Source organism: Lolium rigidum, chromosome 5 (genome assembly GCF_022539505.1).
Source record: "Lolium rigidum isolate FL_2022 chromosome 5, APGP_CSIRO_Lrig_0.1, whole genome shotgun sequence".
NCBI classification, from domain to species: Eukaryota; Viridiplantae; Streptophyta; class Magnoliopsida; order Poales; family Poaceae; genus Lolium; species Lolium rigidum.
In genome coordinates, this window is record NC_061512.1 from 124,019,580 (window position 1) to 124,091,668 (window position 72,089).

Consider the following 72,089-nt stretch of genomic DNA (forward strand, 5'->3'; position numbering starts at 1 on the left):
GATTTGCAGGGATACGTAAGTTTTTTTTTTCCGTTGCAGGGATACGTAAGTTCGTTGTTGCGGTGTCTATTTATGGCATGTCTGGTTCTTCAGTTCTTAAATTTTTTGAATTGTGAGATGTAAGCTAATGCTATTTCGCAACACGTTAAGGCGGTAAATTGTCCATGGCACTAAAATTAGTTGTCCATGTATCAACTATGATCCTTGATCATTTAAGCTTAAATGCTTGGCCCCTGTTATGCTTCCCAGGGCTTCTATACAGTGAGTTATGTTTGTCTCAGGGAGTTACTTGCACTATTGTTTTTGGTATGACATTTATTAATATAATTTTCAGATTATCCAAACATGCTCATTATGTATTACCTTGTTTGCGGTGTTCCGTTTGGATTTATATTAACTGTTCAGGTATTTTTTGTGCCAATGGTCTAAAAATGCACTTCAAATAATTAAGTTGATGTCCCAAGAGTATTTTGCAAAATGATGTACTCCCTCCGGTTTAAAGTAAGTGTTGGATATTTAATTAGTTCAAGCTTTATTAGTTGACACTTTTGCATGAGGGAGACAATAATACCTTGTTGACTTGACAGCTTTGATGGCCCAGAACATAGGTGTGAGACTTTCCGCGGAAGAGTAACAGGAAGACGCAAAACTTGGAACCACGTAGATGCACAACAATGTTGTCTTGTTTTTGCATTTGATATTATGATGTTGTAGTAAATTATTCGGTATTATTATGCTGTAGTAAATTATGATATCTCTGATTTGTTTTGAATTTTTATAGTGAGATATGAATTATATATGTGCATTGAGAAATAAAATTTGAGTACCTGTGGCAACGCACGGGCATTTGTACTAGTCAAATTAAAATAACCGTCCCATTTCTGAACCAAAACCCATAGTCAATAGGCAAAGAAAACCAATTTTCCTAACTGAAGGCACACAACAACCACCATTTCCTCCATCATTAACTTCTTTGGTAGGGCAAATGGCACCGTGAAGGACAGTTTGTTCTGAGCCAAATTGACATCCTAACTCAAAGAATACCTTATATACCAAGTCTCCAAACTAATACCTGATAGATCTTCTTGCATATACCCCCTATCCAAACTCTACAAAACCAGCACGACGAAAAAAATTGCACAGAAAGAGGAGAAACAGAAAATAAAGAGAACCCAAGTACAAGCATTTCACCAAATAGGCAGTGTGCAACGGAAACCATCCTTCCTTTTATGGTGGCGACACTCCTTCAAATCACCTTCCTGTGACTCTACTCAGTTAAATCCATATCCAAGTTGCAATAAACATCAACAAACCAGACAGAATATCAACCATTTTAGAGCCAGGATCATAAAGAAGGCCACTCATTTTAGAAAATGCAACATGCAGAAGTTATTCTGATATTCTCAAGAACAGTTATTCGAATAGGGCATGCAGACGCTTGTTGGAGAGGGGATCGTAGCTTCCTGCCCGCGACTCATGGAGAAATGAAAGAACCATCACCATGAAAATGGCCATAGGCTCTCAAGTTTTTTCCCACTACACATGTAAACATGATGCAAATATTCAAACTTTTTTTGCTATGGAAAAGACTACATTACTTGCATCTCTATCACAAAACACACCTTAGGTTTATAGCCTATGAACTTCCTATGTTGGATAGTAGTAATGATCATACGCCAAAGACAAATATGATAGATGTGAAGGAACATACCACTAAAAGGTAACAAACAAATCTAATTTATCTTTTCTTTGTGTTCCATCACTGGATACGTTTCCTTAAAAGCTTCTCAATATGAATCTTCAAGGCCCTTGCTACCCCAAGCCACTATAGAAATCTGTGGGCATACATTGTGCATCATAAAAGACAAGAGTAGCCATAAATCATGATACATCCTATAATCCAAATTATCTATTTATCATGCTTTTACAATGCGAATATCCAATGAAAAGAAACACAGTGGTAAAATCATCTCTTTGTCAGCAAGGAGTTTCTAGCTGAAACCATCCTGTGGTTGATTTGTAACTTAGTATATCTCACGGCATATGAAAAAAGACTGAATTATTTTAGCTTAACTACCAGTAAAATGGCATTATTATCATTGTTATTTGTGCCTGGTATTACACGACCTAACCATAATCTATTCAAAGATGACACCTCACTGTCCAATTTTAGAAAGTTTTGACTTTTGAGTGATACAACAATATACTCTCCCTCCATACCGGTATACAGGGCAAATAAGTATTTCGAGAAAAAACTTTGGCTACTAATTTGATCAACAATATACAAGATATATATCACAAAAATTATACTATTGAAAACTTCTTTTGAATATGAATCTAATGGTATAATTTTTGTAGCATATATTTATATTTTGTTGACCAAAATTGTAGCCAAAGTTCTTTCTCGAAACCTGCAAACTGGTATGGAGGGAGTACGTTTTTAGTGCAAGATGACACTGAACAGTAGGTACTCAATTAACAACACTTCTACATGATCGTGTAAATGAATAAGATGAGTGATGTTCCTTCCGTCTATTGAATGGAGACCCTTGGCATAGAATGTTGATTTAGTCACCACATGAGAGTTGAGTGATGAAGAAGGAGCCGGATGTGAACTGGTAGGTGGAGGTGGTGATGGTGCAAGGGAAGGGTACTGCTTCTATAACCTCTGTAGCATCATCACCATTTAGATGCAAACAAATAATTAGGATCAAACAAGAAAAAATTTGCAATCTAAGAGAAGCAAGAGGAAGTAGTGATTCGGAAGGAACCAGCTTGTTGTAATTACTGAAGGAGATATTGAGAAGTAGGTAATTGGAAACAAACCAACTTGCGGCGTCCATGGAATGCAGTGTCGGCCGAAGGTGAATCCGCCGCTGCATCTGCTGTCGTCCATCTCGTGACCTTGCTTGTCGTTGCCGCGGGAGTTGGCTAGCGGAGCCACGGAGGTGGCCGTGGTGCTACTGCAGGCAGAAGACGGGATGTCTGTTGCATGGGAGGATGATGGATGCTTTGAATCCTCGAGGCGGTGGCTTGGAGACCTAGATCGAGGGCGGGGCAGAAGAAGAGGATGCATGGGTATGCGGATAACAAAGAGAAAGTCCCTTCCGGATACTGGAAGCAGCGTTGGTGCTATGACAACATAGGAGCAGCAGCTTGAGATTGTTGTGAGATTTTATTTTTCGGAATAAGGAATGTTATCTTTCCTAATTGACTGTGGGATGGCAGGATATCAGCTCCAGCTTGTGATTGATATATCTTTCCTAATTTGTCCATGAGATAGTTTTGCCAACGTTCATAGGGGCAAGAAAATATATATTTCCTAATTTGTATGGTGTTTGATTGAATACGTGATTCATAATACAACGATTTTTTTTGCGGGGAGATATTGTGATTGATACCATGCGTTGACAAAGGGAAGGAGAGGGAACTTGCCTTAATTCCTAATTTGTCCATGAGATAGTTTTGACAACGTTCATATGGGCAAGAAAAAATATATTTCCCAATTTGTATGGTGTTTGATTGAATACGTGATTCATAATACAATAATTTTTTTTTGCGTGGAGATACTGTGATTGATACCATGCGCTGACAAAGGGAAGGAGAGGGAACTTGCCTTAATTAGATTGGATGATCGGATGTTAAGCGGAGACTAATATATTAGATTGGACGGACAAGATGCTTTCAATGACGACCACCAAACGCGTTGAGCGTCAAACGACCAACTCCAATTTAATAGTAAAGATTGCTTAGATCTTTACTATTAAATTGGAGTTGGTCGTTTGACACTCAACGCACTTTGGTGGTCGTCATTGAAAAGATCCTGTCCATCCAATTTTTCAACCGTGGATCTTGTACGTACGTCTCAATTTGAAACAAATAACGGCGTACTGCCACCGCAGGCCTCTCCCCCCGCCCTGCGCCATCTCCCGTCGTCCCAAACCTTTCATCCACCCCGTTTTCCTTCCTTTCTCCTCCGCAGGGTGAGGCGGTGCTAGGGTTGGGTCGCCGCTCCCCACCACAAGCTCCCACGCTGCCCCGAGGAGAAAATATAGACATCGGATCAACTCAGACCTCTCGCGCGGCATCGCGCCAATCCTTCCGGCGAGCTCCACCGCCCCTTCGCCGCCCAAGAGCTGCACGACTGTCTCATCAGGCGTCGCTCCTCCACGATGCAAGATTATCTATGGCATGTTCCTCCTCAACACGCAGGCGATCCGCCCTCCACCTCGTGGCGTCATCCTCCGCGATGCAAGATTAGGATCTCGCCCAATCGCCTGAGAACTGCAGGTGCTCACTGATTGGATCTTCCCTGTAGGCTCGCATGAATGCCGGCTATGAAATCATTGATCTCCACTTCTCCAGGCCACAACTGCACGCCCGGTTAGGCTATGTGTAATTGGCCGAATTCTTGGATCTCCGTGCCGTTGCTGAATCCAACTTTCTCGTCATTAGCGTTCTCCCCTTCAACATTGTCCTTGTTAACATACAGAGGTGAAAGGGACTCAGTGGGTTGGACATGGCATTGCGGCTTTGTCTGGTCGTGCACACAATTAACTTGGTGGGGGACATGATCCAATCAAACCAGATGGAGGCAGCAGGAATAACACGGTGGATCTGGTCGGCCAGGATTTTCTTTGGAAATAACAAGTTTGATTCATCAGGATTTCTTTTAGCCTTCTGAACTTCTTTTTGTCAGGTTATCTTGGAGGGCGGTTTCTCCGGGTCCTGTCCCTGCCCCTGTCTGCGCCCCTGCCCCTATCTGCGCGCTGGACGGTGTCTCCTCCAGATTTCTCACTACCAGACAACTAACCTCATATGCACAACTGTTTCCTCTTCACATCTTGGCAAATTATTTTCTGAAGGTTATGTGATTAGATTGTTGGATGTGCCACCATAGCATTACTACCATCGCCTATTCCACTCGTGTGGCTATAGTGTGTTCCATCAATAACCATAATGGATTCTTAGTTTAGAGGAAGATTGCATGAAACTGACTGAAGTAAACAATAGAGGAACATTTTCCATTGGATTTGCTTTCTGCACATGCTCATTTTCTGATACATTTGTTTTTCATACCAAAGAGGTAGAGATTAGTCCGCTGATTAGATAGCGGTAGGACTGAAGATGTTGTGATCAGTTTTGGCTTGGTGGCATCTTTAGTTCTATACTTAAGCAATATGCGCTGTTCACCCCATTTTGCATGGCTCACTCTATCCCATTTTCCTTGGTGTACAATTTATTTAGAGATGTAAGGAAATCACTCATTCACCAAGAAATCAGATCTATTTTATGCTATCAGGGGTAAGAACTTAAATAATCCTAAGTTCAGTAATATGCATATAATTGCTCTGTTAGTCACACATATATATAAAATTATTATTTGTGATTTTAGGTAAGAAATTGATGTCTGGTTATCGTGTGCATGTGTATACTGACTACACTCGCTGCCCAGCGTGGATGAGCTTTGTCGTCCTGTGCATGGCAGGTTAGAGCCCTGTTGTGAATTATCCGCACGGAGAGGCCGGTGCATGTGTTGATGACTACAACCTTTGGAGGTGACACGGGTGGTGGCCTCTGTGCTGGCAAGCTCCGGCGACGCGCTACGGAAGCCTTGATGTCGAGCTCCACGGGAAGATATTTTCCAGTGGCGTTTGTGATTGAGTTATTCCTCTATACTTGGTGCAAAGGAGAAGTGGTACCAGTCACCTAAGGTGAGCCAACTGACCTTGACCATTTTTTAGTTTAGTTCTCGGTTATAGAGGAAATATAGCTACCAACGGTGTGATGTTGCAAATAGTGCGTAGTTCAATTCTTACCCTTACTACCAATTGAGTCCATGTAATGTCTGATGAAGTCAGTCCTGGCTAGAGTGGATCGATGAATTGTTTTAAGGGATCATTAAGTGATGTTTCGTATTGATTTTTTTCTTATGTTAACCTGACTCTGTGTTTGTGACAATGTAGCATGTCGATGGATGTGATAGCCTTGCACATGTCATTTGCTTGGACTTCCATGTTTATATTACATATTTTACGCACTAATCTACGAATGGTCAGTCACTCTTACGTTTCCACATATGTGATTGATGGAACAAGGGTTCAAAATATCCTTTCGACAGTTTCATAACTGCGGCACTAGAACTGAAGTACGTGTATGCACCTGATTGAAACGTCTACGATTTACCTTCCCTTTCACTTCTTGATTTATCTTGGCTTTGTCAAAGTTTGTCTGTACAATCAAAACCTCTACGGTTTACCTTCCCTTTCACAAAGCCAAGATGAGTATTTTCTTTGCCTCTTATAGTAATTTCTTGTACATTCTCCAGATTGGTCTTGTAGACAGTTTAAGACATGTTAGAAAAGCTTGCAGTGTTCTGGTATTGGAGTATCACGCTGGCAGTATTCTCTTGATGGTTGGACTGGATTACTTGTTAGAAAAACTTGCATGTGACCACAAATCTCTTGATGATGCTATATTGTTGCTAGAAATGTCAAGTTTGTGGATTGCTGACCGCAAATCGACAAGAACCAAACATAGCTTATTGTGAACATATGATTTTTTTTCATTATTTTGTCATGCGCAAAATGTACACATACCATTAGTTTATGGCATGTATAATTTGTCAATTTTATATTGTAATGCCAAATTTATGCATGCTTCAGAAACAAGGTTGAGCGGTTTAAAGTTGCACCGTCACAACCTAGCCAAACATCTTAAAAACCATCGATCAATACCAACATCACTGGCACAAAGAAGCGTGTATATCCTCCTAGAGTTTGAATTAATCGGTGGTTTTACAGTGACGTATGCATACACCAACTAATTAAAACATCTACCAATCATACTTCAAGTGAAGTTAAATCTTAATTATTTTGGAAATATGATGTGACTAAGCTTTTACACACATGAGTATGTATGTGGATTAAGTTAATATGAGAGACCGTAGCAACGCACGGGCATTCAACTAGTACACATTATGTACATGACATCAGCAATTTTTCGAACTTCAGATATTATTATTTTTCGATAAAAATCGAAGAACTTCAGATATGATTTCACAGAAGATAAAAACGGAACTTCCCATTTCCAAAGATACACCCGCAATCTCACAATGCAGTCCAGGTGCACACCACCATATACCCATGACCACTCAAGATTTGTCCAAGCAACACAGGAGCCCAATGGACATCAAAATTTGCATACAACCTCAGTCAAAGGCCTAAGCCAATCGGAAAAGATCCTGTAGATCAATTATATCAGCAAGAACTCCTGCGGCCGTGGTGTCGTTCCCGGCTCCTGCACCCTGGATCACCAGCGGGGAGCTCTCATAGCATCTGCTATATATCTCCACCTGATCAGGAGTAAGAATGCATTTGTAACATCACAGCAGTAATGGGCAGTCCACAAAAGAAAAATTGCAGTACAAAATAATCAATTTTGTGGTAGTTAAGACATTGGTTTTCAGAGGACAAAAGCTGATTTTTCAAAAATGTAACAGAGCAAAAATCTGGACTTTGAAAGGATTGGTGTGTCACTCAGGATAATGCCCACTTTGCTCCATTGATTGCTAATTCACAGCATGGGACCATTTGAACATCAGAGTATGTAAGACATGATTCTGCTGTTTTTTTTTTCAAAAGACATATGCAAACTAGAAGCTGATTTTTTTTATCAAACTACTTCTAGCAAAAGAACAGAATTTAAGCAATATAGACTTCGTATTCTTAGTGTAACTCCGTTTATTCAGAATTGTCAACAGTACCAAACAAAGAGGCTCAAAGGTCACAGCAGAGCACCAACTAAACGCTAGAGTATTCTTTGCATCAACAAAAGATTTAAAAGGGAGAACAAGAGTGAGACGCTGGCAGGCCCAGTAGAAGGAAAAAAAGATACCCTGCTCGTCTCTTTTGTTAAGAGCTGAAAATAAGCATATGTTGGGCTGCTGACCCAAAGTGACCGATGCCAATGACTGAACAAGAGGAAAGGAAAGAGGAAAATATTAACATACCACATTGTCACTTCCCCTCAATCTCCCCAATGCAGAATCTTTTGGCACCTCTTGAAGGCCCACTTGGCACCTAGAAAATGAGGACATCAAAAAGATTGAGCTAATGTTGCCACATGCACAAGATAAGCGTTTGAAAAAAATATCAAACAAGAAACGTCTGTGGTAATGAAGGACCATATGTCAAAAATACCCTCCTTTGTTTTCCAGTTAACAGCCATTTAGTGTACCAGAAAGGTTTTTTAGTTGGACAAATGACTGATGACGCAAATGGACACTGCACAGTCTCCAACGGTAATCACATTGGGCAGGGTACATACCCTGTGTCTCCAATGACACAGACATATCGAAGAACATTTCCTCTCAACGATGCTGCCTTCACTCTTTCTTCAATCTTCTCATCAAGTTGTGCCAATCCACTTTCAAGGAAGTCCGCTGTGGACATAACCTCGGATCCTAACTCACTTGGATATAAACTCTCAACCTGAAGAGAATTACAAAAATTAGCTCGCCTAAATAATACAGAGTCCCTATGCAATTACACACATGTCTTCACTGGATGTATGTAGTAAGAGCACAAACAAGCAATGATTTCTGGAGGTTACAGATGAAAATTGTGGGAACAGTTAAATAATAGCTTTACATGCATTCGAGGATATTCACAGTTTTTCAAACTGTAGCATATGATTTGTGATATTTAACCCAATGTTATCTATCTAGTCCCTAGAAGACAAGAGGAGTCCTATGCATAACAAACAAGTGCTAGCATATGACAAAGGAATCTTAGTAGACATAAACCATCACCAAACTAGAGTGATCTGAAAAGGAGCTGATTCATCTAGAATCTAATTGACTCTTGATGAACAGTCAGAGCAACTGTAAAGTGGAACGTGCATATAGATTTAAGCAACAATGAAAATACCATCCCATGCAAAAGGAATAATATTAGTACAAAAACAAGTTCATCAGAATAATCATAGATCACTGAACAATACTCAAGATAAGCATACATTGATATTCTCCATGCTGATCTGTTGCCCGAGAAGCCTAGCTAGGATCAGTGCCTGCACACAAATGAATGTCTGACTAGTTAACAAAGAATCAAATGAAAATTGTGTAATATGTGAACCTGAATATGAATGTCCTTTTTAAACCATATGCAAATAGCTATCTGGAAAGTGAAGATACTGAAATTTAACATTAGGATAAGTAGATAAAGTAGGCCTGACAAGAACTAGATGGATTTCAGGATTTTTGTTGTATTATTAGTTAAGTTATTCATTTTCTTTTATCAAATCCTAGATTTAAACATAAACACGTAGAAAGTAACATGTAGCAGCAGTTCATAGAATATGCATATCAGTTGACTACTTCAACTACAAAAGAAGAACAATACAGCCAGCTAAAAAACACAAGTACAATGAATTAAGTTGACATTCATGAGTACCACACAGCTTACTAAGTCACTGCATGAAAAACATGAGCTATCTAACCTTTCTAGCCACATCCATCCCACTGAGATCATCACGTGGATCTACAAAAAATGAATTAAATAGCAGAGTAAATGCACTATCAAAAGCAAAGCATAAGTTAAGCAAATTATATGCATCCTATTCCTTAATAGTACCTTTAAGATTTACTCCACAAATAAAAACAAACACAAAATATAACTCGTTGGTTGAATCTGCAGACTTCTCATGGTGTCCCACCCTATCTTATTTTACAGTAGCTCTAGTCTATTGCTGCATTATAGAATCTTATGCCTTAAGATCAATTTAGAACCCTGAAGTACATGTTAGATTATGTTTCATACGTCAACTAATCAGGGAAGTCGAGCCCCTGAAATACAAATATTAGCAAAAAAAAAAGGCAAAACGATATATAGGATGACATTATTATGTCTTAGCTTACCTTTTCTACAGGATTTGGCTTACTCGTTCATAATCATCATTGTTTTGTTGTAGTGGCTAATGATCAAACAACTACCTTTCTCAGAAGCTGCATCTTTGAAGTAACTTTTCATGTCTTCGGGTGAATAACATAACAAAATAACCCATGGTAGCAAAAGATAAGTCACATGAAAACATGCACACACAAAATTAACCCATCCTCACAATTAAAGATGCAAACACAAAAATATCAATCCGCATATATAAAAACAAAATCCATAACAAAAAAAAAACAGAATTTCAAAAAAAAAGAGAACTACTTATTACTAGAATTGGCACATTCACTTAGTCACACTTGTGTAGGCCACCTTTTCGGTTAAGTTGGATATAGTGTTTGAGTTCGGTTTTGGGTTTCATATAATGCTCCAATAGGATTGATAGTTTTCAAGTTGCACAAAACCAATACAGTGCATAGAAGAAAAGGACATGTCATGTGTTCAAACAACATTCCAATAATAAATGAGTATGGCAAAAAAAAAAAATACAATGTCAACATTTGGTAAATCAGATATTGCATCTCTAAGTACAAGATCTTTCTTATCATATGTAATGAGAAATTGCTGAAGGCATTAACATTCAAAGATTTGTCCTTAGGGAAGCAATATCAGATTTACCGAAGGTTGACATTGTATCATTTTCCGTCATACTCGTTTATTATTGGAATATTGCTTAAACACATGGGATGTTCTCTTCCTACATGCATTATGTAAGTTTCTATAGTTAGAAAATCATAAATCCGAAGATGTATTGGAGCATCATATCAAATCCAAAACCAAACTCCAACACTATATCCAGCTAAACCAAAAAGGTGACCCACCCAAGTGTGACCAGTTAAGTGTGTCAACTCTATTAATAAGTAGCTTTGTTTTTGTACTGAAATTAATTCCATTTGGCTTGTTATGTTGTTTGTCTTTATATATGCAGATTCACGTTTTCTGCATGTATCTTAAATCCTGAGGATGGGTTAACCTAAGGTATTTAATTTTTGTGTGTGTTGCATGTTCTCTTGATTATATTCTTATTGTGACTTATTTTGTGCTATTGTGGGTTATTTTGGTATGTTATTCACCTAAAGACATGAAGGATTACTCATTTGGAGATATTGCTCCCGAGGAAGGTAAGTTGTTTGATCATCAACCGCTACAATTAAACAATGATGGTTATGAGCGAGTGAGGCAGATCTCTATAGAAAAGGTAAGCTAAGACATAATAGTGTCGCCTTATTTATTGTTTTGGCTTATTACGTATTTTTTTAAGAAACTTTTTCTTGTATTTTAGGGGCCATCTTGGCATCTTCCACATAACAAAACAAAATAATCCATGGTAGCACAAGATAAGTCACAATATAATCATGAAAACATGCACACACAAAATTAACCCATCCTCACAATTAAAGATGCAAACACAAAAACATCAATCCGCATATATAAAAAGCCATAACAAAAAAAAAGAATTTCAAAAAAAAGAAAGAGAACTACTTATTAATAGAATTGGCACACTCACTTAGTCACACTTGTGTAGGCCACCTTTTCGGTTAAGTTGGACAGTGTTTGAGTTCGGTTTTGGGTTTCATATAATGTCTCAATAGGATTAATAGTTTTGTAATTGTACAAAACCGATACAGTGCATAGAAGAAAAGGACATGTCGTGTGTTCAAACAACATTCCAATAATAAATGAGTAAGGCAAAAGAAATGATACAATGTCAACATTTGGTAAATCAGATATTGCATCTCTAAGTACAAGATCTTTCTTATCATATGTAATGAGAAATTTCTGAAGGCATTAAGATTCAAAGATTTGTCCTTAGGGAAGCAATATCAGATTTACCGAAGGTTGACATTGTATCATTTTCCGTCATACTCGTTTATTATTGGAATATTGCTTAAACACATGGGATGTTCTCTTCCTACATGCATTATATAAGTTTCTATAGTTAGAAAATCATAAATCCGAAGATGTATTGGAGCATCATATCAAATCCAAAACCAAACTCCAACACTATATCCGGCTAAACCAAAAAGGTGACCCACCCAAGCGTGACAAGTTAAGTGTGTCAACTCTATTAATAAGTTGTTTGATCATCAACCGCTACAAATAAACAATGATGATTATGAGCGAGTGAGGCAGATCTCTATAGAAAAGGTAAGCAAAGACGTAATAGTGTCGCCTTATTTATTGTTTGGCTTATTATGTATTTAAAAAAACTTTTTCTTGTATTTTAGGGGACATATTCCATATACTCAATCCGATGATAAAATTATCCATTCCTTAGAGCACGATAACAGCAAACTCTTACTTACCTACCATCTAGTTTCCTGGAAATATCTTATGAAACTATTTTTCTTCTCACTGAGAAATAGTAAGCAACTACACATATAAAAATATCGTGATAATGGATATCAGGTGAGTAGTATATCTTTTATACCAGGTTCTGTATAACCAAGAGACTTGGCAGTTTTCACAACTTCACTAAATCTTTTTCCATCCTCCAGCTCACTCATAACGTAGCCAAGCGTACCTACAATAATGTATTAAGGAAAGAGTATGGTTATTTGTAAAACAAGTACATTATCATAACAAAGATGGTAATAAATGCATACCACTAAGGCTGCCAACGATTCGAGAAATTGGATCTCCAGATGCAATAATGCGGGTCACAGAAGCGATTACAGGCAAACCTGCTCCTACCTGAAAGCAAGGATTGCAAAGGTCTGAAGAGGTCCATTGTAAAAATGAAATATCAGAAAGCAAAAGAACCACGGAAACAGCCAAAAAAAGGTAGTCTGAATATACATGGCCAGACTCTTACAGCCCAATCTTTGACATTGAAGCGAAGAAGAAGAACGAATGAACATTAGAAGTTACATGAAGAAATGATTACTGGTAGCATGTACATACAGTAGATTCAAATCTTATCCGACGGGAGCAGGAGGTCAACTTTTTATAATCCTCCTGCATAAAAAGTAAGCAGATCAGTTAAGCAGGTAGGAACCTTGCATGATTGACTGGACATAAAACAATGTGATATTATACAGCATTAAGACTAGGAGCCAAGATGGCCTTACATAAGCACATGTAAGAGGTTTCTTGTTTGCCAATACAACGCAGCATCCATGGCTCACAGCATCCGTCAGCAGAGCAACGGTGTCATTCGTTGCGGAACAATCAACTAGCACCAGACCTACAAAAAGTATTCAGGTATAGCACAAGCAGTAAGGAAGATGCGTAGACAGACACAAAATGAGAAATGAAGTTGAAATCATCGCAGAGAGGGATCCTATTTTTATGTTTTCTATCGATTGAAACATATAGCCTGGCCAGTGCAACAAGAATGGGTAGGTGTGTCGTCAGTGATTTGTGAGCAACTGAGCGCAGAATTGACAAACCTGTGGTCCTCCCAAGCATGGTGGCAGCGTCGATGACTTTCCCCATAGCCTCTGGCTTGTTGAACACCTGACAATGCCCTGAGATTCCGCGCCCAATCCAATTACACATCAAATCGACACCATACTGATGGAATCGGACTCCCAGCGATAGGAGACAACGCGTACCGCGAGAGAGCAGGGACGAGAGGGGCGAGCCGGCGGACTTGGCGGCGCAGAGGTCACTGAGGAGCGCGTCATCGAGGCCGCTGGCGCGGACGTCGTCGGCGACGAGCAGGGAGGAGCTGTCGGCGACGCCCACCACCCGGATGGCGACGCCCTGTCATCGGAAGCGGTTAGCATGTACAGTACGAGTGACGAGCGCGCCGCCGAATCGGGGAGGGGGAAGCGGGGCCTGACCTGGTTGGCGTGGAGCGGGCGGCAGGAGACGATGTGGCGGAGGAGGTGGCGGCCGACGCCGCCGCAGCCGAGGAGCACGACCGGCAGGACCGACCTCGCCTGCGCCTGCGGCATCTCGACAGTCGGATCGGCTTCGGTTCGTCTCGTCCAGAGATCAGGGCACTGTCAGTGCTTCCTAGCGCTGGCAGGAGGATTTTGGCTCCTCCGTTCGGGTTTGGGCCGTACCACCCAGGCCTTGTTTACTTATGAGGATGGTATTTATGACTTATGAGAATGGAGGGGGATTAGTTCATATCCCGGAAAATCTTTACTGGTTCATTACTTCTTCGGTTTTAAACGAAATAATTCCGAGATATTCCTTTCCATTTCCTCACATCCCTATATTTATTTGCCTAAATAAAAAACTTTCCATCATACTAGTGTATTTTTGGGGAAGGGTATTTGAGGAGATTAGTGTTCTCCCATCCCCATACTTATACCTATTGGGAAGAAAAATAGGAGAGAAGTAAATAAGGCCTCAAAGATATCTAGCAGTGATAGGTCCCACTCGTGGTGAATGGTGATCTCTATAATTATGGTCACGGAAATATGATTTAATCTCAAAACCCTAAAACATAAGCCTAAGCCTCCTAAACCAAGATCTCATAGAAGAACTAGTTGGACGATCTCGAAAATTTGCTCATTTCTTTATATTTTACTTTGTAATCGCTCGAGGCTTTTGTTACCTTCAAAAAAATACAACATTATGTCATGAAAAAAAAAAGCTAGTTTGACAACTTCAAATATTTGCCCGTTTCTTTTAGACTCTACTTTGTAATCGGTAGAGGCAGCTTATATATTCATTATCTCTACCATGTACTATTCGCAACTATAAATATATCATGGTATCGATCGCTAAAGAAAAAAAGCATCCATCCAACAATAAAATATGTGAAACCAGCTCAAATCAAATCGAACTACCAGAATGCACAAATACAGGATAAATTATTCTCAAAAATGAGATTAATCGTTTGCAGAATACATCTCCGTAGACACTACACATAACGAGGGCAAGGTGATCATCAGATTCGGGAACAGCTGGGCATAAAAGTTCACATTATAGCAGAACAGTTATCGTTTTGTGTACATTCAACCACCCATACAGCATTCATCCGTGACTAACAGTGTGATAAGTGATAACAGTACAAAGATTGAGTTGCAAAGACATGTCAAAACTCGACATCATTTTAACATGCCTATATATTACAGTCATTTCTCCAGCCGCCTGCTGCTTCGGCCAGCCCAATGGAAGCATTCATGACTGCAAAACAGTGAAGAAAATAGCATTTGTTAGTGTCATGCACCGTTTCTGAACATCGAAGTCAAAATGCATCTATGCTAACCATATGAAAAATCTTGAATAACTAAAACCCCCAAAATGTAAGCACTAGAGACAAGGTGACAAAATGAGAAGTGACCCGAAAAAATTGGCTTGACTTAAAATGCCAATCAGGAGAGTGAAAGATAGAAACCTTGCTGGCTATGTTGCTGGAGAGCCAGTCCAGCCCTTCATACAGACCCTCCCCACTTGTAGCACAAGCACTCTGAATATACCTGTAACAGAATAGAAAGTAGGACCACGCTTATCGGCTATTCTTCTCCAGCAAGCAAAACATCAACGAGGTATAAAATCAGCAAAGGGGCAAATACCAGTGTCGCTGACGCAGAGAGTGGAGACCAAGTTTATCTGTTATTTCAGCAGCATTCATGGCATTGGGCAGGTCTTGCTTGTTAGCAAAAACAAGCAATACAGCATTGCGCAGCTCATCCTAGTAAAGAGTTAAAAAAAAACAATTACTATGGGAATTAACATCATGGAGATAAAACTCAAAAGAATGAATGTGGTCATAAGTTATTATTGGTGCAAAGCCAAGTTCTAAAAATCGCTGTATGTAAAGCATAGTTGTTTGGAACATTATACTATATCTTTGGCGAATTACTGAAGGTAATGTTGAAAAATTATATATACATGAATTCCTGAAGGTTGGTGTGTGTGTGTGTGTGTGTGTACAGAAGATAAGACAATCCAACATTACAACAGGTATATGCACTTGCCTCATTCAGCATTCTGTGGAGCTCATCTCTCGCCTCCGCAATACGATCTCTGTCGTTGCTGTCAACAACAAAGATAAGGCCCTGAGTGTTCTGGAAGTAGTGCCTCCACAAAGGCCTTATCTGTTTTGAAAATGGCAGACATAAATGGTCAGCTTAACTTTACATAAAATAGGCCCATCATCTCAAGACTTGACAAGGAAACACTTTACTAACTGTAATCAGGTGATTATCATTTCACTTATGTGAGCGCAAACAAGGAAACAACAACTAAGTAGGAAGTCGGTGTTTTTAAGAACCAATAAGTTCTACGAAGAAAAAAGAGTAAAACCCTCACCTTGTCCTGGCCCCCGACATCCCAAACAGTGAAGCTGATGTTCTTGTACTCAACAGTCTCCACATTGAACCCTGCATTGTGCACACAAATTTTCAAAATGCTGCCATCAGCAATGTAATCCTCCTACTTGTGATTCCCAAGAATAATGGAAACAAGATAGCTAAGCAACCACAACATTAACCTATACCGCCCTACATGTGTTGACAAAGTAAAGATAAATTGCATGAAGCCATGAACAATTAAACATCGTTGAATTTGCAGGTATTCCACTAGTAACAAGAAGTGACATCTTCAAATAGACAGTTTGACCAGACCGTTGCCCTGGAGCCATACTGCAATAGAAGACCCTGACTAGATCGCTGCCAATTGTTAGCCTCTTAAGTGTGAATTGCTACTTTTCTCTACCACTACTTATTACTATTATGGTCAAAAGTCAAAAGCATGCATGTTTGCTCCACATGGAATCTAGGACAAGCTTATATTAGTGACTTGAACCGTTGGACATAACAAAAACATCTACAAATCAAACGAGACTAGCTCAGAATTCTTGATTGCAAGTCTACATATAACGAGGACAACGTATGTGGGGAGGAAATAGAGGCAAACAAAGCTAGTACAGCAGCGAGACGACATGATTCAATTCGCACAAGTGCATAAACCAACTGGTACCAGCACAAAGATGAACGTACTATGTCAGACATAAGTGAAATAACGTATGTGTATGCCCTGGAGCCATACTGCAATAGAAGACTCTGACTGGACCGCTGCCAATTGTTTGCCTCTTAGGTGCGAACTGCTACTTTTCTCTACTTATATTTATTATTATGGTCAAAAGTCGAAAGTACGCATGTTTGCTCCACATGGAATCTAGGCCAAAGGTAATACTTGATTGCAAGTGTCAAACATACAAGGAGGGCAACGTATGCAACGGAGAATCAGAGACAAACAAAGCTAATACAACAGAGAGATGACGTGGTTCAATTGGTACAGGTACAAAATCCATGGTTGCAAGCACGTAAACCATCTGGTACCAGCACAAAAATCTAGCGCACTAGGTCAGACAGAAGCGAAATAAAGTAGTAGTCCATATGTACGCGCGTAACCCCACTTTTACTTCATCTGAAGCTACTGGTGTTGGAAGAAATCTAATCGAGCCGACCGTTCTTTTGACCGAAAGAAAGGAATTGAAGCAGAAGAGAGCAGCGTGGTGAGTACCGATGGTGGGGATGGTGGTGACGATCTCGCCGAGCTTGAGCTTGTAGAGGATGGTGGTCTTGCCGGCGGCGTCGAGGCCGACCATGAGGATCCGCATCTCCTTCTTGGCGAACAGCGCCCCGAAGAGCGACGAGAAGGAGAGCCCCATCGTCGATCTACCTCCTCCGCCTCCTCCGCTCGGATGGAATCGCCCGAAGCAAGAAGCGAGCAGAGGCTTGAGGTTGAGGGGAAGGAAGATGCAGGCAGCCAAGGTGTGGTTGGTTGGTTGGCTTAGGAGAGAAGAAGGGTCAAGAGAGAGCGTGCGTGCTTCCTACGCGAGGACAGCGACGGGATTCGTTTTGGCTGGCGTGTGGGCCCCGCGTGTCAGCGAGATGGGACGGGAGATTCCCGCACCGCACGGTGGGTTTGTGGGGCGAGGGTGTCGGTGAGTTGGTGGAAGCTTTCATGGGGTAGGTAGTGTCTTTCCTCCGCCGCCGCTTCACCTGTTGCCACGCCGCTCGACGGCGGCGGAGGATGAATGCCTGGGCCGTGGAGCAGCAAGCGGGTGGCGGCCGACGGATCTGCCGGAGAGGGGACTCGTCCTCGCCGGCGTCGGTCCATCGGCCGATTCGGGGTCCCATCTCGGTTCGTGTCTCCTTGTTATCCTATCAATTTCGGCGTGCTCAATTTGCTTCTCAGTTATGTTCTACTTCTACTCCTCTGATCCGTATTAGTTGCCACTAATATAAATGTATATACATTTTACTTCTAGATTATATCTATATTAGTGCTAAGTATTATAAATTGGAGGGAGTACAGTATTGCAGAGATATGTTTTACAGTAATTTTTCTTAAGAGGGTTTTTTTTTTTTTTTTGAGAAAAGGGGTTCCCTCCATTTCCATTAAAGAAACCATTGAGTTCATTACAAGCTAACAAAGGAGAAGAAAAGAAACACAACGCAACGCAACATAAAAAAAAAGTCCGACCACCATTGCACATCTATCCAAATTCTTTTTCTTTTGCTCATACAACAGTAACTTTGTAGCTTCCTCGCGGAGAGAAGTCCAATTTACCCCCCTTAACTTGTCTCAAAGTTGAGCTTACAACCCTCAACTTTACTTTGGTTTAACTTTCAACCCTGAATTCTAAAAACGGCTCAAAAATCACCCCTTGCATTGTTTTAAGCTGATTTTTCTTGTCACGTAATGTATTATATTAGTAAAATAGTGCGTACAATGTCTTTAACTCTATCCTTCAACTTCAACTCTTCCACCTGCCGGAATAAAAACGGCTCGCTGCGTTGCATGGGTGGTTGCCCCGTGCTGGTGGAAGGTTGGGCATGACAGGTGATGTAGAGGGCAGACGCCAGAGCCTGCTATTATTGTCCGGCGGAGGCACCCCTCCGTGGTCGTCATGGCCTCGTTCTAGGGAGGAAGACGATCATGATGAGGCATGGGGTGATCATGCGATATGGAGAGAGAAAGTACATGTACCGTGTATGTTGTATGTTGATGACTTGGCAGAGTATATAGAAAGAAAAACTACTAACTGGCGAGAAAAATCGGTTCAAAACATGTCAAAAAATGGTAGAAAGTTCAATTCCAAACGGTTTATAGAATTTAGGATTGAGGATTAAACCAAAGCAAAGTTGAAGGTTGTAACCTAAATTCTAAGACGAGTTTAGGGAATAAATTGGACTTTTCTCAGCCAAGTTTATCTTTTGCAACACTTCTCCTTCCAGCAGCCGGCGAAAAGAGAGATCATCCATGTACAGAAAAATGCAATCCACCGTCAGTTTGCGGTTCTCTGTACAATTGGCCTACAACCTTTCGCCGCCTGGAAGGTCTTACTTGATAGCCGCACGAACAGCCAGGCTCTCCAGATAAGCGCATGCCTGTTTTCCTCCTTTACCTTCAGAATCGCCCAAGAATACACCAACTGTCGTATTAGATCTGAAACAAGCATTATTCCTTGTTTTCTAAATAGCCCATAATATAGCAGCCACCTCCACAGTAACCAAAAAAATTCGGTTTTCCTAGAGTCTCTCATCCATCCACCCAGTAAATGTTGCACAGACACAGGTTTGTTTTTAAAGGAATTGACACAGCTTGCCAAATTCCAAATATATCTTGCAAGGGGGCAAGAGAAAAACAAGTGTATAATCGTTTCATTACCGCCACAGAATTGGCACTTCTCATCCCCCCTCCACCTTCTGAGCTGCAGCACGTCTTTCGCCAGAATATATTTTCTAACCGCTAACCACGTAAACACTTTGACTTTCATTGGAATTTTAAATCTCCACAAAGTTTAAATGAAAACCCCAAGGAATTCCATCTAAGATCTCTGTACATAGACCTTACAGAGAAACCTTTTGAATCCAACTTCCAAGTTAAGGAATCCTCTTCATTATTTAAACTAACGGTTCCTGCTTCAACCTTTCCCACAACCGCAAAGTTTCCCCTGTCAAAGTTCGCCTGAAATGCAAACATTGCAATCTAGAAGTCAACACAGTATGTACTGTGACTTCCGTCACTTCACATATCTTGTATAATTGACCGAATCTAATTGCAAAAGGTTTGATTCCCCGCCAAGGATCTTCTCGGAAACGAGTTGGCTTACCATTTCCTATCTTGCGATTGCAGGAGGAGTAGAAAAAATCTCGCACTTTAAGGAGTCCACGCCAAAACCAAGAGTCACCTTGAACTATTTGCACCCCAGACATAGTTTTCTCCTTTAAGTATTTGTTATTTACTAGTTTCTGCCAGAAACCATCAGTAGTCTCCATTTTCCAAAACCATTTACATAGTAGAGCAATATTCATACACCCCAAATCCTTAAACCCTAAGCCACCACATTCTTTTGGGGAACAAACTACCGGCCATTGGACCAAATGTGGTATTTCTTAACACCAAGGTTCTCCCCAAAGTAATCCAAACGTTTTTTTTAACTTTTTTTGGTAGGGAGTAAAAGGACATCATGTATACTGGGGTATTGTTGAGGATAGAATCAATAAGAATTAGCATCCCTCCAATGGCATATACTTCCCTTGCCAACAACTCAATCTACCTTCCATATTCTCCTCTACCTTATCCCAGTACTTAGTAAATTTTTCTCGAGAGGTGTATATCATGTTCTATGTATACGCACTATTGCAGCAGATGCTTTCTTCAGGTTCATATTAACTTGCTAGTGATAGTTTTTCCACCAAAACTGACTGTTTTGTAGTCACACTGAATGCAGTTGCATGCGATTGTACAAATAGCATGTTTGCTAACCACAGCAAGCACTCTCATGCGAAACATCACTACAACCAAAATCCATTAAAACAGAACAACAACACTTATGCCACTAGCTCAGTCACAGCGATGAAAGGCATATTCTACAGGTTGAGATAGTGGCAGAGATTACATGAAATGGAGTGGGTATCATCTTTTTTCCTCCTCTAGGGAGTGGAGCATTGCATCACTATTGCTGACGGCCACATCCTTTGCTCGATCCTGAAGAACCGCCCCTGACACCTCTGCGCCTACTAATGTTCCACCGGGAAAGCTCATTCTTGACATGCTGAAAAAGTTGTGTTCGTCCTCTGAAAGGTTGCAAACTCTGACCGAGCAGAGTATACAAGTTCTATCATGATGGCGATTCGTTGCTTGTGCCAGATTCTATAACCTCACGCACTTCCCCTTGAAGCTGGCTTTCCTCTGTTCTCTTCCCTGTACCATTTACTCAATCTCTGTTGAGTAACCTCTACCTGAAAAATTAGAACACAAACCATAATTGAGTATATCTGCTACACTCTTCCAGCACTAAATATATGTCCATACATAATGAACTTGTGTTTAATGGGTAAGCCATATGAAGACTGTGGGAACAATGTTTTAGTGTAGTGATGATCAAACAGTTAACCGCGCTAACCTGTTTATCCCAGTCAGTCCTAATTGTTATGCACAGAAGTACAATTGTTTGGACCAGTGTTCCGAGCAGCATGCCAACCCAAATGCCCTGTAGCCACAAACCAAGGAGAGTTAAAAAATAGGACCACAACTTAGATCCAAGAGGCACAAGGATAATGAGTACAGTAACTGATTGGCTGATACAGCAACATAGTCTTAAATAACTATCTTACCTTCACATGATAACCAAGAACATAACCTAGGATTGCTCCAAGAGGGATACCGATCAAGTAGTATGTTGTGATGTTAACATAGGCAACTACACTTTGCCAACCTGCTCCAACAGCAACACCTACCCAATGATAAAACGGGGTTATAGTTTCAGTAAACCAAGCAAATCTTTATGAAACATAAAGGCAAGTATTTTGCCTTGCTTCAGAAAAAAAGTAAACCAAATTAAATGATTGTAATTCAGTCAAATGCTGTAGCAAACCTGATAGCACTGGTTGAACACTGTTCAACAAGATGGAGAAGGCAAGCAGAGGCGACAGGTCAGAAACTGCAACAGCTACCTCTTCACTCGTGGTGAATATGTAGGAAAGATTTCCTCGGAACAAAAGGAAGACCACGAACAACACAACTCCTATTGAGAAAGAAGTGGCGACGACATTTTTGATGGCGAACTTTGCCCTTCTTGCACTTCCAGCTCCCAGCTCATTAGCCACACGCACTCTATAACACACCAAATCATTATCATCAATTTTCTGGAACTGTTTTGATCACATGATACATTAACGACAGGCTCTTAGATCAAGAAGTTACCCAGTGGCGGCCAAAAAGCCGATAGAAATCATCATCTCCCAACCATTGATGTTAAGGCTGCAGATAGAAGCCACAGTACTTAATTAGTTCATATGCAGCGACAAGGAAAATTATGCACGAGTGACTAGCCACCATTCTTTCAACTAATAGGAAATGTCCAGATTGGAAAACCAAAGCTTATGTAATAAACTTAAAAAACAATGGCATAGTGAAATGTGAAGTAAGGTATAGTAGTGAACATTACCATATTGAAAGTGCGTCCAGTGCAACCTCTGGATTTGCCATGTACCCTGTTAGGAGCACCAATATTGTGCTGTACCACAATTCCAGACTGAAGAAGTGGGCAGGGAAAAAAACACATGTGTTATTCCTAGTTGCATCCGAAATTTTGATATTGACAATAAATATGAAGCGTAGGTGCATACATTTGGGCTGTAAGTACATTGCTATACTAAAAATTTAAGCTTATTCTTACCAGAGCATCACACCAGAGGATAGAGAGAGCTTGAGGATGGGAACGAGGTCTGTGAGCGCCTCAGATGAGAACCCCGTCCACGTGAGAGGGCAGGCACCGCAGAACACAAAGATGAGCTGCCCTAGCGCAGGAACCCACATGGCGATGACCATGGAGGTCATGACCCCGGTAAGCCCAAGCTGGAACTTGACGGTCAAGAGCCACGACAGGAACAGATGGACGCCGAGGTTGGCAAATGCGAGGTAGGTGATGATTATGTTCTTGCTCTGCGCCTGCAGGTACATCTGGAGCGTGAAGTTGACGACGCTCGCGAAGGTGACGGGAATGTACCAGACGGAGATGACACCAGCGACGGCGGAGATCTTCGGGTCCTGGCCGATGAAGACGAGGAGAGGCTCGGTGAATATGAATATGGGGAGCATGAGAATGGCGCAGCCGGTGAGGATGATCCAGGAGCGCTGCAGGTAGATGCCCATCATGTGGTACTGCTTCGCCCCGTACGACTGCCCGCACAGCGTCTCCAGCGCGCTCGCCATGCCCAGCTGCATTCAGTTGAAGCACGGTTAGTTAACTAACTGTTAAAACCATCATCGGCATTTTTCTCCATTTAAAAATTTGTTTCTGTGGCAGCGAAGACTCTGAAATCCGTGAACCAGTGCAAATTGCAATGGCAACTGCGCCGAAACAGACAGGTTGAGATTTTGCATGAAAAAGTCTCTGGAAATGCTTGCCCAGGGGACGCGAACAAGCATGGTGTTAGTTAATTCAGACTGGGCCTGGACGGAAGCCAAATTTCATCGTTGATTGTTCTCGCCAAAAGTCCAGTGGGGTTGTTCCGTTTGGACACACTGACAGCGAGTACTCGACATTACCTGAACAAGTAAGACTCTAATGACTCAATACAGCGAGTAGTCTACATTACCTGTGCAAGTAAGGCTCTAATGTTCCTGTGCAAGTCGATATCAGACTGAACTTCGTCTTTTAAGAAATTATTAAGAACATGGTGCCAAACATGGACCACGACATAGTTGGCGTGTAAGTTTCGCCCGCACATTTTCCTATCATGTTTGTCTCGCATATCATTATCAAAATATATGCCACTTAAAGCTAGGGATACAATGCTCCTACTCCTTATTCCTCCGAGATTGTTTAAGTTACGGTGAAACTGGCAACGGGCTGAAGCAGCTGGTTTGATTGAAGTTCCTAGATCAGAAAACCAGAGCGCGCTATTATATACAGTACACAAATCAGGCGTTTTAGTTACAGTCAACCCTTGATTGGCTATTGCCCAGCTGCATTCAGCCGAAGCACATTTTAGTTGAACTGTTAAAAACCATGAGATTTTTCGTCCTTTGCAGAAATTTGTCACTGCTGCAGCGAAGAAGACTCTGAGATCTCTGAACTGGTTTATGGCCCAGCGCCACAGGAGTTACTAGATTGGGATTTTTCAGATTTGTCTCTGGGAACTCTGGGCCAGGATTTGGAGGCACGAATGCAGTGTAAAATAAATTACTACTGTACAGTAGTTGAGACCACGTCAGGCGGATGGAAAAGAAGTTAATGCCCAACGTGGCTACCTGTGCTCCCAAGAAGTCCAGCGGGGCTAGCTGCCCCGTTTTGACACTGACATCGAGTGCTTGACATTTCGTGTACAAAGTAATTTATACTACCGGTATTCCCGTGCAAGCCGACATCGAACTGAGCTTTTGTGTTTCCAAGAATTAAGAATACGGTGCCAAACATATATACATGGACCACGATCGACGCAGCTGGCGTGTGAAATTCGCCCGCGTATATTTTGTCATTTTTGGCACATATCGTTGTCGAATTATGTACGCTATTTAAAGCTGGAGATACGGGTGTTCCTTTTTTGTTTTTTGAGTACAGGAGGTACGGGTGTTCCTAGTCCTAACTACTCCATCGTTTTTAGGATGATGAAACCGGCAACGGACTGAAATCAGAGGCGAGCTCCTGGTTTAAAGGTCTTTGATCAGAAACTAGTCCTAGACAAATCAAGCAGTTTAATTATGGTCAAACCTTGGCTTTAAGTGTGTTGTTAGCAATGTTTGACAGGACTAGCGATATAACAATTGATTTGTGCCACGTATCGCTATCAAAAATATATATTCTAGTTAAATCTAAAAAAAAAAAATATATTCTAGAGTACCTTTTTTTGCTGGGGAAAAATATATATGATGTAAATTTTGTTACTCCGTGTTTATGCTGTGATGAAAGTGGCAACGGGCTGAAGCAGCAGCTGCTCTGAAATCGTCGGATCAAAACTAGTCGTAGATGCGCATGTGTACAACTGAAACATGGGAGGCTGTTTAAGCGGTTGTCGGCTAGTAGCTGGCTGCTAGTAATGGTGTGTTCTTGGAAATGTTTGACAGGACTAAAGTGATATGACAAGCGGCTCATCTCATGCAGCTGGGTACACGTGTAGCAGGACCTCTCTCAAGGACGTGTGGCAGGACGAAGAGGAGCGGTGGTATGGTAATTAGAAGCAAAAAAAAGCTTTTGCGCAGATTAGGAAGGTAGTTACCAGTCCCTGATCATCATCAAAAGGAAAAGGAACAAAAAGGAAGGGGGTTAGCAGCAGGGGTTATTACCAGGATTCCGTTGCTGAACCGCATGAGGACGGTGGAGACGAGCGCGTATGCGGCGAGCTCAGTCGGCCCGATGTGTCCGACGAAGGCCTGGCTGATGACGGTGACCCCGAAGGTGGAGAAGCGCGTGCAGATGGACGGCCCCGCCACCTTCCACAGCTTGCGGTTCTCGTCCAGCAGCCGCCGCCCCAGCCCCTCCTCCGCCTCCTGCTCCGCCTCGCTGCCCGACCCTTCGCCGGCCGCCGCCGGTGCCACCGGCGGCCTGGGCTCGAGCAGCGGGGCCTTGCTCTCCTCCTCCTCCTGCTGCCTCGTCTTCCCCATGGCGCGCGACGACCGAGAGAGAGAGAGAGAGCGGGTGTAGAAGATGGGAAATACGGTTTGGAAGCGCGCGGTCGACGTAGCGTAGAAGTGGCGGGGCGCTCTTATAGAGAGAGAGGAGCTGTGGCTGCTGGCTGCTGGCTGCTGGGTAGGTAACGCGCGCGCGCGCGAGCGAGCGAGGTAGCTGGCGCCGCGTGCTAGCTGATTGGTGGTGGCTGCGGAGCGAAATGGAAACGCAGGAAGTGGCGGACGCGTGTGTGGACGAGTCGGCCCCCGTGGCCGCGGCTGCTCCACTCCTCTCCTGGGCCGGAGCGCTTGGCCGGAGGGGGCAGGACGGTCATGCCATTTTTCTACAGGCTCTTGTTAGATTTCCGAGGGAGCCAGGGTCATGTCTATCGCTAGTACATAGAAAAACAATCTATTTTAAACCGGTTCGGCGAATCAAACTCCAAATTCTCCTAGTTTGTACCCTCAATTAAGGCCCTGCTTGATGCATAGGAATGTTGGATGAAAATCATAGGAAATAGGAAATGTGCACAATAGGTTCAGCTTGGACCAAGATTAGATTGTTTTCGGTACAAACATGAATTTCAGGTTCGAGGTTTGATTCGCAGAACCTCTACAAAATCATGACTTTTTTCGTGCATGGTATGGTGCCATCGACCAGCGTGGTTGATGAGACGTGCGGCGTGGGCTGCGGCACGTCACGTGGACTATAATGTGGTGATGTGGTGGTCACGCGCTACACTTGCGCGCGTGAGCAGTTGAACACATGAATTGTGGATGCACGGTTGCGGAAATCATGAATGCATCGACCGATCTAGACAACTCCTCCAGTACCTTATCATCGATCTCTCGCTGAACACAAAGTCATGGCTCGCACATGGTGCCGGATAGTGTACTACAGTAGTTGCAGCTCGTACAATCGGGCCAGGGCAATTAATTTGCCTATGATCGATCCACGTGACGAACGTACTGATCTCTCTATTCCGGCGCCTATATGCATGTCTTGTCAGTCACCCGCGTATAGCAGATCATCAATTTCACCGACACGATTCTGATGTCGTATTTTGTAACGGGGAAATGCTTGTGCTCTATTATTAGTAGTTATTAAAGTAACGATTTAGGTATGTCCAGGACCTGTAAACCGAAATGGAGACACTCTCTTCGGTCTGCTTATAGAACAAATCGGACAATGTAGAGCGAATTATTGGCTGTAGGGCACTGCGATGTCATCCTTAGCCAGCCTTAAGGACAACATGTATAATAGTTTTCTACAACAGTGCACATTGCTTTGTTAGGCTAGTCATAGTGGGGAGTAACTTAGACTAGTAACATGACATATGTTACTAGTTTAAGTTACTACTCCCTCCGATTCATATAAATTGTCGCTCATATGGATGTATCTAGACACATTTTAGTTCTAGATACATCCATATTAGTGACAATTAATATGGATCAGAGGGAGTACCTTCATAGTGGGGAGTAACTTAGACTAGTAATATGACATATGTTACTAGTCTAAGTTACTACCTCCATAGTGGGTAGTAACTTATATATGGTGTCATGCATTGTGTTATTTACTATGTTATAGACTCAACTTGTCTTGGAGTGTGTGATGTTATGGTAACATAGCTAGTTACCACATCACTCTCTTTCTTCATTCATTACCATGCCATGTCACCAAAATGCATTGGGTTGTGTGATGTTACTAGCTAAGTTACTCCCACTATGAGGCTGTTCATAGTGGAGAGTACTAGTCTAAGTTACTAACTCCATAGTGGGTACGGAGTAGTAACTTAGATGTATGTATCATTAATTATGTTGTAGACTCATATTGCTTTGAGATGTGTGATGTTATGGTAACATAGCTAGTTACCACCTCACTCTCTTTCTTCATTTATTGATATGTCATGTCATCAAAATACCTTGGAATGTGTGATGTTACCACCTATGTTACCCCCACTATGAGCATGTTGACGTCAGAAACCCACCGGCGGGTAGAGACGGGCAACACCGTAGAGCCGGGAACAACTTAGGGCTGCGGCTGGCCCTAGTCCCTCTGAGCGACGGCCCGCAAAGCCTCCTGGTCGCACGCACCGATGTTTATCACAAGGGCGTGCCACCCGACCTATACCCGGTCGGAAGGTGTGGATGATGCCTCGCTTAATTTCCTCGCAGGGCACACACGTAAACGTTAAATACGAGCCTCGATCGGCTCTCGGGTTATCCCGTGAATCGGCTCGTAGAGCCGATCCACCCATGATTCGGACGAGGTGTCCGAACATATGGTGGTCCTCGCTTGATCAAGGTAAAGCTAATGAGATCTACGACGATGTGGGGTTCTCACCGCATAATCGGATCATCCTACTCCAGGTTGGGCCTCGCGGCCACGCACGGTGATCGTAAGCCGATCCTAAACAAGGCCTAAAAACCAACACGAGGTTGATCCTCGAAACATCCTGCTTAGGGCCAACGAACGACACCCTACGTGCCGCCGGATCCTCCCCCTTCGTAAGGCCTAACTATTGCAGATATTAAACTAATCCTTGTAGAACAAGGAGCAATCGTAACGGATCAGATCTACCAAACTATGATCAAGCGGGGTGCCGCCCCTACGCCTAAGATAGGCGTAAGGGCGGCTAGACATGCAAGGGTTGCACTACGAAAGCATGCAGCATGAAGAACAATGCTAACCCTAACATGTCTAAGATAACTACGTTGCTCGCCATCAAAAAGGCTTCAGTACGAGCAACGCGTGAACAACGTAGGCAGGCTTAGGCTGCCTAGATCGCAAGATGCGATCTAGGCAGCATGATGCTTACCGGTAGAAACCCTCGAGACGAAGGAGTTGGCGATGCGCCGAGATTTGTTTGTGGTTGAACGTTGGTTGTTGTTTATTCCATAAACCCTAGGTACATATTTATAGTCCAGACGGACTTTCTAATGTGGGCGTGCACTAAACCGTGCACGAGTAAGATTCTATCTCTAAACTAAGATGCGATCTAATATGTTACGTATACACGGGCAATTAAGCCCAACTTGGTATAAAAGGCCGATCCACGTATTCCTTCTATACATTTCTTCAAACCCATCTTGATCGCGGCCCACCTCTGACTCGGTCAAATTCTGGTGATAACACATGCCCCCCTGGTTTTGGAAATGACATTTCCAAAATCATCACGCTTTCTTTCCTCGGGTCATGTCGTGGCAGAGCAGAGCTGTCGTAGAATCTTCCATCATTACGCCTCGCCTCCCGGGCTTCTCTGTATGAATCGTCAATTTCGGCCTCACGCCCTCGAGAACCGTATGGCATTAAATCTCCACTACACCCTCTTTATTTATCTGTGCCAAACGGTTCACCACTCCATCGCCTTGCTCTGCTCTCGTTCACCAAACCAAAAAACCCTTCTCTCCCGCAGCCATGTCTTCCTCTTCCTCCTCCGCTCGTGCACCTTTCTCCAACCGTTGCCGAAGAGCAAAGGAGAGGACGATCTCCGCCTCCGGGAGCACCCCATCTCCTCGGACAAGGAGAAGAAGGGAGGAGAAGCGGAGAAGACCAAGGCCTCCTCTCTCGCAGTGCTCCCGCCGAAGAAACGCCCCGCATGTGGGCGGACAGCGAGGACGACGATGACGACGAGGAAGAAGATGAGGAGGAGGAAGATGATTCTTCCGCCTCCATCGGTATCCTCCAACGAAGCGCTTCCGCGGGCCGGGCGGATAGCGAGGACGATGATGATGACGAGGAGGAGGAGGAGGCTCCAGCGGACGGGCCGGGGCAGCAACGGCGAGGAGCTTCTCGGGAGCAAGGCCGACGACCTCGACGACGGCGACGATGAGGACAGCGACGACTAGTAGAATAGGACTAGCGATAGCAATGCACTAGGCACTAGATCCCTCTTTTGAGAGCCATCGGCTCTTCTTGTAAAGCTGCTCCTTTGAATTAATGAGAACTGTTCTTCCAATTTCTCCTTTCATTAATCCAATTTCCATCCCTCCGCTTGCCACACCAAGACCGATAGTGACGAATCGGGTTATCATCGATTTTCTCAATCGTGGCGTTTTGCATCCCCGCAGCCGATGACTATTCATCGGCTAATTTGAGGAGCCAATCTCCTCTTTTCTTGCAGCACCAACACGGTCCAAACCTCGTACCAGACGACGGCTTTCCCTTCCCAATTCCTCCCTGAGACGATCATGATGCAATAACCACCGAGGTAACTCCAATCGGCTCTTAAGAACAAGGCATCCATCGGCCTGTTGCCCCCCGAGTCTCAGCCAAAACAGAGACGAGGATATGCGAATTAGCTGTATGGACCTGGGATTGATCGTGTGTGGGGAAGTTCCCTATGCAGATTCAACCGATTTGAACATAAATCGGCTTCTCGAAGCAGAGAGCCTTCAAGGCGAGCTGCCCCCCGAGCTTCTTCAGTTCTTCTTGCAACTTGCCGGCTAGATCGGCTCTTTTCTTTTGGCGGATTTCATGCAATCCATCCTTGACCTGATCTGCACGTCTAGGCTGCTCCTGGCATTGTTCTTGAAGAGAGGGTCTGAGCTTCCAAACTACTCCATGAGGAGTTCCTTCATAAAAAATCTCCCTTTGTGCTCCATTGACCCTCTGATCGCAACAGTTATTCCTCTTGAGTCGATGGCCACGCATCGGCTTCCATATCCTTAAGTCGATGTCTGCTGCATCGGCTGTGCTCGAAAATTTTCGAATTTTCAGATGTTTTTTTTTTACGGCCGACTAGTGCATCGGCCCCCATATTCCAATACTCATCACCAAAGAATGAGACACTTCTAGTTGCATATCCTCGTATTTTATCCACCTGGGTGCCCCCCCGAGCCGATTCTGTCAAGAGGATTGATGGTATCGGCTCTGTGGGATAACATGCTGAACCCAAGCGGAACGGTGGGTGAGGATAATTTTGGCCGATTGCTCGGAATCGGCCTCCACGTTGTTTGCTCGGCGAAGGTTTTGTGATGTCCCTTCATAAAATTTTTTGGGGCCGATCACAAGGATCAGCCTCGCCATGTTTGCTCATTGCCGTGTTCTTGTTACTCGTTCAGGCCGGTAGATAAGACCAGCCCAATATCTGACTTCACCCTGTTGGCACGCTTGCTGTCGCCCACCTTGAATGCATCGTGCGATCGTGGAGCGCTAAGCTCTGCCGGAAGAACGAGCACCATGTTTGTGCCAGCCGATGCTTCATCATCGGCTTTCCTTTGCTTGGGGCTCCACTCCATTTTCCGTGGACGACCCTCTTCATCCAGGGTTCGCTGAACCTTTGCAGCCAGGTCGAGGCCTTGCCTTCCTCAATGTATGCAAGTATAACCTCTCGGCTTCTTCCGGGCCGCGTAATCGTTGAACCCTGCGTTTCGGGAACGGCTGAGTCCGTCGGGGCACCACCTTGGCCGGTGGTACCTGTCTTCTTCTTCTCCCTCGTCTTCCGAATCTTCGAGATCTTCCGACCGAGGGTACTCAGCTCGTTTGCTCGCGGCGGGAGAGGTCCTAAGCGCTCGAACACGGACACGTTGGCTGCCTCCTTCTTCTTCCGGTTGCATTCGGGCAATTGCCGATTGTTGGCAATCGGCTCATTCCTCGAATCCCAGCAGTGCCTGAAGAAAGGACAATCCCAGTGCCTGTCTTCGTCGTCTTGCTCCCTTGCCTTTCCCTTGGCACAACGCTCGTGCTCCCCCTTATCGCGATTCTGCCGACGATGTCTTCTGGCTTCTCTGGCCAGACGAACTCTTTCATCATCATCGTTGGACCGTCGACGTTGGTCGTACTGACTCACGTACTTGTTGAGGAGGTGATCAGAGAGAGGTCGCTGATATCTTATGTTCCTTACTTCTCCCTCTGTGACGTAGCGCTTGCCGTCTTGGCGGAGCCGATCGCGTGGAGCGGCTTCCTCTGTATCTTTGCTATGAGAGCAGCTGCCCTCATCTCCATCCTTGCCGCCGTGGTGTCCAAGATCTACCATGTTGATATTGCACAGAAACCCGGCCGGCACCCCGCATGGCAAGCGTACTCCACCATGTTTACGGCGGGGAAGGGGTGTGTGTCGACCTTCATGGCGTATCGGTTGAAAATTAGACGCCCGTTCTCTATCGCCGCTTGGATGTGCCGACGCCACACCCTGCGGTCGTTGGTGGCATGGGAGAGCGAGTTATGCCATTTGCGGTATGGCTTTCCATTCAGCTCTTGCGCCGTGGGGAACTTGAGACCTTCGGGTATCTTCAACTCGCTTTTCCTTGAGTAGGAGGTCGAAGATTTGCTCGGTCTTGGTCACGTCAAAATCAAACCCCCGGGCGGGCCCGGTGGCTTTACCCACTTGCGGGACACGGGGGTTCCTCCTCGAGTCCACTCAGCCACTGCTACTTCTTGGTCTCCCGCGAGAACTTCGTCTTCCTCTCGCATCGACCAGGGCCACCGCACGCTTGAACTTGTCTTGGTACGAGTCCGGGTGGCGCTGTTCATATGCTGAAAGTTTCGAACCATGTGCGCCGGCGAGGGATAATCCGCTTGGGAGGCCGTGTCCTTGAGCTGTGTTGCCGGGCCCGCTATCGCCAACTCGACCGCTTCCTTCTCATTTATACGAACCGAAAAGCATCGGTTCCTAAGATTCCTGAAGCGGCTGGATGTATTCCGTCACGGTTTCTCCGCGCTTCGACGTAGTTGTGCTAGATCGGCAATGCTAGACTCGGAAGCTTCGAATGGTACTGCTCATGGAACCTGCTCTTCCAACTCGCTTCCGTGTCTGGATGGAGTTCGGTGGTAGCGATGTGTACCACCCGAAAGCCGATCCTGTGAGGGACTGCGAGAAGAACCTCACGCGCAACTCATCTGACGCCGAGATCGTGCCCAGCTGTGCCAAATATCGGCTCACATGCTCGATGGAGCTGGACCCGTCCGATCCACCGAACTTTGTGAAGTCCGGGAGCCGATATTTAGGTGGCAGCGGGATCGGTTCGTAGGCTGTTGGGGTACGGCTTGGTGTAGCCGAACGCCTTCCTTTTCGGAATCATGCCGAACCGATCTTTCGAATTGCACAAATCTGATCCGCCGAGATGGCTGAAGGTGTCGAACCCCGAAGATTCGCCGGGTGGCATACTTGACCATCCATGCTTGTTTTTCCGGTTCTAAGCCAACTGCAGGAGCCGGGCTTTGGAGGTTCGTCGGGGCGGCGTACTTAGTCGGCCACGGCCGCTTCTCGGGATCGGCTCCGACGTTCCTCCTGCCGTTCCGCGAGGCCGCTGTTATTGCAGCCTGTTTCGAGAGTGCCAAGGCGTTGCCGTCTCGGCACGTATGCGCACGCGTATCCGTGCGGGACCTCCTTAGGTGGCTCGGGCAGGAATTGGTAGTCACTAGGATCACCACCAATCTTGTAGACGACGTATGCCGATGAGTTCGGCAGTTCCGGTGCTGCCCATGCGAACGGCCGGGGCCGGAGCGGCATCTCTCCTTTGAAAGTCCCCGAGCCGGTCCCGACGGGGAGTACCGGTGACTCATGATTTCCTGAACGACGCGCGAGCGACACGCTCCAAGGTGTTCACCGGGCTCTCGAGTGGCGGTGCAGCGAATGAGCCACCATGTAGTTGATCTCCTGCCGCAGCGACCTGGTGCGTTCTTCCGACGGGGCGGACAGGTCCACTCCATCGAGCGCGCCTTCGGGTGTGAAACCCTTCCACCCGACGCCATGGGAGCGGGTTCGGTGGAAGGAGCCGATGAGTTCGGCTTCCGGGGTTGCCTTGATCTCGTCATGCTTCTTCTTGAGCTCATCGAGCAGATCCGCGTACGTGACCGGAGTGTCTTCCGCCATCTTGGATGTAGATGGCGATGTCGTGGATGTCGTCGACTGTCCCACCGGGCGTGCCAGAATGTGTTGACGTCAGAAACCCACCGGCGGGTAGAGACGGGCAACACCGTAGAGCCGGGAACAACTTAGGGCTGCGGCTGACCCTAGTCCCTCTGAGCGACGGCCCGCAAAGCCTCCTGGTCGCACGCACCGATGTTTATCACAAGGGCGTGCCACCTGACCTATACCTGGTCAGGAAGGTGTGGATGATGCCTCTCTTAATTTCCTGCAGGGCACACACGTAAACGTTAAATACGAGCCTCGATCGGCTCTCGGGTTATCCCGTGAATCGGCTCGGAGAGCCGATCCACCCATGATTCGGACGAGGTGTCCGAACATATGGTGGTCCCGCTTGATCAAGGTAAAGCTAATGAGATCTACGACGATGTGGGGTTCTCACCGCATAATCGGATCATCCTACTCCAGGTTGGGCCTCGCGGCCACGCACGGTGATCGTAAGCCGATCCTAAACAAGGCCTAAAAACCAACACGAGGTTGATCCTCGGAACATCCTGCTTAGGGCCAACGAACGACACCCTACGTGCCGCTGGATCCTCCCCCTTCGTAAGGCCTAACTATTGCAGATATTAAACTAATCCTTGTAGAACAAGGAGCAATCGTAACGGATCAGATCTACCAAACTATGATCAAGCGGGTGCCGCCCCTACGCCTAAGATAGGCGTAAGGGCGGCTAGACATGCAAGGGTTGCACTACGAAAGCATGCAGCATGAAGAACAATGCTAACCCTAACATGTCTAAGATAACTACGTTGCTCGCCATCAAAAAGGCTTCGAGTACGAGCAACGCGTGAACAACGTAGGCAGGCTTGTCTTCGCCTAGATCGCAAGATGCGATCTAGGCAGCATGATGCTTACCGGTAGAAACCCTCGAGACGAAGGAGTTGGCGATGCGCCGAGATTTGTTTGTGGTTGAACGTTGGTTGTTGTTTATTCCATAAACCCTAGGTACATATTTATAGTCCAGCGGACTTTCTAATGTGGGCGTGCACTAAACCGTGCACGAGTAAGATTCTATCTCTAAACTAAGATGCGATCTAATATGTTACAGATACACGGGCAATTAAGCCCAACTTGGTATAAAAGGCCGATCCACGTATTCCTTCTATACATTTCTTCAAACCCATCTTGATCGCGGCCCACCTCTGACTCGGTCAAATTCTGGTGATAACAGAGCAGTCTGAGCAGTCTTAGTATGCGACCAGTTTTACTTTCTCAAACTGCTTATAGTGGAGAGTAATTTAGACTAGTAATATATGTTATGTTACTAGTTTAAGTTACTACCTCCATAGTGGATACTAGTAATTTAGATGTGGTTTCATACAATGTCTCATTAATTATGTTATAAACCATATTGCTTTAGTAGTAGTTATCACATCATTCTCTTTCATCATTTATTGTCATGCTATGTCACCAAAATATCTTGTGTTATGTTACTACCTATATTACCCCCACTATAAGCAGTCTCACAAAATGCATAAGAGTATGTAATACGCATCTAACGCTCACGATGAAAGGGCACGTCTCTTCTTTCTACACAAATCTGACAATGTAGAGCCAATTGGGTAACATGTATAATTGTCACCTACACAAAAAAATACATTGTTTTGTTAATATATGACCTGCCTTATACTCGCACAAAATGCATAAGAGCAAGCGTGGTGCATCTAGCGCGTACATGAAAGGGAATTCTTCGGCTCAGAAAAATATATTATTTTAATCTTTATACCATGCTTACATCACTATGTTGTATTTGATGTTATTACGCCTTCCACAATACATTGGCTCTTAGCAAATTATTCTAGGTAGAGCTATAAACGAGTCGAGTTCGAGCGAGCTAGACCTAGCTTAGCTCAGCTTGTAAAAATATTCGAGCAGCTCATGCTGAGTCGAGTTAAAGATCAAGTTGCAACTATTGGTTCATACTTAGTTTGTAACGATCTAGATCCGACCTAGAGCGGGTTACAAGCTAAGAAAAATAAAAATAAAATCAATTACCAGCATGCATATAAAACGAACAAAAATACCATCCACGATATATACAAGGAATAAATTGACCTTTCCTATTCTCTTAATCAAACCTCATCCAGATTACAAGGAATAAATCTCATCTACAACATATAAGGTAATAGTTTTTAGATGTCCTTCAATTATATAATTTTTTTACTATACGCGATTATAATTTTCTGAATTGTCAAGCTAAAACGAGTGAGCTAGTGTTGAACTCATGTTTCAATCAAGCTATATAAGACACTCATACTCGACTCATTTGTTTCCGAGTCGAGCTAAACAAAAGAGTCAATCTCTAGCCGCTCACGAGTTCGAGCTTTTCTTGCAGCTCTAATCCTAGGTAGTGGTGTATCTTAAGATACAACATTTCCAATATGCATAGTGGATAGTATAATATATACTAGTATCATGCATATGATACTACTTTAGAATATTATCTCTGTAATGCATCGTCTCATTTAGTAGTTTCATATTCTTTATTATATTTATTATTTTGTAGAATCTCAATGAAAAAATGATGTACAAGATCTATTTAGCACTATTTTCTTGTGACATGCGTTATGATATACTAATATCCACCTAGGTTACTCTAATTATGTCTCTCTTCATTAATTAGCTTCCATGTAGCCTTTTTGTGGGGTTGGGTTGCATGATAGTATTGTATCTGATTAAGATACTAGCACTATGGTTAGGATTGCATGATAGTATTGTTTTTGAAACATGCATGCATGTGATTGAGTTATGATTGTGTTTTGCCTAAGGATCCATGCAAGTGTTAGGCCTTTCATAATGCATTGTGTTTTAGCACGTTATCCTAGGTATTGGTGTATGTTAAGAGACGGCCACTTAAATGCATTGTCTCTTGAGTGTTATATTTATATTTAATGTTTTTTTGGTACATGCATGTATGTGATTGACCTAGCAATGCATTTTGCTTATGGTTCCATGCAAAGTTTTTTTTGTTGAACTGTTAGTGGGCTTTTCATTTCTATCCCATGTGGCTCATCTATTCTCTGTGGAGTTGAGCTATATATACTTGACCCTCCTTTGTTGTAATCATAGACTGAATAGAAGTTATCCACCCACCCACAAGGTTAGCCACCACCTCTATACTCTACATCGTATCAGAGCACCAGAAGATGGAGGCGCTGGAGACTAGAGCAACAATAGAGATGAAGATAGAGTGAATGGATCTGTTGCAGCCTGCAGCGGATCTAGGGAGGTTGCATCAGGAGTGAAAAGGGAGTGTTGTGGCAAGGCTGGGCCATGGGAGATGACTTGGCAAAATACCTTCTTACATAGCGAAGAGGTATATATGGAGGTGCCACCAGGAATGGTTGTAGCTAGAAATGGAGGTAAAGTGTGCAAACTAAAAAAAAATCTCTTTATATTCTGAAACAGTCTATAAGAGCCTGGTTTGATCGGTTCAGAAGGGTCATGTGCGGCATGGGATATGGACAATGTAATGGTGATCACATTGTGTTTTACAAACATTCAAACTAGCAGTTTATGTGGATGATATTATAATTACTGGAGATGATGAAGCCGAAATACTCAGATCGAAGAGGTTTCTAATTAGTAAAACATTGGAGGTGAAGGATCTTGGCCAACTCAAGTATTTTTTTGTATAGAAATAGTGATCTACAGTTTCTTAGCTAAGATATAACATCAATATCTCTCCTTATTAATTAGTAATTAGAGTAGTAAACTTTAGACAAATCCAAGAGACGGAAAAAGTTGTATGTTTTCTGAAAGAGCCGTATAGATTATGGAGGGGTTTTTGACCCGCTCCGTGCAAGCATTGCATGGCCGATACGTGCACACGTCCGTGCCCAGTAGGCGCGCGTGGAGATCCATCGGCGGAGTCGGCTGCGTGGAGCACACAGCACAGGGCGTACGTGTATGAAATGCACTGCACGTAGTGGCCGCGGCCACGGCACGAGGCCATGGGCGTGGTAGCTACTGTACAACTTAACTCACGCTACTTGAGCAGACGGTGGGCCTCGACCGCCGCGCCATTAGTGGCGCTCGTCACGGCGCGCGCTCCGGATCTACCTCGCCCACCGTGCGCCGGACCTTCCATCCTCCAGGAAGAAAGAAACAACCCTGGCCACCCTGGTGCGTACGGTGTCCGGTCGCGTCCACATGACCTGCTCGATCGGAGCTCGGCTGCTCCGTGTGTCCTCGACGGGCGGCATCCAGCAACGGAGCAGCAGCAGCCGTGAACCAACGGGGGACGCCGCGCGCCGAGCCACGAGTCTAGGGCTGAGCGCTATCATCGCGTTTTTCTTTTGGCTTGTTGATAATCTGGAGTGGTACTACAGTATATCGCTAGGACGATCGAGTTCCGTGATCCCAGGGATTCATGTCTAGGCATCCCCCGTCCGGTCAGGCCATCCATATCATCCACGTTGCCTCCCAACCGCGTGGGTCTCTCCTACCTGTAGTACTAGACTACAAATATACTGGCGTTTTATACGGACGGCCGCTCTCTATCTCCATCGCTATTTTTCTTTCGCCGCGCGCTCACCCCTCCTAAAACACAATCATGTGTTGCTTTTTTTGTGTGTGAAATATAGTACAGACGCAAACGTTTACAAATTACACATACACGCATACACACATAACAATGAATGCATGCGCGTACACCCTATCTGTCACGGGCATCTCACAGTCTTCCACTTAAGAATGTTCTGCATTTTAATAAGGAAATCTAAACTCTAGTCTCTATTTACCCCTTCAAATTTACACTAGTATATAAGATACTTATGTATATTATCTGCTCCCTCCATCTCAGATCGTCTGGTCATCTAGTACTCTGTATTCAAAATTTCAAAAAAAAAACTATAATACTTTACGCAATCCAAGACTTTTCAGTTCGAAAGGAGCTATATCAACCAACCCCCTCAACATCAAATTGGGATCAGCAGACATACAATAAAATATGCATACGCTCTGTTGCACTGTTCAAAAACTATGCCGATTCAACGATTACTAGGCCGATTAATCGCTACTAGGGGCTTGACCGTGTTGATTACCATTAATCTCTTGTGTTAATCCTTTTGCCCGATTAATCAGCCGAAAGTCCGATTACTAGGTATTTTCCCGATTAACTACCACACTTGGTCAAAAAAGTTACAATATTTTCAATGCATATCGCTAATACATGCGCTGCCCCTCCCCAATAAAGTAGATTTGCGAAGCTCCCGCTTGATTGCAGCCTCCAGTAGCTTCATTTCCATTGTTGCCAAATAGTTTCTTGACCTCCCAGACCAGTTACTCATAGTTTCCCAGGCCTCAGATACTGGAGCTCGATCACCATGAGGAGCTCGTCCAGGAACTAGAGGACGCCTTCAATAGGTTAGGTGGTTGAGGTGTAAGAGGGGTCGTACCCTAGGTAGGTGGTGGGAGAATATAAACTTCAGAGGTGAGAGGAGAAGAAGTGAAAGGAAGGAACGCGGCTTCGGCTATTGGATCCTAATTCGCTCCTGACCTTAAAGATTAGGTCATAGAGGAGAAGCGTATAAGTTTTTCTAGGATTTTAGGCTTTAGAGAAGTATGGAGAGACATATAGAGGCTCATATACTATTATTTTTCTTACATAATTTTTTTTAAGTGCTAATTTGTGTAGGTTGCACCGATTAATAACCAACCGATTAAATCAGTTAATCGTCCGAATTCCGATTAATCTCTACTCCCAAGTCGACCGAGCAGTTAACGATTACCGATTTCCTTAACATTGCTCTGTTGTAGTATTTGCCAAAGTACAATATATATATATAGTATCACGATGGAGAATATGTGTCGGCATTTTTTTCCCGTAAATGTATCGGTGGGTGCTACTCTCTGAACGATGCGTATTTTTTTGAGTAGAGCAGCAGGCACGAGACAAAGACGTAGAGGGGAGAAGTGGCACTCTTCATACGTACGTCTCCACGCGCGCAGAGCCGCAGACCATGTGATCTCCACGGATTCCCCTCCAGGGCTCCAGTGATCCCTGCTTCCTGCCGCTGATCGAGCGTGGATACGGCGCAGGATCCAAGCAATGCAAGCAGCCACCATAGAAAAACGAACGAGTACCAACTACGCTACGCGGGTCAGCGCTGCGTGGGAAAACGACAGCTGACACCATAAAATGCACGGTTGCAGCCGGGTTCATATGATCATTTCCCACCTATAAATCTGTTCTGACATCTGTGCTGCTATATGTACATTAAGCAGGTATTATTGACGTATCAGCCATTCACAAGTTGTAGCCATCTTCCTGACATATTCAGTCCATGGCCTCTCAGACCTCGGCCATAAAACTCATTCCGTCCGCATCTTTCATCATGGCAACGACCACCTACCTTTGTCCAATTTTCTTTCTTATTTTGCTCACACTTCCTTTGACAAACAAATACATATTTGATGATTTCAGAAACCAAAGCTTAATTATGAAGTACAAATTGTGGAATTTTTGAAGTTCAGTTAAAATTTGTGAAAGTTTCTCTCATAATCTGAATTATGAATATGCACCACTTATTGGGAGTTTGAACATAAATTGTATCATGTCTTAAATACGTTTTCTAATTGGGAGTGTTGAATTATGATTTTCTTTCAAATATTCGAACATATTATGTCTTAGATTGCCAAAATCTATTCGAATATTTTCAATTGGAAATTTGGAAACTATATGGATAGATTGGGCACGAAAAATAATCCAAATCATTCTAATAACACGCATAGTTATATTTCTAGAATGAGTCAATGTCGAGGACATAATATGTTCGAATATTGGTAGAAAAAACCAGGAGCCTATCCGCCACTAATTTATACTTGGTCAGTAGCACTAATGACGCGCTAATAGTCTTCCATGCATGTGCAAAGAAAATTCTCGCCGATAAAGAGAATATATTAATATCAAAAGATATCAATTACACCCAGCCTCTGCAACAACGCAACACTCTAATGGCAGTACGGATGCACACAGCCAAAAAAGATAAAAGAAAACTAAGAAATAAAAGTCTCGCTAGAGTATCCCAGGCCTAGCAACAGTAATACATCCACCCCCTAGACAACACCTGAAATACAGACTCTCCAAAAGCGACGCCTCCAAGAAGGAAACAGTGCACCAGCATCGTAGTGGCCCGATCAAAGATCTTAGGTTTTCACCCTAAAGATTGTCCCCGCTCTCAAAACAATGCCTCCAACAAGGTCATTGCCAGGCACAACCAGTTAAGGCAAGACCTTAAGTTTTCACCCTGAAAGGTAGGACTCTAAACTTCACCTGTGCTGCCGCCCCCACTTTCATACCACTAATGCGAATCCCAGAACATCAAGCAAGTTTGTCAATATCGCGGAGACTTGAACCTTCTTTAGCTAATCCTCCAATCCCGTCTTCATGAAATTCTCTGCTTCTGACTTCACCATGGACCAAAAGTCTCTTGATGTCAACACAGAACAGAGCCTCGCGCCGCTCCCTCCGAACTAAACGGTCGGAATAAAAGTATGGATGCGCGCGACCGAATACCACCCGATCCTGTGAACTCCAGGCAAAAGATGCACTATTCCATTCGGAGCCTTCCGGAACTCATCACTCCGGCTAGATGAAGAAAGATCGGCATCCGGAACATCTTCATCTTCGCGAAAAAAGAACCCTAGGACCACCACCATGAAAGTCGGAACGGCCGTCCCCCACGCCGCCGCCATGGCTGGGAACCACGGTCCATCTTCCTCCTCCAACCCGGCCGGTGGAGGTCAGCAACAATCCTGCGCCGCCCTTTCCTCGCCGAGTTCCGCCACCCCACCGCGTCTCCCGCCATGATCTAGGTAAAGTAGCCGAAGGCCACCGCCACCAGACCCGCCGTCCACCGTCGCCGCCCCTGGAAGACCCCGCCTCCGCACGAAGGGGAGTCCATGGACGCGCCACCACCGACCCTGCCTTTGGCAGCTGGACGCGGCCGCCACCGCCGACCCCGACGGCGGCAGCGGCCAGGAGGAGGAAGATGGGCAGCCTCTTCTTGGGTTCGGGTCGTCGCCCGGAGCCGCCCTGCGCGAGGCGACCCGAAGCGAAGGTGGGAAGGGAGGAGAGGGGATGGGAGAGGGCGGTGGTGGAGGGTGGAGGGGCGGCAGTGGCTAGATCAGGGGAGTGGCGGCGGCTACGTCGCTGGCGGCGGCTGTTGCGTAGAGAGCAGAGACAGAGAGGGAGAGGTCACATCACATGCATGTCCTTGTTTCTATATTTAAGACAACCTAAAACGGTGTTGTTGTGTGGCCACGTTTAATTTTCTCTCCCACGATTCCATTACATTCTGCCTAGTCATGTGCCTTCCAAGTTCCAAGTCAACTAATCCAGGAGTATCAGCTATTATGCATATCGAGCAGGGACCAGCCCCGTATCAAAAATTTATTCCCAAAAAAAACTATATCGAGCACCAATCTTAAATGGTACTTTGAGAGCCTATATTCGTTGTGCACATACAACTGGGTTCACAACGTCCGCGTCCAACCAACACCCACTCTGGAAGGGACGGGGATTCAGTGTCTTGTACACGCGGGGTTTTCAAGACAAATTATGAAGTAGGGTAAAAAATATACTGGGTACATGCATCTCTCCTCATGCATCTCTCCTCTTAATCCTTTCATCTTAATAAACTAAGTGCATGTAGAAAATAAGAATAAAATATGCTTAATATTATTGGGTTTGATTTCCGTGCGATGAGAGAGAAGCAATTAAAGTGCATTGGGAAGATAGGAGTACACTCTTTTATGGATAAAGTTTTAAGATGTCCACTTATTTGTGGACGGATAGAGTAAACACCAAATCACCACAAACCTGCCCCCCTCCCATCCAACGTCCAGTGGCTATCCAATAGCCCACGACAACCTGACCAAAACTGAATCAAACACCCACTCGTTCTACGCTCTAGCTCAGACTTGCACGATACATGCACAATAAAATCGCATCAGGCAGCAACAGCTAGGAGGTAAACATTCTCAAATAAAACAGTCATCACTGCAGACTGCAAACTACAGTTTTCAAAAATCCAAACTGCATACTGCATTTTTCTCTATTTTAGGCTGCAGTTTGACAGTCGAACAATCTGACCAGATCTAAAGCAAAACTAAACCAGAAAAGAATACGCCATGCATTCAAAATGAATCAGATCATGCAAAGATATGTACCGCTTAACACTGAAATCCTCCATCACTTAATATGTAAAGGAGGTCGAAGTTAGCACTCAAATCTGTAGCAACGAGTGCTATCATTTAACAATGGTTTTGCATACTTAAAAAGACATTTCACTTCTACAAATCAAATGCCTCGCTACCTCGCTCTTTAATTAGCCGGTCCTCTAGTTAGACTACTTATAGTAGGGAATAACGTACTCCATCCGTTCTGAAATACTCTACATCCTAGGCTTAAAATTTATTTTGAAATACTCTATATTTTAGCTTTTAGTTAACCAAAAATACGGAAAAAGAAGTGTTCCTTCTTTATCTATTGGATGTCACTATTTTCAATGTAGCTTGGATTGAATGTTTACCAATTTAAGTAGTACTACTAAATACACTACTAATTTGTCTGATTTTTCCTAGAATATAGACTAAAAGAGAAACGAGGGAGTAGCTAGTAACATTAACAACATGCAATGCAACTAAGACTAGTCACAATGAAAAGTATCATACACTAGTATCATGCACATGATACTAGTTTATGATACCACCCCACAATACATAGTATCATATGTTAGTATCATACTGTCATCATATTTAATGTTTTATAGAATCTCAATGCAAATGTATATACAAGATGTATTTTCCATTAACTTTTTTAGTTTTACGTGCTATGATACAGTATCATATTAGAGCAACTACAATAATGTACAGTCAGCAGGCTATAAGACTTAAAATAATATAGTTTTGCTAAATTGGATGAGAGAGAAGAGGAGAGAGAAGAGAAGTACTACAAGATATAGCCAGCTGCAACGCTTGCTCCTAGGCACTTTATGAGATTGCAAGATGGGCCATATGCATATAAAGTAGTTCATACTTGTATCTAACTATTGTATGGGCTGACTACAAATAGGCTACAGATGACATGGCAAAAATATATAGCCAACTGCCGACTCTTCTATTATTCTTACTCTTATGATAGCACTCTCATCTCATTAATTAGTATGCCACCTCAGATTATTACTAACATGGCATGCATGATACTATGGAGTACTTATGATACTTTCATTGTGGCTAGTCTAAGTACATTTAGTTTTACACTAGTATTTATATATATTATCTCCTCCGTCCATCTCAAATCCCCAGGTCATCTAGTACTGCGTATTAAAATTTTAAAAATCTACTGTGTAACTTGTTGCTCAATCCTAGAGGATCAGTTGGAAAGGAACTATCAACCCTGTCAACATCGAATTGGGAGCACGAGACGTACAACGAAATATACTATAATACGCTCTGCATTAACATTTGCTACTCGTATATCCGTCAAAGTATATCTATCAAAATGGGGAATATATGTCGGTATTCTTTTATTTATTTTTTACCCGTAAATGTATATAGGTGCTGCTCTGAACGATCCGTATTTTTTTTGTAGAGCAGCAACCACGAGATAAAGATGGGCTTCAGATCTTCGCACGTCTCCACGCGCGCAGACCATGTGCCACGGCTCCGCATCTCCACGGATTCCCACACTGATCCTGCTTCTTCCTGCCACTGACCGATCGTGGATACGGCGCTAGATCCAAGGTACGTGTCTACTTGGAGCATGTTGCTTTGCTGGTTGCACGTGGTTGGTCGCTTGGAGCATGTACATGTATATTCTAAACAGTTGAACCAGGAGGCGGCGGAGGTGGAGGTTGCGGAGGTTGCGGAGGCTGCGGAGGCGGCAAGGCGTGCGCTAGAGCATCATCGGCGGGCGGCGGCCATGTTAGAAATCGTCGACGCCAGGGCGGAACTCCGGGCCGAGCTCGCTGAGGCCAGGGCGGAGCTCGCCGAGGCGTGGGCGAAGATGGCAGCGGCTCCTCCGTTTCCGGCAGCCCCACTTGCGGACGCCGTCATCCATGTCATCGCCGCCGATGACGACCACATCCGCTTCCAGTTCGACGGCGACCAGCGGTGTCGAGGATGCTCCTCGGCAATGCCCACCTTTTGGCGCTTAGGGTTGACAGAATCCTGCAGGCTGACACGAGACATCGGATACCAAACAAACGAGGAGAGAAATTTACCCAGGTTTGGGGCCCTCGATGAGGTAAAACCCTTACTTCCTGCTTGTCTGATCTTGATTATCGAAATTATCGGGTTACAATGGGGTAGCCGAAGGCTAAGACTAATATCTCGTCGAGGGGCTAAGATTTCTAATGACCTAGCTCTAGACTTGAGGGGATTTTGGCTGTGGTGATTGTGTGTCCTTCGGCAGACCCTCTCCTGGCCCTTATATTGCAGGTCAGGTCTCGAGAGTTCTGTCCGGTTCGGCTAGGTTACAAAGAGTTCTACGTCTGAACTTTCCTTGTTCTTCGTCTTCTTGCCTTGTTCGTCAAGAATCTTTCTTTGGAACCGACATAACGGCCCCACCTTGGTCGGTGGATGATCTTCATGGGCCCCTGGTTGGGCCATAGGAGGTAGCTTAACATTGGTTACCCGAAGGGTAATGTCCACATCAAGCGGGCTCTGCTTGCGTTATTTGAGAGCCTACCTGGGGACGCTCATCACCGTCAGGCTCAAGCAACGGAGGAGGAAGCTCGCAGCCATGCGCTCGCCATGAGTCGGATGTACCTGTACTCCGACCTGGATTCGGTCGTGTGGAGGGGACCGGAGCCCGAGCGGGCCGAGCAGGAGAACAACGAGCTGGCGGACACCATCGCCGCCAGGGATAAAGCGGTGGCGGCAACGGCTAGGGACAGGGCCCGCTACCACGCCGACATGGCGGCGGCGGAGGCGGTGGCGAACAGAGTCCACTTGGACTCCTCTCTGGCTGAGGCCCTCGAACGCCACAGGCGGCATGACGAGGTGTCCGATCGGCGGCGTGCGCGGCGTAAGGAATGCGTCAGGCAGGCGCGCTTCAACGACTGCGCCGGCCCCTCTGGTGGCCAGTAGTAGCCCGCGTGATGCGAGTAACCCCGGCCGTAGTAGGCCGCGCGACAGCGAGTAGGTACGACCGTTGTAGTTTTAGGTTAACTAGACTAACCATCACTATAATAATGGTCCTTTTAGCCAATCAATAGTAGTGAGCAAATATTTTGCTTACCTAGTCACTGCCTAGCGGTCCCGATGCAACCAACACGGTCACTTGGCGCGACTGTGCAGCGTCCGTAGAGACGCAAATGTGGCGCATATTTGAGCCATGTTTGCGTCTCCACGGACGCCTCGGTCACTATGTGTCGCCCCGCTGGAACAGGATGCATGCATATTTTTTGACCGCGCGGACGCAAACGGTCACTCAGCGTCTGTTTGCGTCGCTCCGTTGGAGATGCCTTTAAGGCTTATATTTTATTTAGAAAGTCAAACTATGTTAGGTTTGACTAAGCTTTTACCAAAAGTCATTAACATGCATCTAAAATTAATATTATTAAATAGATAATGAAATATATTTCGTATGGTATCTACAAAAGATTATATTTATTAAATTTGGTCAAACTTTATTTGGATTGACTTCTCAAAAAAAATCATTAAGTTTTGGGATGGAGGTAGTACCGTAGAGTTCAGTCCGTTGACTTTAAAAAATTAAATAGTATATTTTAGCTGAGTTAGAGGAGAGGGAAGACCAGAGAGAATAGAAGTGGATTCTCATGCAAATGTCAGCTCTAGGCTGTAGCACGTGCTTGTAGTCACATTGTGAGAGTAAACTAGTACTTTTTTTAGCTCACTATTATACATATTTGCTACAAGATTGGCTATAGACTACATGGCAGTGTGTTACAGCCAGCGATCGACTCTACTATTGTTGTACTCCTAGTACGCAATCACCATAGAAAACGAACAAGTAGGGGTGTGCTCATTTCCCCTTCCTTTCTCTCTGGTCATCTCGCCGCCCTGGCTCCTCTCCATCCGGCCTAGCCGGCCAGACATGGTGGAAAAGGTGAGGCTGGCCCCTTCGTGTATGTTAGGGTAGAATTAGTTTTCGAGTTTGGCTTGTGTGCCAGTTTAACGTCATGCTGCCGATGCTTGCGAGTTGTTTGAAAGGCCTAGTGAAGGAGGGGTGGTGGCTTGCGGAGCTCCAGAGGATGGAGATGGCGAGTTTTGACCCACCTTCCGCAACCCCTTCAATAAAGCTCGGCCGTGGAGATCTGGAGCCCTCTCTGCTCTCTCCTTGCGGTCGTGGTGATAGGCAGGGGGAGGAGGAGATGGCAGAGGTTCTATGCAAGCGGTGGAGTGCACACCGGATAATGTGGCCACCTGTGGAGTTTGTCAACGCCTTCTTCTTGCGCCGGTGTTATCTTTGGCGACTGGATCCACTCCATGCCGGCAAGCGTAGCTCTTCCTTGGCTTTTCTTCCTCCTCCAGAGGGTCATCATCTACGTCAGCTCGGGATTCATCACTGGTGCTTCCACAATTGGCAAGTTCCCCTGTGGCGTCAAGGGTGCACAGACCTGGAGGTCGCTCAGTCGGGGCGAAACGGAGCCTTGACTTGATTGTATTTCCTATTTTTCTAAGCTACCACAGCTAACAGATCTAAACTCCCACTGCTAGGGTGCCATGGCACCCATAGCGATATGATAGTCCGAGGAGGAATACGACTTGTCGGCGAGGCGTGGAAGAATACTTGCCACCGCGGAGCTCCACCGTCCATAGAAAATGGCATCGCTTACCTGCTAGTCGGTGAAGAAGTTTTCGTAAAATGGAATATTGTTGTGGGTATACTTTATGGGTATATCAACGGCATGGCCTAGATCCGGCAAGCCCGGGTGGCCCATAGATGGTGGTGAGGCATGTGGCCCATCGGGCGGCCCAGTTGCTGTAGATCCGGAAGGATGAAGTCCAGCCCGAGGAACGGGAAGCCGGATCTCTACCGACCTACGAAGGAGGCCGGATCCGTGACGGCCCATGAAGTATCCGGATCCGGCAGTACTTGGAGGAAGGCGGATCCTTGACGTACACGGCAAGACATTGTACCGTAGTTAGGCAACTTGTATTCCGGCTAGGACTCTCCATGTAAACCCTAGATCCGTGCGCCTTTATAAGCCGGATCTCGGGAGCCCTAGAGGGACAACCACAACTCATTGTAACAACGCGAAAGCGCCCGGATAATTCCGGACAAGCGGCGGTAGGCCCTGTCATCGTGCGGGTGTTCCGAAGCTGGGTAACTCGCGTACCACCGTCCCGTGTGCACTCCTCCCTATGGCCCCTACTTCTTCTCCCCCTCGTGAGGATCCCTCCTCCGAGGTACCGTCGATAGGGCAACGGCGGTTGGCGCCCACCGTGGGGCCTGCGGCGTACGGAGGCCGGAACCGGGAGGGTTCCGCCATGGGAAGCTACGACGACACCATCGCTGTGGGGCGTGTCCTTTACGCCGGAAATCTGTCGATCGTCCCTCCGGATGAGTGTTGGATTCCGGCTAAAACCGACCCCGTCAAGCTCTCCATCGTCCCAGTTGGCGGCATACACATCTTCATCGAGGAAACCGTCGATTCCGACGGAAACCCACTGGTAAGTAGCGCTGACGCGACCGCCGGCCGAGCAGGACGCGGTCGCGAAGATCCGATCCGAGACGCGGGAACTTCCCGGCGAAGATTCCGCCTTAGATCCGAAAAAGTTAAAACCCACCCAATCCGCCCCCGAGCGAGGAAATAACGGTGGAAGACCAATGCAGATCCGTCACGGGTCTCCCAGGTGTTAGAGAAGCAAAGGTGTCACTTCGTGCACTTCTTGGCCCATACCGCCGGAACCGCCCCTCAAGAAGCCGGAGCTGGTCCCGAGCAGGTCGTGGCCCCGGAAAACAACGCTGCTCCGGATCGGCAAGAGGTCTGTCGGAGAAAGCGGAACTCCGGCTGAAGAGTCAATTTTGGGAAATCTAAGCCCAATTTCCGGAGACACCCAATCCATGGACACCGAAGAGTTCGATCGCAAGGTGAAGGAATATGGATACGGTGAACAGCACTGAAGTTGATTCCGCCCGACCAAAGCGGTACTTGCAAGCTGTAGTGGCGGCTGGGAGAAAACGGATCGAAGAGGCGAGGCACCCAATCCGACCCCCAGCCATCCCACCACGGATCTCCGATGTCGCGGGAGCGGCCCCGTAGGGATTCTTCCTCGGAGAGCCTCCTGTCGCCTGAAGAGATGGTCGCGCAAGCAGGCATGGATGCGGTTTATCGCTCGGATATTCTTAACAAACCCATCACTCCCGAAGACGTAGAAGCTTTAGAAGCTAAAAGAGTGGAGCTGCTGGCCACAGCCAAGAAATTCAAGGTCACCGCAGCCGCCATGCTTCGGAGGAAAGGAAGCACGCCGCAGTTTTTGTGGAAGACTTCATCCGAGCGTGAGCGAGGAAGTGGACGAAGGATTGGCAAAAGTCAAGGAACTCCGAAAGCATTGGGAGGAAAAGATCGTTGAAGCTCACCAGGAGGTCGAAAAGGTCCGGCGTGAGATGATAGCTCCCCGCAAGATCACCTTCGCAACTCCAACGGGGCAGCAGCCGTTCGCAACCCCAAAGGACAATATGACGAAAGCTGCAGAGATCCTGAAGAAAAGTAACGAGGAGATTGGCATCGACTACGTACGCACGCTCGTCGCTTCAGCGGTTAAACAGCAGAGCAAGGCAGACACTTCGTGCAAGTTGGAATCTAACCCGGAGCATTGCGTCTCCACCGCGCAGAAGGACGCCCACGACAATCGCCATCGAGATGACGAATCGCGAACCGGATCCTCGGAACGCAGAAGGAAAGCCGAGGAACACCCAAATCCGATCCCCGTACCGTCAAAGACGCCACCGTCGGATCCGAGAAAGGGAAAGGATGCAATGTACTCTGGACGAGACAAGTACCGCAACGCCTCTCCTCCGCCTAATGGTTACCCGCGTCCCCCTCGCCGCCGTAGTCCAGCCGGAAACACCAGGCCTCAGGGGCATGGTGGAATTGTTATCCGCGACAACGTGCTGCCCTCAAGAAACGAGAACGGGGAGCGCACGCCGGAACCTCGCCGGAATCGGAACAACGATCGCGAGCCCGAGCCTAGGAGGAGCCGGAATGAGGAGCGCGACCGGAGCCCCGCCGGAGCCGGAGCGACCGGGGCAGCCAGCGTCACGGCGAAGGCAGCCACGAGAGCCGGAGCCGGCACCGGGAGGGCCGGGGAGAATCTGAAGGCGGAAGCAAGAGGTCGGATCGGCCCCCTCGCGAGTCTCCCTCACCACCACCTAGCGGTGGCGGCGGAGGTGGAGGCGGAGGCGGTGGCCGGAGATCTCGCTCTCGCTCACAGTCCCCCCGTCACGGCTCGCGCGATGCGCGGGAACGCCTCAACGAATACAGAACCGACTACATCGGACCGAAGTGCTTCGGCAGGATGATTCGAGAGGAACCAAAGCCAAGGAGCTCCTCAAGCTACCCGGAAACTTGAAGCATTATGATGGCACCGAAAGGCCGGATACCTGGATTGAGGATTACTATAATGCAGTAACCTTTGCCGGAGGAACCCCTAATATCGCTGCCGCATGCTCCGAGTTGTACCTTGTAGGTCCAGCCCGGATGCAGCTCGGCGACCTCGAGAAAAACTCCATCTTTTGCTTGGTTTGACCCGAAGACCGCTTTCGAGAAACACTTCGGGGGCACCTACAAAAGACCTGCCACGGCAAGCGACCTACAAGCTTGTATCCGGAAGAAGGGAGAATCCTCAAGAAACTTCCTCACACGATGGTTGGCATGCAGGAACGAGTGCGAAAACGTCGACCACACCACCCGCCATGTACGCCTTCATTGGTGGACTGCAGAGAGGAGGATTGCTGAGACATAAGCTCACTTGTTTGGCTAACGCCAATAAACTGACTTTGGATGAGATGATCTCCATTGCCAGTGACCACACTGCCGCCGATGACGATGCGGGCGGTGATATCGCAGCTACAGCAATCCCCCTGCACCAACAAAAGAAGAACCGTGATAACGGCAACAACAGCGGCCATAAACGCAATAACCCTGATGACCAGAAGAGTTGCGGATCCGACATGGTCGCCATGGCGTTCCAACGCGGAGGTTCAGGAGGCGGAAGAGGACGTGGCCGTGGAGGCGGAGCCGGCAGGGGTCAGCAGCATGGCACTGAAGTCACAGCTGGCGGATCCCGCGCTCCGCAAACCTACGAGGAGTATAGAGACATGCCCTGCCTGGCCCACTTGGATCCGGCTACAGGGAAGTCCACTCACACCAACCGCAAGTGCAAGTGGGTCAACGACCTAAAGAACGACCCGGAAGCAGGATACAAGCGAGCCCGGAAGCACCACCCACGCGGCAAAGGAGGCAAGGGCAAGAACAAGGACAAGGAGGAGGACAGTTCCGAGGCAATGGACGAGGATGATAACTCGCCGGATCCCAAAGCCGGATCCGCAGGTAAATCCAACCCCTTCGAGAAAAAGAGCGTGGGGGCTTACCACACCTTCCTCGGAACCCCAACAGTCCGCGCTACAAAGTCAGCTACCCGGATCCTGAACGCCACGAGTTCCGAGCTGTGCCGCATGGTATGTCGGGTGGTCGGAAGTTCCGTGCACATTTGACGGGGAGGATCATCCCGCCATTGTGCCAAAAGAATACTACGCCTTGGTTGTAAGTCCCCGCATAGACGGGTATGACTTCTCCAAATGCCTCATGGATGGTGGAGCCAGCTTGAACATCATGTACACTGGAGACTGCTGGAGCGGATGAACCTCACCAAGGAACAGCTCAAACACAGCAACACCGAGTTTCACGGCGTGGTTCCGGGTAAGAAGGCGAACTCCCTCGGCGGCATCACACTTCCGTGGCTTTCGGCGATGTTCACAATTTCCGCGAAGAAAAGATCACGTTTGAAGTTGTGCCCTTCAAGAGCTCCTACCATGTCATCTTCGGCAGGCCCACCTACCACAAGTTCCATGCAAGAGCGTGCTATATCTACAACAAGCTCAAGATTCCAGGTCCTAATGGTATGATCACCATAACCAGAGACTACAAAAAGGCTCACGAGTGCGAGTTGGGCGAAGCCGCCTTCGCATAGTCTGTCATATCCGGAGAAGAGCTGAAAGGATACAGAGCCGCGGTGGATCCGACTGAAATGCAGACCACCAAGAAGCGGATCTCCGAACACAAAAACTCCTTCAGGGCCGCGATAGAGACCAAGAAAGTCAACTTCAAGGAAGGCGACGATTCCAAGCAGGTCTCAGTCGGAGCCAACATGGACCCCAAATAGGAAGACGCGCTCGTCGAGTTCCTCCGCGCCAACATGGATATCTTCGCATGGCAACCTTCTGACATGTCCGGAGTACCAAGGGAACTCGCCGAGCATTACCTCAACATAAACCCGGGGGCTAAACCGGTGAAGCAAGCTATGCGACGCTTTGGAGATAAGAAGCGCCGCGCCATAGGAATGGAATTAGCAAAGTTACTAGAGGCAGGTTTTGTAATAGAAGTAATCCATACTGATTGGGTCGCAAATCCCGTCCTTGTACCCAAAAAGAACAACGAAATACTAAGAATGTGCATCGATTACTCCGGCTTGAACAAACATTGCCCGAAAGATCCGTTTCCCCTGCCGCGCATTGACCAAGTCATTGATTCGACGAGCGGGGCGGAACTTCTGTGTTTTCTTGATGCGTATTCCGGGTATCATCGGATCCGGATGAAGGAGTCGACCAAAGGCGACCTCATTCATCGCCCAATTTGGCACTTCTTGCTATGTTACTATGCCCTTTGGCTTGAAAAACGCAGGTGCCACCTACCAACGTACGATGCAGCGGTGCTTGAAGGACCGGATCGGCCGGAACGTACACGCCTACGTCGACGACATCGCGGTCATGACTCGGAAAGGATCCGACTTGATCGGCGACCTCACGAAACCTTTGAGAATCTCCGTCGGTACAAGATGATGTTGAATCCGGCTGAAGTGCGTCTTTGGCGTACCAGACGGAAAACTCCTTGGCTTCATTGTCTCTAACGGGGGTATTGAAGTGAACCCGGAAAAAATCAAGGCAATTTTGTGCATAAAAAGGCCAACTTGCCTCAAAGATGTGCAACGGCTCCTTTGGTTGTGTCGCGGCAATCAGCGGGTTTGTTAGCCGTCTTGGCGAGAAGGCACTTCCCCTGTACAAGCTATTGAAGAAAACGAGACAAGTTTGTGCTAGGACGAGGCGACGGATGCGGCACTAGAAGGGTTGAAGGAGATACTTACCTCCCCACCTATCTTAGCGGCTCCGGGAGAGTCGAGCCTATGCTCCTTTACACGGCAGCCACCAACAGGGTCATCAGCCTCGTCATCGTGGTGGAACGACATGAAGAAGGTCACGAATATGGAGTCCAAAGGCCAGTTTACTATATCAGCGAGGTCCTTACGGAATCCAAACAGCGCTACCCTCACTTTCAAAAGCTTGCCTACGGAGTATTCCTGGGCAGCAGGAAGCTGAGACATTACTTCCAAGAACATCCAGTAACAATCGTGAGCAAAGCTCCGCTGTCAACGATTCTCAACAACGCTGACGCAACAGGACGCACAACAAAATGGGGCATCGAATTATCCGCCTTCGATATCGGCTACAAAGCCGGGACTGCGGTTAAATCACGAGGTCTTGGCGGATTTCGTTGCGGATTGGACGAAGCTCCGGATGCTAATCTAGAGCCGGAACCGAAGACATGGGTTATGCACTTCGATGGATCCAAGCAGCATCAAGGCTCAGGAGCCGGAGTCACCCTGAAGTCCCCTACCGGAGAAGAACTGCAGTACGTTCTGCAGATCCACTTCGAAGCTACAAACAACATGGCGGAGTACGAGGCTCTACTACACGGACTGCGCATCGCTAAGGAAATAGGGATCAAGCACATCATCTGTTGCGGAGATTCCGACCTTGTGGCACAGCAAGTAGCCGGAACACTGGAACACCGAAATTCCGTCATGGCGGCTTACGGAGACGAAGTTGATGAGATCGCCAAGTGCTTTCTAGGATACGAAGTCAAGTATGTCCGGAGAGACGACAATGCATCGGCTGATATGCTATCCAAGCTCGGATCCGACGGAAGCCAATTCCGCCTGGAATTTTCTGGAGCATCTCCGGATACCCTCGGTGAAGGGCGCTAACCCGGAAAACCCGAAGTGGCGGTGTCTCCGGCCAAAGAGGTGTTGGCCACCATTCCGGCTTGGACACGGCCTTTCCTGGACTACCTCATCGATCGAGAAGTTGCCGGAGGACGAGGTCCTCGCACGCCGGATCATCGGACGAGCAAGATCCTACACAATTGTTGATGGACAGCTCTACAAACGAAGCGCAACGGGGGTGTTTCTCAAATGCGTCTCTAATCAAGATGGCATTGAAATCCTCGGAGAGATCCACGCGGGGGATTGCGGGCACCATGCCGCTCCCGGGTCACTCGTTGCAAAAGCTTTTCGGCAAGGTTTTTGCTGGCTCACGGCTAAAGAAGATGCTTGACAAGATAGTCAAGACCTGCCGAGGTTGTCGGTACTACGCTACTCAACCAAACGCTCCAGCCCAAGAGCTGAAGACCATACCTATCACACTGGCCATTTGCGGTGCAGGGGCTCGATATGGTTGGTAAGTTAAAAAGATCATCTCCTGGCGGTTTTGAATACCTATTGGTCGCTGTTGACAAATTCAGCAAGTGGATCGAGGCAAAGCCGGTGAGAAAAGCCGACGGTGCTACGGCACTAAAATTTGTACTGCGAGCCTCGTGATGAGATTCGGCATCCCACACAGCATAATCACGGATAATGGCACAAACTTCGCTCAAGGATAATTGAAGGATTATTGTGAGACAATGGGGATTCGACTGGACCTCGCATTTGTGGCTCATCCACAATCCAATGGTCAAGTTGAAAGGGCTAACGGTCTAATATTATCAGGAATCATGCCACGCCTCGAGGAACCGCTGCGACGAGCAGCCGGAGCTTGGGCTGACGAGCTGGGCCAGTTGTCTTGTGGAGTTTGCGAACTACCCCTAACGAGTCAACGGGGTTTACCCCATTCTTCCTGGTATACGGATCCGAAGCCGTGATTCCCTCCGACATCATCCACGATTCGCCGCGAGTTTCCGCCTATAATGAAGACACAGTCGACGAGGCCGAGACGGCTATACGTGGACCTCGATCGAAGAAGCTCGGAATTTAGGCTGACCGGCGCTCCGCCATCTACCGGCGGAAGCTCACGACGATATCACGGTCGTCGAGTCCGGAATCGCTCGTTCATGGCCGGAGACACTGGTTCTCCGCCTTCGCCGGGTGAAAGATCACAAGTTGCAATCTCCATGGGAAGGACCCTTCGTCGTTAGCAAAGTGCTTCACAACGGATCGTACTACCTTGTTGATTTCCGAGAGGCTGAGGGACAGACCTGCTAATTGGCGCCGGAAACGCAAGCGTGAGGATCCGGAGGACATCTACGACGAAACAGATCGCCCTTGGAACATTGCACAGCTACGTCCTTTCCACACTTAGCATAGAATTACATACCTTCTAACAGTATTATACATGATCAATGAAATAAAGCTTTTGGTTCACTCTATGAGTCATTTACCTCCTTTACTTGTTCATTTTTAGATCGTGTATGTTTTCCGACTAAAACCGCAGAGCTGGATATTTCCGCCTAGGCGTGTATGAAAGTTGTGATTTTCAAAAATCGTCCCTCGGGACGTAAGCTTAAGTTTTACGAGTCGAAATGTTTTACGTTGCGAATTCGTGGATTCCTAGTAGCGATTTCCGGCACCTTGGTGAGGGGCTTGTTTCCGCGGTTATTGACGGATTACCATTGGGTTTCGTCGCCGTCGGCGAGCGTTTCCGGCTAAAGGTCTTCCGGCTCGCGGAAGGTCAAGCGAGTAAGCCGGAAAACATCAACATCGGCACTTGCTTTCCAACAAAAACGAAACATGCGGAATAATATTAAGGGATAGCGGGATAAGTTGTTTCCACCCATGCATAGTTGTTTCGTCCCTAGCTACTTAAGAATTCAAAGTCTTATTACAAACCCTCGGCTGGGGCCAAAATGATGCATTGTTTTTCCGCGGGAAGAAAGTTTTTACTCCCCCTTAGCGGGAGAAGCCTTGCCCTTCGGGTCACTTTTCTCGGCATCCTTTGCGGAGACGACACATCCTCGTCACTTTCTTCCGACGAAGACGCAGCGCCGTCCTTGGGTTCCTCTTGGGGAGCATCCTTGGAGCTGGTCCGGGTAAGCCGGGTGCCGGATTCCGCAGGACGTGCCTCTGCGTCACGCTTCTCCTGAAGTTCTGCTTCCAGGGGTTCGTCCGCGGGAAGCACGAACTTGTCGTAGAATTCTTCGTGCCGGATGTCGTAGCCGTTTACTGCATCTAAGAGCGCATTGACATTCGCGTCCGAAGGAACTCCGGCGGTCACCTGGTCAAGATCAAGTTCCGGGTTATGCGCCAAGCACATGGTCAAGGCCATCGCAGCTGCGCCTCGGGCTGATGATGCTTGAAGATCCGTCACCGGCTCTGGAAGAACGTCCATCTTTTGTATAAGCTTGCGAACTTTGCAAGTACGACTCATTTTGATGGACAACTTGTAGCATATCTTCCGGGAGGCGGAAATGAGGTCTTTGCAATCATCGCACTGCAAGTTGAAGGAGATCGTCTCGGGGGAACAAATTCCGACGCTTTTCGGATACCCAAGAGGTTACGCACGAGATAATCGGATATAAGTATACGGTTTGAGCACACGAGAAAAGTCGGAGAAAGGTCTTCCGGCGAGGTTCTAGAATAGTACCCAAAACGTTCTCACTAAGCACGTCCCAATGATGTTCCGCGGTTTCCATATATTTTTGGAGCCCGAGTGAGTTCTTTTTGCTGCCTCTTGATGGTCTCGCTGTCAGCATTTCTCTTCAATACAAATTCGCCCTTCTCCACTGGCGTGCTCGGAATTTTTCTCCGCCGAGTTGTTTCTCGGCCTGCTCCTTTTTCAGTTCCGCCTCCTTTAGCTTCGTCTCCAATGCTTGGTACGAGGAGCGCAGGTTCTCAAGCTCCGAAGAGGCTGTGGCAAGGGACGAGGATGCACCTATAATAACACAGGTTAAAATCGCAATACGAATTCAGTGATAAGCACAGGGCGGAAACCAACCTTGGGCTTCCGCCAGTTGTTTGTTCAGATCTGCATTCGCATCTTTCAGAGTCCGGATACTTTCCGCCTGACTCAAGGTAACGCGGCGCTGAAGGGCAATGTTTTTGTGCAGCTCATAATGCAGCGCCTGCTGTTCCTGTAAAGTTAGACGAGCGGGAGTAAGAATTCCGCCTGCTTCAGTGGATTCCTTTAAAGCATTATTGCCGGAACTTTTCCGCCATAATGCTTGGGGGCTACTGCATCGACTTAAAAATCTTTCCAGAAGTGATATTCGTCTAAGCATTTAAGCGCTAACATACATCTACGTTTCCGCTTACATGCTTGGGGGCTACTGGGGAGTACCTTTTGCTTGCAGACGAGTTTGTCGAGGAAATGGCCGACGTTCTTCTTGAAGTCCTGAATCTCCGCTGTGGCGACATCAGATTTCCCCCAGGCATTGTCCAACATGGCGTTGAGCAAGTCTTGTTCAAGATCCCATTTCTCCGCCTCAGTAAGTTTGTTGAAAAACTTAGTTGCGTATGCCTTGGGGGTGGAGGTGAGGTCAGTCGGATCTCCAAAATTCTTCGGAAATACAACAACGTCGCCAGTACCAGCTCCGGTTCTTTCGGAAGAAGTAACCTCAGTTTCTCCTTGACCTTGTGCTCCGGTTTCATCTTGAGCAGGTCCTTTGTCTTTGGGATCTTCTCCGCCCACCTTTTCGCTACTAATCGGAACTATTTCCGGTGGAGTATTGGCGGCAGGAGGGGGAGAACGATCAACTTGAGAAGGGGATGCTTGAGGAGCAGTATGAGATGTGCTTGGCGGAGCTGGAGTGGGTGGACCTACGGCCGGAGACTTTTTCATGTACTTGGTGATGGGCTCTTGGTTGGTGGTCCGGGTGGCGGCGGTGCTTGGATTCCTACATGCAAGCGAAGGGGTTCACGTCATAAACAACTTTATCCAAGTAGAGATGTACCATACTCGGAAACTTACGGGCGCCGGGGATGATGGGGCGCGAGCGCTTGCCGGCTGTTGCCAGCATTTTCAAGCGTGCTTGCTCCGCTCTCTTCGAATTTAGCGGAGGGGGCTTCACGGTCTTTGGCTTCTTGGCGGAGGCCTCGCCGCTGGCTCCGGCTTCTGAGCCGGAAGCTTTGGCGCGGGGACGCTTCGAAGGTCGAGGGGCTGCCTTGCGGGGTGCCTGTTCCTCTTCCTCTTCTTCGTCATCCGGATCCTCCTCCGCCCCGTCGTCGCTGACAGGAACACGAAGAATGGTGCGAAGGTTTTCCTCCGCCAGAGTATCGAGCTGGAGGAAATAAGCATATAAGCATAAGATCAATATCTGAAAACTTGTGAAGATTGAAGTAACAAAGGAAACAGAGTTTACCGGAGGACACTGGTCGTTGGTGTAGATGTCCTTGATCAATTCCGGGACCGGCTGGCCCCGGCCTATCTTCACGAGCGTCTTGATTCTCCTTTTCAGAGAGTCAGCCGGAAGGTCGTGGCGGGTAGCCCGGAGCAGGTCGTCCGCCCGGTGTATGCGCGGATTAATCGCGCGTTATGCCGCAGAGGCTGGATCCGCCGGGTGAACCAGCTAAGTGTAAGTTGAGCTCCGGTTAGGCCATCATGGACTAGCCAAGATATTCTCCGCGCTGCCTTCTCCAAGATCGGAGTTTGGGCGAGCGAGGGAACGAAGCTCCAGCTCGCAAGTTCCTCCGGAGGCTCGTTGACGAACTTGGGCAGGCCGTCGTGGACGTTCGGAACTGAGATGTTCTTTTCATAGAACCATCCGGCGTTCCGATGCCGGACGGATTCGTGCGAATCGTGAGGCGGATACATGCGTCCGGGTCGGAGCATGAACGTCATGCTCCCACGGTTCACCATTACTTTTTCCTTCGTTTCTTTCTTCACTCGGAAGAAGAACTGCCATAACTTGATATCCGGACGGATTCCGAGGTGCCCTTCGCAAAGTGTAACGAAGTTGGAGAGGAGGAGGTATGAGTTTGGGCAGATGTTGTGCGAGCTGGAGCCCATATGTGCTGAGGATGGAGAGGAAAAACTTTGAACGGGGAGCGACAATCCGCGCTCCACCCAAGCTTTGGTCATGACCACTTCATCGGCTCCGGGCTTGGGGACGTCGGTGTCACGAATGAAGCTCCGGTAGGCGGAGATCATGCCCTCGTTACTGAAGCTCTCCGAGCTCCACATCGGTGGTTTCACGGGGCCACCATTGACCCCGTTCTCCTTCGCGGATCCGAGCTTTTGAAGCCCTCTTGTTTTCCGCTTCCTGCACCTTGGTTGCCATCCTTGCTTGACCTTCAAGTTCTTCTTGGAGTTCTTTGAGGGAAGGGATCCGGCCTGGAGTGGTGCTGGAAGATGCGGAAAATGGTTGAGCAAGCCGGATGTCGGAAACATATGGTGGTAGGAACGCAATGGGATCCGGGCAAATTGGTTCCACGACACTGGGTTCCGGGTTACTCGGAGAACTACCAGTGCAGTGAGGAGAACCGTGAGGCATGCTTCCGGCCGCACCCATGCGAGCTAGTTTGAGTAACCGGAAAATCTATACTACTGCTACTTCTTCTTCTACAAGGCCGGCGCACGTACCGTCAATGGCGCGGTGGCTCGACGGAGCTCCGGTGGAGTCGAGGTCGCCGGACGTGCGGGGAATCGCCTCGCGTGACCACGAATCGGCGGCGGACAGAATTTCCCGTTCAACCGTGGGAATCTTAGCACGAGGGGAGGCCTGGGCCGGCGATGCGTGAAGCTCACCGTGGCAAGGCTCGCCGGAGATGAGATCTAACGGGCGGCGCGGCGCGAGGAGGAAGACGAAGTGGTGAGATGCGGTGAAAGAATGAGGAATTACCGAGTCGCGGGGGTATTTATAGGCCACGCGCGGAGATTCAGGATTCGGATCTAACGATGGAAACGGAACGGTCGCACCGTTGGATGAATGACACGTGTCTTAGGTCAAATGCGGTAAAACGACGTGGAGGTAACTTAATCGTGCGCTCCCGAAATTTCCGGCTAAAGATTTGCATCTGCGAAAATTTGGCGCGGGAAAAAAGGAAGTTGTGCGCGGGAAAAACGGAATCTCCGTTGCGATACCTAATCTGAAGACGAAGGAGTTCCGAGTGAATGAACCCGGAATCAAGTAGAAGTTTTGAAGCTCTTCAAGATTCTCTTCGGATCCGAGCTGAATGAAGTCGGAGGAATGATGAATCTCGGAGAACTTCGGGGGCTACTTGTTGTGGGTATACTTTATGGGTATATCAACGGCATGGCCTAGATCCGGCAAGCCCGGGTGGCCCATAGATGGTGGTGAGGCATGTGGCCCATCGGGCGGCCCGATTGCTGTAGATCCGAAGGATGAAGTCCAGCCCATGAACAGAAGCCGGATCTCTACCGAGCCTACGAAGGAGGCCGGATCCGTGACGGCCCATGAAGTATCCGGATCCGGCACATACTTGGAGGAAGGCGGATCCTTGACGTACACGGCAAGACATTGTACCGTAGTTAGGCAACTTGTATTCCGGCTAGGACTCTCCATGTAAACCCTAGATCCGTGCGCCTTTATAAGCCGGATCTTGGGAGCCCTAGAGGCACAACCACAACTCATTGTAACAACGCGAAAGCGCCCGGATAATTCCGGACAAGCGGCGAGTAGGCCCTGTCATCGTGCAGGTGTTCCGAAGCTGGGTAACTCGCGTACCACCGTCCCGTGTGCACTCCGCCCTATGGCCCCTACTTCTTCTCCCCCTCGTGAGGATCCCTCCTCCGAGGTACCGTCGATTAGGCAACGACAAATATAGTGGCGCGGGTTTTAGCGGTGGGGAGGAGTGGTGTAAATAGGCGACACGAATCGGCAGGAAGTAACTGACACTAGTAGAAAAAGGGGCAACCGTCTAAGCCTTTAATACCGATTCCCTTACGAACCGGGATTAAAGGGGTCATTTGTACCGGTTTGTGCGCCCAGACGGGCGAGGAGCATCAATATTGGTTCGTGAGGGGCTTTCGTACCGGTTCGTGTTACGAACCGGTACGAAAGGTCTTCGGCCCGCATTTCAGGCGCATGTGGGGCCAGGGCTGGACCTTTGGTACCGGTTCGTAACACGAACCGGTACCAAAGGGTGCCCACCTATATTATCACATCGCGCCCGTCCCTGGCCCCTGGCTCTTATTTTTCTCTTCTTCCTCTCACACTCTAAAATTTTTTGCACCTCTCACACTCCAACAAATCTCTATTTTTTCTCCACCATTTTAACAAGATTAAGGGCATACATCTATCCAAGGGTTAGGAATATCATCCTTTCTTCCGGCGTTCCTAATTTAGCCCATTTCTTTGGTAGTTTTAACTTGTACTATTTTTCTAGTGCTAGCAAGGTGTTCGATGAAATGCCTAAGTTAGGGATTTTTTTATATGCAATTTGAGCTGAAATTATGGTATGTTTTGTAGGTTTTAATTAGTATCATCTCCGTCCTCACCGCCGTCGATCGCCAGCGTCGTTCCCTAGCCGGCACCGTACCACCTCGGTGAGCCTCTTCTTTTTTATAAAAAAAACTTAGTTTTATGTGATGAACTTGAATATTAATTAAGTTGGTCACTCATATATCCACGATGTTGTGTAATTAATGATTTTTATGTACATATATATATGAATTCCTCCCATGATAAATTTGTAGACCCGTGCGAACTCCCATCATCCCTCCCTCGCACTGAGCTCGGCACGAAATTTTCTCAGCCAAGGCGAGAAGAAGGTTGTCTCGCCAAAAATGGTCCAACAGAGTATGACATCTCATGCATATATGGTGCCTCTGTGCTTCTTTAAGAAACCTGGGATGCAGGCTTCGCGAGGACCGGTCACTCGTCAGCTCCTTCGAAGCATTACATGGCCGATACGGGAACACGTTCGTCTTCATCATCCATGGATGCATGGAATGAGGTCATACGCGCGCGACTGCGCATCGGCCGGAGTAGATGGAGCACAGGGCGCGCATAAATGCCTGGTCTGTAGCGGCCCAGCTAATCCGCCTGCACGTACTGGCCGCGGCCACCACGTACGTACGAGGCATGGGCGTGGGGTGGGCCTCGATCGGGTCGTGATCGCCGCCATCAATGGCGCTCGTCGCAGCGCGCGCGCGCTCCGGACTTCTGGATCTACCTTGCCCACCGCGCGCCCTTCCAGAAAAACAACACCTTGACCGCCGTCGTCTGCGTGTCCGCGTCCACATTTTTCCTGTACGTACGTCCTCGAATGGTGTCGGTCGAGGCACGGAGGAGCAGCGCCGTGCACGGACGGGGACGCCGCGGAGCCACATGCGGCGCCGTCGTCGCTCTCACTCATGGCAATGTCATGCACCGCCAGCAGTCCAGCACGTCCCGCCTAGGGCTTCGCCATCGTGCGTGGTTTCTTACTTGTAGGAATCTATCTGTCCACCACGAGTTCCTCCATCCCAGGACCTCCGATCATCTACATCAGAGCGATATTCCGCACCTTTGGGGGCATCGAAGCTCGCAGATCCTCCCGCGGCGTAAGGCATCTCCAATGGTACGACCCATATCGGACACCCAAAAGTGATCGCGAGCGTCCGTTTGCACCGTCTCGTGTATATATTTTGGCCACGCGTTCGTTTGCGTCTGGATGTGCTCCCAGCGGGGTGATCTATTTTTTTGCAACATATTTAAGAAGCATACAAACTACTACAGAGAAACTATAGAAACTAGTTGTAGAAACCTAGACTACTTGCTGCCCGATGACCCGGCCCCGTCGTTGCGTCCCTCCCTCGTCTGCTTCTCCGCCGTCTGCCGTGCGGCCGCTAGGGCTCTGTGCGCCGCCGCATCCTCTAGTAGGCACAGCCACAACCTCTCATTCGCGGCGTCCTCGGCCTTCTTGAGTGTCTCGAAGGAGTCGACTAACGCCCTCTGCTCTGCCGCCTTCTCCTCCGGGGTAGACGCATCAGGGTCATCACAAGACCATGAGATTGCGGAGTCGGAGTCTTCTGCGGTGGCGGCGACGGCCACCCTGTGGTGTTCCGTCTCGCCGTCAAACGCCGCGTGGGCCGCCCGCTCCTCCTCTGCTTCCTTCTCCGCGTCAGCCGGGAACTTGGCGTCCCTGACCGGGTCGAGGAGATCGTCGACTATCATCGTCGTCGAACTCCTCGTCGGAGCTCGAGGCCGGGGGAGGTGGAGTCAGAGGTGGAGGTGGAGGTGGAGGCGCGATAGCCTGGCCGCGGCTGGCGCTGCTCATGGTGACAAAGGTGGAGGTTGAGCGGCAGCGGCGCTACGGTGGAGGTTGTGCGGCGGCCAGGGTTTGTGGGAGGAGATGAGATGAACGCCCCTGTTTATATAGGTTGGAGGCAGGCGACGACTGCGGCACGCGTGGCATCGCCATTACTTCGTGCGCAGAGGTAGGCGACGGCCGCGCGCCACGCGAGGCATCGCCATTACGCGGCCGCAGACTACCGAAGCGACGCCTCGGCGCCAGTACTGGCGCGCCTTAGAAGACGCATCGAGCGGATCACTGCTAGGCGAGCCCGACGAAACATCTGCCAGACGCGAGCGAACACTTTATGCGTCCGCGCAGCGTCCGCCGTGACGTATCCGAGGCGCATATTTGGGGCAGGTTTGCGTCACTGCGGATGGCCCGGTCACTATGCGTCGCCCCGCTGAAGCGTGTACCAGACGCATTTGCGGTCCGGTCGGACGCAAACGGGCGCTCGTCGCTCCGTTGGAGATGCCCTAAGTGTCCGAGCCCGCGGCCGCAGTGGATGCCGTGTGGAGCTCCAGCTCGGCCGCAACGGAGCAGTAGGCGCCCCGATTCGACTTTCACATAGGATTTTCGCGCCTATATTGTAGAAGAGTTCATCGTTGAGCCCGAGCGCGCAAGTTTTTTTTTCGAAGACTCATTATCCTCCAATGGCTCGGATATTGAGAACCTCCTCATCGATAAAAATGACGAGAATATGATTGTGATCCTCGCCGTGAAGGAGGCCGAGGTGAAACTGCTCCATCAATGGGCATGCCCATGAAATGGGCTGCTATCTTGTCGATAGCATCTATCATTCGTGGTCAATATTTGTGAAGACCATATCAAATCCAAAGACAAGAATTTACCAAGTCGCAAGAGGTTTCTCTAAAGGACACTGGGAGAGCTTTCGATGTCTTGCAAGCTCGGCTTGATGTTATTTGAGTCTTGCTCATTTCTAGAAAAAAATCCTCGGCAACATAATAACGTCACGTGTGATTGTCCACAACAAGATTATCGAGGGCGATTGAGAGCTGTACATAGAGTTTTTCCATGACAATCTTAGTAGCCGTGTCAAACTGAAGAAAAGGCCGAACCGGATTCAAGCATTTTTAAGACAGTGTCACGCATTCCTAACTCCGTAGTGATCTTATTGAGCACCGCTTATAGTTCTACGGGGTGTGTTAGTACTTAGTAGTCATTTCAGACGTTGGATATTTATATGTAATGTGTTGGAGTTGCTCTGGGTCTAGGAATCTCCCGTGGATTCAGGCCGTCGACGTCGCCCTCACACCTCATGGTTCTCGTGTGCTCTCTGCAAGTTTAATCGGTTCATACGGGCCACGGCGGCTCTCGTTGGGTCCCTATTTTCTCTCGTCGTCCGTGAACCCCCGCTTACAAAATACAACGACGAGTCCCTGTCAGTTGCCACCGATGTGCGTCTAACCACTGGGTTCATCTCAAATCACTAGGTCATCTAGAATTTTTTTTATCTTATTGTTAGTCAGTCGTAGACTACCAGTTCAAATGGAGCTATCAGCCCCGTCGGCATCAAATCGTCACGGCAAAATGCACGACTGAATTCTTTTACGGAGTACATATGAACTAGTGATCGCAGTGTAGATCAACCAACGGAGCAAGCGCGAGTCGGGAGAAGACATAAGCTAGCGACACGTATGTCCACGTCGCCGGCCGACCATGTGTAGCACTGGAAACTCAGCGATTCCAGGATTCTCTCGGCTGATCCTGCCTCGATGTGTCGTGGCTAGTTTCTTACTTTGCCGATTGAGCTTGGTTGGTTGGGCGGCTCTTTGTTTAGTAGTACTCCTGATGATAGCAACCATACCATAGAGATAAACATTTTCTTTTTGGAAATATTTTATTTCACTGGTTGCTCGGGCACCGGGCAGCCAGCAGGGCCAAAAGCGTTTGTCATGACAAGAAGAATTTGCACCGTGAAGGATGTTGAGGACTTACTTGCTCATCGACGACAATGTCGAGAAAATGATTGTGATGCTCGCCGTGAAGGAGCCCGAGGTGCAACTACATCGTCAATAGGCATTGCCTACGCAATGGGATGATATATTGCCGACGACATCAATCCTTCGTGGTCAACATTTCTAAAGACTATCTCAAATCCAACGAAAAGGAAGCAAGCTAAATTTGCTACAACATAGGAGGCATCCCGAAAGGACATTGGGACAGGCGGAGAGCTATCGGTGATTTGCAAGCTCGGTTTGTTATTGTTCGAGGTCCTCCTTATTTATGGGACAAGAAACCCCTCAACAACATCGTGGATGCATTTGTGTTTCTCCGCGACATGATCGTTGAGGGCAAGAGGGACTTAAACTTCGATTTTTTTCCTCTACAATGTTGATAGCGGTGTCAAACAAATAACAAATACGAACCAGGTCCAAGCATTTCACGTATCGGTAGATTGAAAACAGTGTCACACGTGTGCCTAGCTTCGTGGTGATCTCATTGAGCACCACTCGCATTTGCATGGGCAATAGTTCCCATTTTTTTTCATTTGGTTCATTCACGTGTGTTGAACCATTATTGCATTCCCGCCATTCGTTATTTGTTAATAATTATTAGGCGCACGCGTACCCCTAGATCATCAATTTAACCTATATAATTTAAATTATATAATACAAAAATTATATCATTAGAAAATAGAACATCTGAACTTTCTAATGATATAATTTTTATAACATATAACTAATGCTAACTTGATCAAATTTGCGACCTAGGGGTACGCGCGTGCCTTATAAACTGTGAGAGAGGGAGTAGTACTCATGATGACGGAAATTCAATTCGCCTCCCGGATACGTATGCTCCCTCTACTAAAAAATTATATTTTAAAATGTCAAAAAAATTAGATAAAAAATTCTACATGTACATCTTCATAATATACGTGCGTTCGTCAAGTTTCACGAAAAACCAATATTTTGTATGGTCTATATAAAAAAAGAAAGTTTATCTTGTGAAAAGCATTATTTTTTAGCATCGAATTTTGTCTTTTTTACACACGTCACATGATAAGTCGATTTTTTATGAAACGACTTTGTGAGTATGTAGCACGTGAAGATCTACGTGCGAACTTTTAGTTTCAATTTTTTTAAATTTAAAATGTATGTAAGATGTATTTCGAAATATAGGAAGCATATGCACCCATGTTCCAAAACACCGCTCCCGACTGATGATAGCAACCATACCATAGAGATAAACATTTTCTTCTTGGAAATATTTTATTTCACTGGTTGCTCAGGCACCGGGCAGCCAGCAGGGCCAAAAGCGTTTGTCATGACAAGAAGAATTAGCACCGTGAATGATGTTGAGGACTTGCTCATCAACGACAATGTCGAGGAAATGATTGTGATGCTCGCCGTGAAGGAGCCCGAGGTGCAACTACACCATCAATGAGCATTGCCTACACAATGGGATGCTATATTGCCGACGACATCAATCCTTCGTGGTCAACATTTCTAAAGACTATCTCAAATCCAACGAAAAGGAAGCAAGCTAAATTTGCTACAACATAGGAGGCATCCCAAAAGGACATTGGGAGAGCTATCGGTGATTTGCAAGCTCGGTTTGTTATTGTTCAAGGTCCTCCTTATTTATGGGACAAGAAACCCCTCAACAACATCGTGGTGGTATTTGTGTTTCTCTGCGATATGATCGTTGAGGGCAAGAGGGACTTAGACTTCGTTTTTTTTTTCATGGGCAGATTGAGCACCACTCGCATTTGCATGGGCAATAGTTCCCATTTTTATTCATTTGGTTCATTCACGTGTGTTGAACCATTATTGCATTCCGGTCATTCGTTATTTGTTAATAATTATTTTGCTTTGAACCATTGGTATAATTTGGATTACTGTTGTACTATGTGATGTTCAAATATTTATAATTTAGTTTATATTGCATATCTACATCCTGTTATCGGAATGAAATCCTATACGACCCAACACAGGCGACCCCCGGTGGTAGACCATATCAGGCACCACACATCTGCGTCAACGTTTTCTTTCCGGTACCAGATCGCACTACCTTCGCCTACGTGTAGTCTCCGTGATGGGGTCGCCAGCCGGGTCGTACCAGATTAGGTCGTATAGGATTTTTTTCGCCTGTTATCCATAATCACACATTTTCTGAGATGCTGAAAAAACTGTATTAAGGTGTCACACGGGCTCCGGTGATATTTCACCGAAACCCGCGCGTCATCTTTAAACACTGCTTGTTTTTGCGAGGATCTTTAAACACTGCTTGAGGTCTCTTATACGCATTTTAAAGGTTCGATATTTGTTACGGTGGCTCTGAGCCTAGGAATCTGCCCGTGGATTCAGGCCGTCGATCGACGTCGCCCTCCCACGGCGTGGGTCTCGTGTACTCTCTGCAAGTTCAATCGGTTCAAACGGGCCACGTACGGCGGCTATCGATCGGTCGCTATTTCCTCTCGTCACCGGTGACCCCGGCTTATAAAAATTACAACGACGTGTCCTTGACTCCTTGTCGATTGTCATCGTTTTGCTTCGCAAGTAGCACGTTGAGATAGACTGGACCAAAATGAAATGGTCAGCTCTTTCCCTTGGTTTGTACTGTACTACTTCCCTTTCCCCTTCGGTTTAACGCTAGTAGAATACTTAATTATGTACTCTCGGTCCATCTGAAATCACGAGATGGAGTAGGATACTTGTTAGTCAATCGTAGACTATCAGTTCAAATGGAGCTATCAACCCCGTCGGCATTAGATTGACAAGGCAAAATGCATGACGGAATACATTCGATTCATTTATCAAAGTATCAGAATGGAGAAGCATGTCATGTCAATGTGCGATTCATTTATCAAAGTATCAGAATGGAGAAGCATGTCATGTCAATGCGCGTCCTCTTTTTCTACGAAAGCGTACTTGAGTATTCTGAAGGATACGTGTTTTCAGCGGAGCAAGCACGAGTGGCATAAGCGACACGTACTTTACGCTGACCATGTGCAGTGGAAGGTAGCTCAGCGACTCCACGTACGGATTCTCTCGACTGATCCGGCCTCGGATCGTGGATGCGACGAGATCCAGGCTCTAGCGTACGTACCTACGTGGCTAGTTGCGTTGCCGATTGCGCGGTTAGTTGGGCGGCTCTTTGTTTTGTTTAGTACCCCTCAAGTCCTGATGATAGCAATATAGAGCAAGTGGGGCAATATTATGGTAATCCACTTTTCTGCAAAAGTTGAACTAAAATGATGATGTCATCTAAAATTATTAGTCCATTTTTTAACCAAATAGGGTAGAGGGTACCCTAATCTTAGCCCACTTGCATCTCTAGATAGCAACCGTGCTAAAAAAAAAGAAAACAACCATCCCGTAGAGATAAACATTTTTTCTTGAAAATATTTGCTTTCCCTGCTGGTTGCCCGGGCGCCGTGCAGCAACCAGGGCCAAACATTTGTGATGGCGATTTAGGATAAATGTTATGCTTCCGTGACTTCACGCTAGCTCCGCACCAATGCACACCCCCGTGGTCAATTTTCTACCCATCCGGTCCTACTTTTACCTCTAGAGTAGATGCGTGCTTGTTGCATTATTTTATTTGGTGCGAATATGACCTACAACAATGAGGCTACTGCTTCTGGCGGCAAGCCATTCTCGCAGTTGTCTGGAGGAAGAAGCTCGGTGCAACGAGGGCGGCGAAGAGGAGATGGAGGACGTCGAGGAAGACACCGATGCCGAGGAAATTAACCGCTGGCAATATCCCTGGGGATGACACCACTGGTGGTGGCGAACGCACAAATGATAGCCAACCAAAGTGGCAATGGAAGGAACGGAGCCCGGACACGCTTGGCACCATCAAGAAAGAATTTACTGCAGTAAGTGCCGGTGGGAATCCTATGGCGCCTATAGAATTTGTCAAAGGTACGGAGCCCAACCCGGCTGCATCCTTCCATATCTTTAATCTTGTTCAGGAAAAACCACCTACGCTTCCACTTTCTGAGATGGATGTAAAGCTGAGTTAAGGAGACACATTTCCCTGTGAACTCAAGAACATCATTACAAACACGCTGTTGGTGCACTTTCCTAAGTTATGCTCAAATCCTTAGCTGATTCTTTTCTTCACTTGCTCACAGAGTCGGTTTAGGACGAACAAGGACGGAGAAGAGTGCCACACCATTGGAACGGTGAACTATGGAATGGCCTAACTCGGAATTGCTTTCTCGGACTCATTGGGAGCAGGTATCTCCACGATGTTGCCTTACAATTATCGATGAAAAACTAAGCATGCTAAGGCTACAAACAACGAGTACTCATTTTTTCCACATCTAGAAATTGTCCTATACAGTAAGTCCTACATAAGTTACAAAATCTACGATTGTTGCACCACAAACGAACATACCTAGCACAAATCCACCACTGCTACAACAAGAACGAACAAGCGTAACACAAATCTGTGAACATCTACCACTAGTTGACATAGATCTACCAACATCTACCAAGAAGGTAAGAAATTCTTATGGCTAAATCCATCTCACACAGCACAAGGGTCAAGGACGACGGAGAAGCGGGCAAGACAAGCGTCACCGCGCTCGATAGTGTAGCTGGTAGGACCTCCGTCGATGTGGCCGACGGTGTCTCCGGCATGAACTCCAACGACATGGTCGACGGTGTAGCCAGCAGGTACGCCGTCGTCGTGCTCGACACATCTGACTCGCCCGACATCGTCGCAAATCTGAATCTAGAAGAGGTCGAATGGCGGGGAGGGGGAGGGGTATAGGTGGGTTTGGATTTTCGAAGAAGAAGGGCGCTGATGTGGGGTAACCACGGCAATGGCCATACATGATGGATTTGGGTTTAGAAAAAGAGGCATAATGGTGATTTCGGCGGTGTACAAGCGCAAGACACATGGGGCGACGCGGTTTTACCCAGCTTTAGGCTTCCAAAGAAGAAACCCTACGTGTTGCTTGATGCTTGTATTGATGTTTCTGGTTACAAAGCCGTCGAGATGGCTATGATCTAGCATAGCTAGGATTTGGTGTATGGCGCGTATGACTTTCTGGATTGCTTATCTTTGCTCGGAGGCCCCTCCTGGACTTTATATAGGAGGCGATATCTCAGGTATCACGTTATTCGAGTCATATACATATTAGTTTCTTCCTTGTTTGAACTTTCCTTGATCGATACGTTCAGCACTTGGGCTTCGGGCGCCTTCCAAGCGAGGCTCCCTCTCTTGGGCTGCAAGGCCCATGATGTATACTCTTCTTTGGATCCCACCAGTATACTATTGTCGGATACCCATTAAATGATGCTCACGTCACACGTAGCTAAATAGTGTCAGGATTTAATGGGCGATGAGCGAATTTCTTCCGCCCCATTTTCGCGGCCGCCCCTGAGCTCCCGCCATCTCCCTGCATGCAAGACTTCATACGCCGTTTCTCTGGTTTTGCATGCACATTGGCTGGTTGAGGAGAAACGGTCGATTCGGACGTGTCCTCGCCCGAAGATGGTTAACAACCCGCACCGACGAGGCTGAAGGAGGAATGCAGGAACCAATCGAACCGTTTTTTGCTTGCCACAGCCTGACCCGGCCATCTATAGGATATCCATGTTTACATGATGTCTTATAGTTGCTCTGGGTCTAGGAATCTCCCGTGGATTCAGACCGTCGACGTCGTCATCCCACCTCATGGGTGTCGTGTGCTCTCTGCAAGTTTGATCGGTTCATACGGGCCACGGCGGCGGCCCTTGATCGGTCTCTATTTTCTCTCGTCGCCCGTGGACCCCCGCTTGTAAAATACAACGACGTGTCCCTGCCAGTTGATACTGGGACTGTGCGTCTCGCGAGCTACACGCTGAGACAGATCAAATGGAATCATCCCTTGGGTTTTATATATACTAGTGTACTCTAGCTGTGTCCATCTCAAACCACTGGATCATCTAGAATTCATTTGCTACTGCTAGATATAATTGTTGGTCAATCGTAGACAATCAGCTCAAATGGAGCTATCGGCCGCGTCCGCATCAAATTGGCACAGCAAAATGTACGGCAGCATACGTTTGCATAAGAATTCGGGAGTATATTGGCACGATGGAGAACATGCCAATATTCTCTTAGTACTCCCTCCGTTCCTTTTTAATTGACTTGAATTTAGTACAAACTTGTACTAAATCTGAGTCAATTAAAAAAGAACGGAGGGAGTATTTTTTTTACGAAAGGGTATACATACGTGTTCGAAAGGATACGTATTTTCAACGGAGCAAAGCACACCAGAGAAAACACGTCCGACGTCCACGTACGTCGCAGACCATGTGCAGCAGTGGAAGCTCAGCTCAGCGACTCCACGTACGGATTCTCTCGGCCGATCCTTCCTGCCTCGGATCGTGGATGCGACGACGGGATACAGTACGTACGTGGCTTGTTTCTTTGCCGGTTGCGCTTTGGTTGGTTGGCGTTCAGGCGTTGGGCGGCCCTAGCTTTGCATCTTCTTGCTGAAAAAAACCATTTTGTTTCCGTGGTTGCAGGGTTGACACCGTGCAGCGACCACTAGCACACCACCACCACAAAAAGGTTGCTGTTTTAACGGAACCCTCCCTGCGATCCCCCGTTTGGCCACCTGAACAGCGATCCCTGTAGCCGCCGCCTCTTGAGAAAAGCCCTAGCCGCCCCTACTCAGCCTCCTCCATAGATCGGTTCCCCCTCCTCCGGCCGGCTTCGCCGGCGTCGGGAGGAGTGGGGAACCCGATCTATGAGTGGAGTTTTCAATAAAAGTAGTCTTTTCAGTAGTCTATGTTAGGTTTTTGGTCGCCGTTTTCTTGTTGGTTTCCCTGCAATGGAGATGGCATTGTCTGCAATAAGTGATCTTCGGTCTTTCGTTCGACGACGAGATCTCCTTCCCGACGTCAATGGTGGTGCTGAAAGATTACAATTATCTAGGTATGGGTGTTCAGATCTTACTTCGCCAGATCGATCTTGGATCTTTTCTCATGGTTGCCGCGAGGAGGATTACCCTCGCAGTTCTTGTCCCGGTTGCCACGTCCTCGACAATGGTGATTCGTATTCTCGGCTCTCCATCAACGTCGACAAGGCAGATCGGTTTTTATTCCCTGACATACTGGTGTTGGTACTCTTGCCGATGTTGATTGACTACTTTAATGGTTGCGCGCGTGCACGCAGCCTTGGCATTGCGGCTCAAATTAAAATTATGGGAGAACCTTCGTTGATATTTACAGGTACTATGGTTTGTTATCCATCTTTGTCGCCTTCGAGAAAAGTACAAGATTAT

At 46.9% G+C, this 72,089-nt stretch overlaps 2 protein-coding genes across 2 annotated transcripts; both read right to left on the reverse strand.

Moving 5' to 3' along the window:
* Positions 1–7,066: 7,066 nt before the first annotated feature.
* Positions 7,067–17,590, reverse strand: LOC124656354 (bifunctional aspartokinase/homoserine dehydrogenase 1-like). The gene is made up of 17 exons (XM_047195115.1): positions 17,385–17,590; positions 16,170–16,240; positions 15,836–15,955; positions 15,431–15,549; positions 15,253–15,334; positions 13,742–13,903; positions 13,511–13,661; positions 13,346–13,423; positions 13,025–13,140; positions 12,858–12,911; positions 12,560–12,647; positions 12,385–12,477; positions 9,502–9,542; positions 9,019–9,072; positions 8,329–8,492; positions 8,012–8,081; positions 7,067–7,354 (listed from the first exon to the last, which is right to left on the reverse strand). The coding sequence occupies exons 1-17, from the start codon at positions 17,530–17,532 to the stop codon at positions 7,223–7,225; spliced, it is 1,743 nt and encodes a 580-aa protein (XP_047051071.1). The 5' UTR covers positions 17,533–17,590; the 3' UTR covers positions 7,067–7,222.
* A 3,270-nt stretch (positions 17,591–20,860) lies between these two features.
* LOC124656355 (protein DETOXIFICATION 21-like) lies at positions 20,861–55,916 on the reverse strand. Its single transcript, XM_047195116.1, has 9 exons — positions 55,725–55,916; positions 25,164–25,460; positions 22,555–23,096; positions 22,324–22,410; positions 22,080–22,136; positions 21,751–21,989; positions 21,491–21,609; positions 21,280–21,366; positions 20,861–21,115 (listed from the first exon to the last, which is right to left on the reverse strand). The coding sequence occupies exons 1-9, from the start codon at positions 55,914–55,916 to the stop codon at positions 21,035–21,037; spliced, it is 1,701 nt and encodes a 566-aa protein (XP_047051072.1). The 3' UTR covers positions 20,861–21,034.
* Positions 55,917–72,089: the final 16,173 nt, after the last annotated feature.

What these genes read in the sequence shown, in the direction of transcription:
- LOC124656354 (XM_047195115.1), bottom strand. Translation starts at nt 17,532, where the DNA reads ATGGGGCTCTCCTTCTCGTCGCTCTTCGGGGCGCTGTTCGCCAAGAAG. An exon ending in GGATAAGATTTGAATCTACT is followed by an intron (nt 12,648 to 12,857) that starts GTATGTACATGC and finishes CCTTGCTTTCAG; the next exon opens with GTAGGAGCAGGTTTGCCTGT. An exon ending in TGAGGGGAAGTGACAATGTG is followed by an intron (nt 7,355 to 8,011) that starts GTATGTTAATAT and finishes ACTCCTGATCAG; the next exon opens with GTGGAGATATATAGCAGATG.
- LOC124656355 (XM_047195116.1), bottom strand. Translation starts at nt 55,916, where the DNA reads ATGTGCTTGGCGCATAACCCGGAACTTGATCTTGACCAGGTGACCGCC. An exon ending in CTGGACGCACTTTCAATATG is followed by an intron (nt 22,137 to 22,323) that starts GTAATGTTCACT and finishes TTCTATCTGCAG; the next exon opens with CCTTAACATCAATGGTTGGG. An exon ending in TGTTCAACCAGTGCTATCAG is followed by an intron (nt 21,610 to 21,750) that starts GTTTGCTACAGC and finishes ATCATTGGGTAG; the next exon opens with GTGTTGCTGTTGGAGCAGGT.